This window comes from Catharus ustulatus, chromosome 15 (assembly GCF_009819885.2).
Source record: "Catharus ustulatus isolate bCatUst1 chromosome 15, bCatUst1.pri.v2, whole genome shotgun sequence".
Lineage (NCBI taxonomy): Eukaryota > Metazoa > Chordata > Aves > Passeriformes > Turdidae > Catharus > Catharus ustulatus.
The window spans coordinates 11655111-11727044 of NC_046235.1; the positions used below are offsets into that span (position 1 = coordinate 11655111).

The 71934-nt window shown below is 41.1% G+C and overlaps 2 protein-coding genes across 4 annotated transcripts; both read right to left on the bottom strand.

Moving 5' to 3' along the window:
• Window positions 1–294: 294 nt before the first annotated feature.
• MAPK9 (mitogen-activated protein kinase 9) lies at window positions 295–21090 on the bottom strand. 3 transcript variants are annotated; one of them, XM_033073274.1, is made up of 12 exons: window positions 20988–21090; window positions 17031–17205; window positions 13046–13175; window positions 11821–11879; window positions 10780–10918; window positions 10401–10566; window positions 9074–9145; window positions 5057–5239; window positions 4439–4563; window positions 3859–3922; window positions 2296–2367; window positions 295–1596 (listed from the first exon to the last, which is right to left on the bottom strand). In XM_033073274.1, exons 2-12 carry the CDS (start codon window positions 17150–17152, stop codon window positions 1454–1456), a joined length of 1275 nt encoding a protein of 424 aa, XP_032929165.1. In that variant the 5' UTR covers window positions 17153–17205; window positions 20988–21090; the 3' UTR covers window positions 295–1453. The 3 variants fall into 3 exon arrangements, with proteins under 3 accessions (XP_032929165.1, XP_032929168.1, XP_032929164.1); XM_033073277.1 differs by having other exon boundaries at window positions 295–1601; XM_033073273.1 differs by lacking the exon at window positions 9074–9145 and adding an exon at window positions 9368–9439.
• A 1460-nt stretch (window positions 21091–22550) lies between these two features.
• GFPT2 (glutamine-fructose-6-phosphate transaminase 2) lies at window positions 22551–39295 on the bottom strand. The gene is made up of 19 exons (XM_033073152.1): window positions 39247–39295; window positions 34649–34756; window positions 33936–34034; window positions 33126–33251; window positions 32549–32607; window positions 31916–32050; window positions 30454–30515; window positions 29176–29255; window positions 28783–28900; window positions 27940–28103; window positions 27348–27443; window positions 27150–27247; window positions 26687–26807; window positions 26359–26516; window positions 26113–26227; window positions 25402–25529; window positions 24568–24735; window positions 23971–24132; window positions 22551–23363 (listed from the first exon to the last, which is right to left on the bottom strand). Exons 1-19 carry the CDS (start codon window positions 39251–39253, stop codon window positions 23319–23321), a joined length of 2049 nt encoding a protein of 682 aa, XP_032929043.1. The 5' UTR covers window positions 39254–39295; the 3' UTR covers window positions 22551–23318.
• Window positions 39296–71934: the final 32639 nt, after the last annotated feature.

Sequence of the window (71934 nt, forward strand, 5' to 3'; positions counted from 1 at the left end):
AAGACAGGAGTATCTGATCAACAGCTAAATATAGTGCCTTTAAGAAAGTGGTGTTTTACCTCATTGTACATGTCTATTACTCTTACAGTTCTATAGTTCAATCACACACATGCACACATGAGATCCTTTAGCAAAATTTCACACCTGTGCACTCCAAAGTGAACGTGCACAAAGTCACAAGTGTGTGTTATAAAGCAATTTAAGCCCTACTCTACTGCAAATGCATTTTCTAATTCAACAGACTGTGCAATGTAACAGGCAATTTTGTATTATCTGATTCTGAAAACTGTATTGATAAATCTGTATGGAAATAGCAAATAACCTCCTCATCTTGTCTGACAGTGCACTTAGAAAATTTGTATTAAACATGTTTTTCTTCTCACTACAAATAGAGACTTTCCTAAGGCGAGAACAGAGCTAAGCTCTGTTAACTATAAATGCTTTCTTTACAAGTGACTCAGAACTATTGTACTTTTATTTCTTTAATTACTCACTAATAGAATGGACCCATTAAAAAAAATGGAAATTATTTATGCAGCTTTTTGAGGCTGCAAGTATCTCCAAGTCATCTCTCATTTTATCAGAGTTTGCAGTGAATAAAGAGCATCACAGATAAAACTTCTTTTTCTGTTTAGGTTTGTTAAAGGATGAGTATCACAAGCTAGAAAATGCAGAACATTTTAGCACTCTCCTCTTCTAAATAGGAACTGCTTCACAGAAAAGTCACTCACCCTTCCTCAAGATTTATTTAAGCCACTGTATCTTCCATCCACATTTAAAAGATTGAAAAAGTTAGAGACACTCAGGTGAAATACAAAGTAATTATGCTTTAAACTTCACATTTATCTCTTCTACAAGAAGAGAGAATTGCTGAAAAGTGAAGCTAGAAAGGCTTTGATTAAAAAAAAAAGTGCTATGTGGAAGAAAAACTGCCCTTTAAACACAGTACTGAGAGCATTCCCCATGTGAGCTCACACTTACACACAACACTCGGGTCATTAAATAAAGTAAACTGCCACAGTCACACGGTAAAACAAACTTCATAGGGACTATACATTCAAAAAACCTACTCATGAGCAATACTGTACTAAAATGTAAACAACCACTGTGTCACAGAAGCCTGCCAGCTGGGACTGGAGATTGATGAACCCACTTAAGAGGAGTTATTAGCTAAAGTCTACTATAACTGCTCACCTGAAATAGGCTGAAACAAAGAAAAGCCTGTAATAGTGTCTAAATTTAATTTTTTTGTTCTTTAGACATTGATTTGCTTCCATTCTACAACATTAAGCAGGCAATTTCATAACAACTGAGTAAAAAAAACAACAGGCATTACTTTAGCAGAACATGCAGAACATGGAGTTTTTCTACTTGGTTCCATTAACTTACAAGCAATTCAGGCCCAATGGAAACAAGAGTTCTTTTCCAAAGTCAAGTCTGCAATCGTGGCTGATCATCGACATCCTTCGAGGGGTCCTGTCAAGGCATCCAGGCTGCTGTCTGTGTCTGAGGCCAGTGTTTGCTCTGTTGACATGGATGAAATGTCATTGATAGATGATGACTGGGAAGGACTGGTGTTGCTATTCACTGCTGCATCTGTGCTAAGAAAACCAAACATAATAAAATCTGAGGCAAGACAATATTACAGTCACAAATAACCATGCTTCTGGGCTGTGAGCAGCACTTTCCCCATAAAAATCCTTAGAAAATCAAGGAACTAATAAAAAAGAAAAGCAAACATTAAGGCCCTTAGCACCCAAAAGCCAAGGTGACCTTTTAAGAGATTTTTACTTTTCTCCCTCTCTGTGGAGGAAAGAAAGAAAAAACTAACAATGCATAGTGTGAATAGTGACCCGAGTGTCTAGAAATCTAACAGATATAATTAATAAAAGACAGTACAATATTCTGATTACTGAGCTGTGAGAACAGCAGCAAACACAAGGATTCAATCACAGGCACAAATACTTGGCACTGTTAAGTATCCTGAGGGCCCATGCTGAGCCTCAGAAGAGCACTCAGCACAATTACCTGAGCACAGGTGAGGTAACTGCTGCTGATAATTTCATTTGATGACTGAGCCCTTTGGGGAGAAGGCAGCTCAGGGTGTGGGACACCCTGACCAGTGAAGTTTTTCTACAAGTTCAGAACAATTGAAAGCAAAAGTGGATCTCCAATGGTAGATCACCCTCAAGAGTCCCAAATAACAAAAAGTTTGCCTACCTGGATTACTGAGCAGATTTCTTCATTCACAGCACTACATGTGACAGTTACAGAACTACTGAAACAATGACTAACCTGAGGGCTGATCTTTTACCACACCATTCTTGCTCCTTTCTTCCCAATCCATAACTTCTTTGTATATTAATTCTTATGAGAGAACAGTGGGACAAAAGAAAGAAGAGACAGAAAAAGCACTGTAAGACCACAGAGTATTTGTATGCAATTCACATTTCTATCAAGGTACAAGGAAATAGTTAAGGGTCAGTCTGGAAGCAGAACTGTAGAGGGATTTATTTGCCCCATTAGCAGCCCTACAGCAATGATAGAGAATTTTACAGATTTTCTCAAGCATCACAGAAAGATATCAGGACTCTACCACAATCAACGTATCATATAAATAGCACAGCTGTCCACCTAAAAATAACAAATATCCCACCCAAAATTTTATCTATACCTACAGTGCACTAATATTAACTTTTAAAAAATATTAAAAATCAGATTTGGAATCAAAATCTGATTTTATACAAACCTCCCTGGAAATTTTACTTTATTAACAAAATTATACACAAATATTTATACTTGAAGAATCATCTCCATGAGTGTATTGAGGAAAGTCTGGATTTTTTTAAAGAAGGTTAAACAGTTAAAATATTGTACAAAACTCCTCATCTACTAATCAAGGACTTAGGATACAGTCACCTGAACAAGACCCAGAAAAATCCAGAGCTGTAACTTAAATCAAAGAATCTTATGAATGTACCCACAGTCTTAGTGTAACTTAAATAACAGCATCCAAATAGATTAAGGACTCTTCAATTCTGAATAACAATGTTTAGAAATGCATTCAATTACATTTAGCAGATCCATTTTACTTCTCCACCTTGCAGTAATCAAAGATGATTTGAAACCTACCTACCTGTGCAGGCATGCCCTAAGGATAATATGTATGTATAGATCAGCCAGAATCAATATCTGAAATTTATAAAGCTGTTTTACAAAAGCAAATAGCTTTCAAAGTAGTCATAAAAGATGTCTATTACCCTTGGTGTTGTGATGGCAGATGTTAAAATTTTAACTGCCTCACCACTTAATGGTTTTGACTAAAACTGTAAGGTGGAATTGATTTTAATACCACAGTGCTGTTTATTCTTTTGTGTAAGTCAACAGTTTAATCTATTTGGTCAATAAATAAGCAATGAGATTAGAGGAAAAAAACTACACCAGAGGACTCTCCTGCAATTTAAGATTTCTAGAACAAATGAACTAGTAAATATTGTCAAGAGATATGGCTTAAATAATGCACACTGAGAAGAGGCATGATTCTTTTTCAGGGAACTCTCTATCAAGGAAAAAACTATATAGATTACAAGCATTTATGAACAAAATGGAAAGGGAAAAAAGAAAATGCAGCATTTTGCTGAATGGACTTCAAGATGTTCATGTATATACAAGCACTCACACACCTAGGTATGTATTGACTCCACACACACTATTTTTCCATCACTGATTTCTTTTCCTGTTGCCACATGCAGTACTGCTAATTTGGAATAGTGGGGTCCAGTCTGTTACAATATCCAGCCCACTCACTACTAACACAAGATACCACAATAAGTGTAATTTGTCATGCTCACTCCTTACCTTTCCACTCTTCAATTGCATGTTCTCTTTCTTCCAATTGTGCATCATAGATTTGCGGTGGAGGCTACAAAGAAAAGAAAAGTTTGTAGTGCCTACAACATCAGGTTAACACACCCAATCTTAACCAAAAAAATCTAAAAATGACTATTTTTTAGCATTTTTTACCTTCATTGTTGGCAGTTAATTCCCTAAACCTCAAATACACATTCATTTTACAACTCCAGAATCTGCTTCTAAGTCCTGCCTCACACTGAAAGTCTGTTTAAAAGCATCAACCAAAATTAAACTCATTGTAAGGCTTTACATGGCCTTAGAGCAAGATCCTGTTTCAAAAAGCCTGTGATTGCCACCAAACAGTGAGTCTCTTTCTGTAAGTAAAATGAAATATTAGCAACCACTTTCAAAATTATATTAACTCCCCACCAGCAGCTGTCCTTCAGGTGATTCTCCCCTAATCTGGAGGCCTCCTCTGTGATTCCTGCTAGCCAATGAGTTCAAAGCATGCTCTTGACTAAAATTAAAGTTAGTTTTAAAGTTATTAAATTGGAATCTTAAAAATTTATTTTAATTGCAAACTTACAGCTTCTGCTTCAGCTGGATCATACCAGACAGTAATATAAGGATGACGTAAGGCTTCATCTACAGAAATTCTCTTGTCTGGATCTACTACAAGCATTTTTGACAATAAATCTCTAGCTTGGCTGGCTAGAAAGTAAAGGTGAAAAGAACACATATGTAAAAGAGCTGTAGAGTTTAATGTCTGACACAGGAAAAAAACACTGGGAACACAGGACATGCACTGCAAAACTTCTGTTCTACAGAATATAATAAGGGAGAATGTTATTGGTTTTTTTATTTTCTCAGTAATAAAATATAACCCACATGAGCTGTATGCACTTAGAAAAAGATGATCAGCGATAATCTCAATAAAAAGTATTACTTTTGGAGAACATTAAGTGACAGACATTATTCACTGGATTAAAATTAAGAGAATTAAACAGAATCCTGGCACAGGGAAAGAGTATGTATTTAGTAACTACTACTAAGATCTCAGAACTTGTCATAAATGAAAGAAAGAGAAGGTATGCAGCTTTTAATATGGACATCTACTGAAATCAGTATTTTTATTAGGCTTTAAATTAAGTGTGCTGTTTTAAATTAACATCATAGAAGAGAAGAGAGAAAAAAGTCACCTTACTTTTTAACTTGTCACGATCAGATTCTGATGGAAATATCCAGTCTGGGAAGAGCTCTTCAAACTTAATACCAGGATATTTTGGCCTGTTTTCTACATAATTCCTCACAGTAGGTTGCAATTTCTTCATAAAGTCTGCTGATGGTGTTCCTAATTGTTCAATAACTTTATTCCATTGATCAATATCTGCACCATATCTTTAGGAAAATCAGCTGACAAATTTGAAGTCTGCACTCTACAAAAACACCACTTACAAAATCTGAGAAGTTAACAGAAACTTCAACAGAGGACAAAAAGACGAACTTCACTGTAGCATCAGCAGTATTCTGAGCTGCCATGCAAAAAGCTACACTGACACAAAAATAAGACTCAGATTTTGTATTCTGAAGGACAGGCTGGAAGTGCTGCACAATGCATTATGCTTAAGTATCTTTTTCTAATTATAATACTTTTCTAGAATGCAGAAGAAGCTTTATTTGGCAGTTGTATCCATAGCAAAAACAACTCTAAGGTCAGAAAAGAGAGGTTGCTGTGGAATCTTCTGAAGTGCAATGTAACATCAGGAACACTGAAGATTCTTGAAGGTAGAGAAAAATACAAAAAAAACCCTTAAGCACAAATGCATCCTACCCAAAGCAAGGAACTTTGTACCTGTCTCCTAAGGAAATGAAACTTTGAGTTGGAGCATTTTGCAGGGGTGTAGTTGGATGCTTGGGGGCTTTTTTTGGTTGGTGTTTGGGTGGGTTTGGTTTCTTTTCATTTTTCAACTTCAGAAAAGGTCCAGAGAAGTCCTGAATAGGAAATCCATATTCCAGAAAGTTCTAAAGCAAGTTCTTCTGTTTAAGTCTGTCAACCATGGTAATACTCACAGATAACTCTGTTCTTATAATTCAGAATTTAAATATTTTTGTAAGAATAGTATTTATAAGTCACAAATTGAAATTGGACCTCATATTTCTTCAGCTCTGTCCCTTTTCCCTCTCCCAAGTGAAGGCATTTTCCCCAGCCATGGTGACACTCCTTACAGAGGTACTGGAGCCTGCTCTGAACCAGCCCAGCTGGGGAAACAAAGCCCATTAATCACACACAGGAGACATTGCATTAATATTCCTGATATTAAAGTCAGCTCAGATCTACACTTCTCAGTTTTTCCTGATAAAAAGAATGTTCAATTCCAGCAGAGCCTATCCATTGACCTTGCAAACATTCATAGCTAAACTCACTATCTAGCACTTCAACCTATCCATTCTCATAGACAGACTATGCAACTAAAACAACAAATATGCTATACTTTGAATTAAGATGTATTTTAAAATCACTGAGATGCTTCCATTTCAGTTAGTGTGTCAATACAATTATGAATACATGTATAGTCACTGCTCCATGCTAAGACTTTAGACTTCTGATACAAAGATTGAAAATTTTATTTGCTTATTAAATGCATCCAATGGAAAAGCTATATTACAGTCAAAATTAAGAACTGAGTATTTTTAACTTCATGCTAAAACAAAGTACAGACAAAGAAAATTAACATAGATCAGGAAATTTTGTTCCTAGCTGAGAAACTGATTTGTGTGAAATCTCCACCAGTCTCGATTCAAGAAGATGTTTTTGTTTTGAGTAACAGCAGCCTGGTTAGTCAGATAATCAAATTAGAATCCAGTTTATTGAGACCTCAGAAGACTGCAGGGAAGGGCAGGAAACTTAACAACCTATCCCATTTTAGAGATAAAAACAGGCCAAAAAAATATCTCCGTTTCAAAGTGCTTTACAGATGGTGAAAGTTGGAAAAACAATTCTCAATATAGGAAGGACTTAAAATAAGCCTCTTATCAGAAACCCAAGTGGGATTTCAGTGTAAAGCAGGCAGAGTAAGCTCTGTGACTGACCTGGCAACCTTCACACAAAGCAACTCTCCCCATTCTAGAGACTTCAGGGTCAGAAGGAACCAGGCATTTAATCCATGCCAAGTCTATTTGCCTTTTGGGACTCTGGAAAGAGTTGAAAACAGAGTCCTTATTACCATCACAACAAAGCATGACTTTTCCCAAGAAAGCACAAATACCCCTCATGCCTTTTGCATTGGTCAGGCAATCAGTTTCCTTCTCCATATGGGCAGCAAGAACATCAAAAGCATGCAGCTGCTGCCAGGCTTTTCCACTATTTCACCTTAGGTGTCTACATTCCCTGGTTTTTCTCCATTTCTCATTTCCAGCAGCAACTGGCAGTAACTCAGGCCTCCCCAGCACAGCCAGGAGCAGGTTCTGTGCATCCATCACCCTGGCAACGCAGAGCATCTCCTTCTACCCAGAGCACTGCTGCAAGTATCCCAGAAATTCCCATCCACCATCTGGGCAAATAAAAATTACTGAATCTAAGAGCAGTTTTTTCTGAAGACAGTCAAGGGCAAGCATTGGGCAATATGCCGAACTCAGCTCCCTCCTCTAAATGCCCAAATACCAAGACATTTTAAAATACAACTTTAAAAAAGCAACCAAACAAAAGAAACCCCAAACACAATCAACAAAAGAAAAGCTTCATGGCCATGCACAGCAGCACTGCCCATAAACCACCCTGCTAAGGCAATCCTGCAGCTGAAGGTGACAACCTGACCCATGCAGTGATCAGTCAGGAAAAGCCTCAACAACACAAACAGTTGTCAATATTTCCCATCAAAGAGAACTGAAACTCTTACAAGAAACAAACATCCCTATAAGCTATGCACTTCCCTATTGGGGAGGAGAATCCTTGAAACATAGACTGGTGGAGTTTCAGTGGCCCTGAGAGAATCACAGATGATAACTTGTATATTCAACAAGTATGAACAAAATTTCCTTCATTTATTCATGAAAAAATCAAAATAGCCCATGCTAACAACATGCAGGTGAAAGACACATAACATCCATGAAGAATTGTGTTAGGTTGGTCTGAAGGCTTCAAAAAGTAAAATAATAAATATAGAAAAGAAGAAAGGTAGAAAAAAAATACTTATTTAATGTTTAATCATTTTACTACTAAATAATGTATGATCAACTGTTGAAGATTAGTGTCATGAAATTTAGCTCTAAAATTGGAAATCCTCCTCTATAAGATACATGGGTATCTGTGAACAGGCACCTGATGTTTTAGTGGCGGTTGCTCCTTGCTGATGAGCAAAAATATTATATTGGCTTCAAAAACTTGGAGCATAGTTATGAAGACAGGTGGCCCAGGGAAGCTGTGGCTGCCCCATCCCTGGAAGGGTGCAAGGCCAGGTTGGATTCAGAGAGACCTGGGATAGTGGAAGGTGTCCCTGCTCTTGGCAGGGGGCGTGGATTGAGATGGTTTTTAAGGCCCCTTCTAACCCAAACTGTTCTGAGCTTATGGTTCTATGAAATCTTGGCCAAAAATATTGGAGGGAGAAATGGAAGAATAACAATCTCATAGAAAAAGTAAGTCCAAAATCAAATTTACATAAAACGGAAAAAAAAAAAAGAACCTCCAGAAAGTTTTTCTTTTTATGTTAAATAATAATAATTTTAAAAAATCTCATGCAGTTTGCTTGCATTAGGCCACCTTTGACCAGCAAGCGCTAATAAACAAGAAAAAAATCTGATTAAAACTCAAAATATTGTGCAATAAAAAAAGAAAAATCAGTCTACTATTCAAACAAATAATAAGCAAAATCCATGCATAGTTAAGAAGTAACTTTGTAGGCTTTTGCTTAAAACACTTATCAACAAAGAACTAGAGTAAAAAAGCAGTTTTATATTTTTCAAACCTAGCAGTATCTGTCTTTTAAACTACAAAAGCTGAAGCTCATAACACCTTGGATTCAACCACTATAAATTACATGAAATATAGTCTATTAAGAAAATAAAATGGAAAGCTCAACAATTTGGTTAATGACACTAATTTCAAAGAGTACAGTGGATCTAGTAAAACATTACTGAAAATACTGTTTATATTTTTATACAGATCTAAAGAATTGTGTTTCTGTTGGAGGTGGAATGGGATTCAAGGATGACTAGGGAAGGATACGATCAGTGCCTTGGAATATCACACAACCTTTCACCAATTCTCCCATGATGCACCCAACTGACCAGATATCAACTGAAAATAAAAGTGAAATGATCAAATCATGAAGTATCATGAACAAATGTGAGGAAAACAAACAAAACCATCTGCATCTACAGTAAAACACAACAATGTGGAAAACCAAACTGCTCACATGAATTTTCAATCATATCAACACCGACTGACTGTTCCTGAATTTTGTATTTTGGAAAACACAGTCAGTGTTTACACTTGTAAAACAACCATGAAGAAGGATACAATCTCTTCCTGGGAACAGGACTTTATGGAGGACCATTTCTGCCATAATGCACCCAACAGACCAGATATCCACTATCATATGTTAGGTGCAACAAGGACAAAAGATTAAAGAGATTTTTTTTTTAAAATACCACAATTAAGTATTTGAAAGCTCACACTGTATTCCCACAGTCCTGCAGATAATTTATTTCTGTCCCAACCAGAACAATTTCTGCTGAAGTTCTGATCCACATCAGCACTTGCTGTACAACAAGCTGCCTTCTGCATTAAATAAAGTGTTATTATTATCAAGGGTCCAGCAAGGCCCCACAAGTCCCTTGTCTTACACAGCCAAAATTACAAATTTACAAAACCATGGCATCCACAAGCCCTTGTGATAAAGCAAAGAGCATAAAGTACAGTGCTAGTAAAAATCAGCAGGTTGAACCCCAACAATGCAAGGACAATTTCCCTGGCAGCAATTTTGCTGGCTGAATGTTCAATATATTACAGCTGTGTTGGCTTTATAACCAACACAGCAGTGTAACACCCAGGCTCTTTGAGCACTATGCAGACTTAAGAGAATGTAAGACATGGTTTATGGTAGGAATCTGCAGCATACTTTAATAATCACAAAGGCAAAAGGAGACACATTGTCAAAAGATGTTTCAGAATTAAACTACATTGATTAAAGGGTTTATTATTTATATATCGAATTTTTTTTGTTTGGATTGTTTTAATACCAGCCAGCATCAGAGTATCAACAGTTTTTTGAGAATAAAACACATGGCAAAAATAGATGAATATGTGACAAGATATAAATATAGCAGGGGAGAATGAGCAGTTAATGTTAAATGAAGAAAAGCATACAGAAAACTACTGTATTCTCAACAAAAAATTACACTGTAATAATTTTGATTTCCAACACCACGATCAGAATACTTTAACAATCTTGACAGGGGGAAAGCAGCCCTCCCTTCTCTTTTTAATGCAGTTATGTTCCAAGAGAGACATACTTTAGACTGAAGATTAAAAGCATTACTCCAGCACTTACCATTCTCTTTGTATCCCATTCCCAGGATAACCTCTGGTGCTCTGTAATACCGTGTTACTACATATGGAGTCATCATGAAGTTAGTACATGCTGTTCTTGCCAGTCCAAAATCAAGGATTTTTAGTGTACAATCTGATTTTACTACTATGTTGCTGGGTTTCAAATCCTAACAAGAAATTACTTCAGTTAAGAAAGGATTAACATACAGAATAACACACACACCCCCTCTCCACAATCAGGATAAGACAAAAATTCACTTTACTAAGAACTCCATTTTCCTGCCCTGGTATATGTGTTTGTTTATACAACCCCCTCCCTTCCTCCCTGTTTCATAAAAACTGTTCACAAAGAGTATTGTTAATGATCTACTACTACCTACTCTGTGGATGATACCAGCTGAGTGGAGATGCTTGATCCCACATAACATTTGGTAAAGAAGATAAGACATTCTTTCATGATCCAATTCCATATGAATAACCTGGCACAAATTTGCATCCATCAGCTCCATAACCAAATATCTAAAGCACAAAAAAGAAAGCATTAACATAACTCAAGTCTTTCCTTTCAAATGAGTTCAAGCTTAGCATGAGACATTTAAGAAAAATTACCTTCTTTGCTAACCTAAGTGTCAAAAAGCCAGTGATAAAAAACCCATGCACGATTACAAAGTAAAATTATCTATTCAAAAAGTCTTCCTATTAAAAATTAAGTGTTCAATATTCCACCACAAATTATTAAAATTCCACTAGTTTTATTAACAGTAATACAGAGAATAATTATATCTTCTTGTATCATGAAAAAATAAGACTGAAGTTGATACAGAGACTTCAGATATTACAACATAAATGCTCTCTTTCACTGTATTTTACTCTAAAAAATAAGAAAATTAGGATAATCACAGTGAAAACTACAAATCATCAAATAATTTTCAGTTGTCATCTACTTACCCTCTTCAGACACAAACACTCCCTCATTTACCCAAGCAGCTTATTAACAAACCATAACAGCAAATTCACTGGAACCTAGAGATACCCCACCAATCAAATGGCCATGAATCCTTTCTAGACCAATTCATAATGTTTAAATAAAAAAGGAATATATTCACTTCTGAATTGAGGCCAAAATACTGCTGTGCTGATGTGACTGATACAGTAAATAATTGCTCTAATGGTCACATTAGCCAGACCAAGTTATTATCCTGAGGTGATCCATGGAGCTGAAGGACCATGGACACAAACCAGATGCATGTGCAAACAAACATGCAGACACATGAACAAAAGGTAAGCATCCCTTTTTTACTAACCACTTCAGCTTTTAGCTACTCTTGATTTTCAAAGTGTCAAGCCTGCAGGATACTGAAAATCCACCTCTAGGGCTTAGGCCAGTATTTGTCAGAGAAAAAAAAAAATCTAGTACTTACACATCCTGAAATTCTTCTAGTGACTTCTGTGGTGTAAATACATTTAATAAACTAATAATCTATAAAATAAAAACAAACATTAGAAGAAAATTCTGCTTGGATTCATGTAAAACTCCACTACTGCAGAAGTTACCATGTAAAATAAAGTGCACACTGTTACTATATACACAATATGAATGTTACTTGGCTGCACTTAATTCATGTATGCTGAAAAACTGCCAATTCAGAAATAGTTCCAAACTGCAGCATGTGTGCCAAGGGAACCAAGATAGGACAAAATAACTTTTTTTTTTTTTTAAGTTATATGACACCTTCTAACTCCCTCCCCAGTGTTTGTAATATATCCCATTTTCCCCCATAAATAATAAACTCTTATTTTAAATCACATGCTGTGCAAGGAATTTTAACCAAGGCTGTCCAACACCACGTGCACAGAGCTGCCCCATGCCATCCCATTAAACTTAGACTATGATGTACTATATCCAGAACTGCTAAAATTGCTGTGCTGCCATCTTCAACAGCCACCTTGCTTTTATTCTGCTGCATCTGGGCCCCACAAAAGCTTACTTAAAAAGTAAGCCTGAAAGGTTAATTGACTGCAGGAAATTCGAGATTTGACTGTACAACTTCATTGACAGCAATGTTTCTACTTCATGTCAGTACCAGCACATAACAGTCACATAAACCTGATATTCTTGTATTTGAACCATGAAGTATTGACATCAAGGCTCACTTTAGAGAGTTTAAAGATTTCAAAATTCACAAGTATTGTCCATAGAATTTCAGTTTTGTAGACATTGCTGCACCCCTGAAACCCCACCAGTAAAACACTGTATTTAATAAAAATCTTGCCTAAGCCCAGAAGATTTAAATACAGTGAAGTTACAATGGTCAAACCCAAAACCATCCCAGTGCCAAACAGGCTTTGCTGCACATGGCTTATAAAGGGCAAATGCAACAGAGCAAGGCCTGGTCTCTACTGCTGACACTGATGGCAGCCCTGTACCAACATCACAGCAAAACCCTCCTTCCCCTTGCTACTTCAGACCCCAAGCAGCTCACCCAAAAACTGAGCCACACATTGTGGAGAACTGCATTGCCCACAGCAAATCTTTCCAGCCCATCACTATTTCCATTCCTATGGTTACTAACAGCAAGTGAGAGAGCAAACCCTAAGTTTTTTTGATAATTCAGAGTAATGAGAGAAACACAAAGGCCGACTCACATTTTTGTGATTGACGCACTTTAAAAGAACGAGCTCTCTGTAGGCCCTTTTGGCGTGGGTTTGGTTCTGAAAAGGACGACTCAGCTTCTTCACAGCAACATTGATTCCAAGCACTGTATCAAACGCAGCACTAGAAGTGTTCAAAGACAAACAAGTTGAAGTCTGTTTGAAGGAGAGGAGCGGGGGAAAAAGGGAGGCAGAAGTGAGGAAGGAAAGAAATCAAGATTTAAGACAAAGTATATCCATTAACCTGTTGGTACTACACCTAATTTTAATTCAGAAAAGAAACATCCTTTAAAAACTACACAACCTTTAATAAATACAAGTAAGTCAAACAGAAGCACTGACATTCAGCAGCAGTCTTCCTGCTCTCCTCTTTGTCTTTAGACTGAAACTGCTGACTCGAGACTCACACCCAAAATTGCAAGATCTAAAAATATTTTAGGCTTGTTTAAAATCAAGAAGCATTGCAGCTGCCTAATCTGTATATTTGGAATATTTTTTGGACACTTCTGCTGACTGACAATCATTTAGTATTTGCAGCAGAAATTTCTCTTTGCTAAAGGAGAGTCACAACAAAATCCCCATGATCGCTTCTGCAGGGACCAATATTCTCCTGTACATGGATAATTTGCAATGATTAAAAAAATGTAATGCCTAGTAGAAAATTACACTGATCATCTCCTTCTGGGTGGAAAACAATACACTGAATTGAGAAATAAGGGAAAATCAGACTGAAAGGAGAAATACAAGAGTTTAAAAGTGACCACGACCATCAAATCTATCCTGTTTTTCACCTGTTTGTTCCTTCCCTCTGCAGTTTGAGGTCAAAGTTTAAACTTGCTTTAATAGCTGTAAGAATCTAAAGCTAAAGTATCTGTGTAAACAAAACAAAACTAAAGTGGGAAGAGTCTTCATCAGTAACACAGATTATTTGGCAAAATATATGTGAATTCCTAGCACATACTACTCAGGAGTTCCAGTCTTTAAACAGTTTCAGTTTTAAATAAGGATTCCCACATTACCCTATTTCCATCTAATGTTACTTTCATAGGGTAGGAAAGAATTCTCCTTCACATTTTTTCCAAGCACATTTAAGCTCTTTGTGAGCTCCTTTCCCATTTCATCAAGTTATATGTGACACCAGACTTAAAAGGGCCATCATACTACAGTACTCTAACACAAAGTACAGCTTCCCTGTGAGTGCAACAATACTCATATTATATCAAGTTTCCCAGCATAAAATCAGTGTTTTTCCCCCTGTCAAAAAGCAACACCACCACAAAGCAGGGCTAACCCAGGAGATGTGTTTTCTTGGGGTATGCCTCCCAGTTTGAACCAATGTGCCACTTACACTAAAAACTTGCTAGCACTTTTTTCAGCTTAGTTCTGGGAAATGCACAACATTTCTGTGAGTTGTTACGATCAGTCTCTGATTCAAAGCCCTCATGTTATGCAAAAGGAAACACAGAGAGGGAGGAAAGCAACTGGCCAGACAGCTGTAGAAATTATTCTCCTCTCAAACATGAAAGCACTGATACTTCAGTATTCACACAAAAAATGTTACATGTAAATTAATTTTTTATATATTAATGTCTTTAATGTTTAATGACTTCTGTATGTTAATGACTGTATCTGTGAATGAGTATCAAATCAGTAACCAACAGGGTCTGTATGAATTAGCTGTAAATATCACAGGGCAGCAGTGGAGAGAGGAATAATTTTATGGGACGTGTCCCTCTGTGATCTGACAAATGAGATGTATGGCAAGCCTCAGTCTAAGAACACATGAAGAGCTCCACCTGAACCTCTTATCTGGAGACTGACTAGAAAATTTAGGAGATCAAGGACAAGAAAGGAAAACAAAAAAGATGTCAGGAAGTTAAAAACAAAAGTTATTTTGATTTGGTCTAAAATAGATTACCAGACTTCAGATGTATTAATACTTAGGAAGAAAGAAGTGCAGTAAGTTAAATATGTGTGCTTTGTACATAAAATACAAAAGGTATATCCAGTTTCTCTCCTAGCCTGTGTTCAGTTTGAGTCAGAAATATCCTCTACATAACAACTGAGTTGCTTTTTCCATCTTCCTCAAGTTCTCATTTACCATTTTTACTAAGTATGTATTTTTAAAACTACTTATTTTCCTACATTTTAATATCAAAGATAAAACTACATGGAGCAATACCAATGGAGTTTCCCATTAACATAATGAGAAAAAACCTGCAAATTTAGACCTCTCCTAGCTAAAATGACACAGGTGGTATTAAAAATTGCTCACAGAAGAAATGAAATCCAGACAGAAAACTCCAGAAATTCCTAATTTTTATATTAAACAGGAGATGATAAAAAAACTGCCACATCTGTGTGTTACCCTAATGACTTGACAATTTTTTCAGCCAAACACAGCAGGATAGCACTCATCTTAAGCTGAGTTTTCTACATTTTACTTTCTAGTTTTTTGTATCTTCCCCTTGCATAAAGATTTTAGGAGAAACTAAGATGTTCCACCTTGTTCAACTTCAGCTCTTTCACAGGAAGATGAAAATTTATGCAATGTTTCACTCTGTTCCATAAATCAAGCAGTTCCAAAACAAGTCAATAAATCAAATAATTTTTTTCCTCCCGACACGTTGAACTTAACACTACCTAAATTTCATTCTGAAGCAGAGATCCAGGCAAAGTAATTTGGCTTAAAAATGCTCTGCTTCTAATGAAAGGAGAAACCCTTCCAAGCTCCCTGAATTCCTGCAGACCATCTAAACCAAGCATAACTCTGAGAACACTGACACCTGGAAAATGCCAGTACTACACTAAATCTGTTCCAAATCCTAATGGTCAAGATCTAGGACCCCCTCATCACTCAACCCACTGAAGAGAAATATGGTGTTCTCATTTTGATTGTCACCTATCAGCAGGGCAAGATGGCTAGCACAAAAATTATAAAATAAAGGCATCACACAGAAATGCACTCTTTCCCTACTTATATAACTTATTATGCTTATGAAAAGGCCAAGAAGACATGGGCAGGTGCTGTTAAGGAGTTGTTCACAGTACATGAGTCATCACACTTATTCTGCAGATTCTGTAGATGAAGACAAACTGCAGGCTGGATTCAGAGCACGAACAGCCCACCATGTGTTGTGATGAAGTTAATATCACTGAGTTCCTGGGTACATCTGTTTGCTCCCCTGTTCATGGAATGAAAACCCACATCAATAAACATTTTTGCTGTTACCAAGTAAGTTTTGCCCAACAAAATATGGGCTGGCACTAAGTCGTGCAGAATGGATTGCTGCAGTCTAAAAAACATTTGAAAGTGTTTACCTTTAGCTGGCCCAGAGGTGTGGTGCCATACAAGAGACTAAGGTTCAGGATCAGCCTAAGGACTCCCACGTCCTGGGCCAGTGGAGGCTGGACACAAAGCTGGGGTGACACACCAAGGGAGAGCCGGCCAGCCCAGCCCCTCACACAGCATCCCTTTCTGGTTAATCCATGGAGTGACAATGACACTGATTTGCCTCATCCTGCCAGTTAATGGCAAGGCCACTGCATTGATGGCTCCTAGAAATGGACAGGAGTGATTGGGAATAAAAGAGGGGGAAGAAAGGGGGCCATGATGAAGAAACGAGTAAAACCCAGAATCTCTCACCATTGTCATACCTTACACTGCAAAATCACAACTACAAGGGCAATGGGAGAACTAGAAACAGAAATAAAGTGGTTAATGAGAAAGGAAGGAATTTGTTGATCATTCTAATTTATGCAGTTATCCAAATATTAATTTTCCCTAAAAACAGAACAAAAAAATAGGTTTGCACATGAACTATAGCAAGCATTTGGTTTAGAATTTATTTAGTCCATAACCCTGAAACAAGAGAATTTATTAACAGTATTTTATGTTCTGGTACCTCTATCAGAAAACATGCAACCTTTGCTTTATATTTATAGCTTTGCATATTTAAATAAAGTATTTATTACTCACCAAACAATGCCCTGTGCCCCTGATCCTATGGGCTTCAATTGCTGGTAACGTTTTAGCACAGTGAATGTTGAATCTGCAACTTGAACACTGTAAAACTGACTATCACATTTACTGTCAGTCATGGTGTAGTGTCATGTAGTTTTCTCTCTCAGGGACCTGGCAAAGTTTTCAAGATCTTAAAGAAAAAGAAAGAAAACAAATGTTCAATATCTCACTAATTTCAGGCAGACAAAATGGGAAATATTATACATATTTTAATACATATTAATTTTTCAACAGCACATCATTAAACAAGCATGCTTTCTGTTTTGTGCATTACCACTGCTAATGAAAAATACTTGCAGACAAACAGCAATTACAGCTTTCACAGCTTTAAGGAAATGCATGTTCCTATTCCAATCTCTCAAACAAAAAGCATCTAAGTAAACAACTCTAAAAACAAAACCAACCAAATACAACTCTACTCCTTGAGTAGACTTAACATAGAACTACTGTTATGTGCTAGGACATAAATTTTGTATTACAGAAAAAAAATTTTGTTATTCAAACACTGAGAACACAAGCAAAAGTGACAAGGGACATCCATGGAGCCCATGGATAGAAGGAAAGAGGGTTTTAATAAGACTTGATTAGAACAGCAAAACAAGTTTAAAACCAAACTGCCCCCCAAATCCCTGTGGCTGCTATTATTTATCCAATATCCCTTTCAGCCTTGCTCAGCAGGAAACTTCAAGGAGGGCTCTGCCTTCTCACCTCTGCCAGGCAACCTTTCCCTGATCCAGATCTATGACAACACATTCTCCTTCCCATTTCAAACACACCACAACACCCTACACTATCAGTCAGTGTCCTTGTAGTATTACAGAACAAGACTTTTTGTGCTACAGTTTAGAAGTGTCTTCCCTGCCATAATAGAGAGTAAGTTATATTTATCTGTCAAGAATGAATCAGAGGTAGGTAATTACATCAGAGAGCACAGTAATGGACTCACCCTCTTCAGCTCTGAAGTGTTACAGTAATGAGAGCACAGACCAACAGTTTTCCTGGGTGTCCATCCTTCTTCCAAATCTTACAAGAAAATTACCTCAGTAATTACTGAAGAGCTCTCTAACAAATTCTCCCCTTTATAATTTCACATTCACTATGACAGATAGTGCCATTAGAGCCCAGAGTGATTTGCACAGGCAAATCACTTGAAACTTGTTCCTTCAAACAGGAAGTGCAAGCAGCCCCTTCCCCCGGAGCAGCTGTGCTCTGTGCTGTCTGCTTTGCTTACAGAAAGAACAGCTCGTCTCTCTTCACTGGCCCCACCGAATATCAGTGAGCCAATGCAAAACAGAAAAGCCTCAAGAGCCACCCAGACACCCACCCTAGAAGGGCACAAAGCCACACAAATAACTTTTGGTTGCTTCAAGAATTAGAATTTCACTCTTCCTCAGTGCACGTAGGAGGGAGCAGCATCTTTTCCATGTTTTCAGCCAGCTGATGAACTCAAGGAATCTGCAGTAAATTAGGTGGAAGACCTTCAAGCCCCAGTAAAGACTGAATTTAAACTGAACTGTAAGTCTTAAGAGATTCTCCAGAAATGTCTAGAGTCCTTTTACCTTCTAGTCTCTCAAAAATCTATGCAGCATTTTAAGAGGCAGATATTCAACTGGGTCATCTCCGGCAGCAATTTAGACAGTCAGTTTACTTGATATTTCCTCTTAGAAGCTTTAAAAATAAAGCAGAGGAGAAAGGATCAGCAAAGGGAAAATGTGGGGTACAGACTTTCTGCCTCTGTCACAGGGAGAAGAAGGCAGAAAATGGTATCTCCTATACAATAATATTAGAGGCAGTCAGATGCAGTTCCACAGCCAGCTAGTACTAATATGAGACCAAAGGATGCCTTAAGAGCAGCTCTCAGACTTTCCCAGTACATCCCATTCTTTCCAATTCTTTTCATTACTCTAAAGCTATGCACTCTGAAGTACCAAGTGTTTTGATGAACAGTTCCTGAGCAGCTATGGTACTTTTACTGAATCTTATTGTAAGAAAGGTACAGCCGGAAGGTCGAGATCTTCCCTCTGCAAGGCCTTAAGAGAAAAACCAAAAAGTACAGATTTTGCATAAACCGAGTAACAAGATACAGGGTAACAACTTGTTAGCTACACAAGAACTCTGCTGTAACTCTTCAGGAGTTAATGAAACACTTTCTTGTAACAGGGATAAAGAAATATGGGAAAACAAAATTACCCTGATCCTGAAAAATCCCTCCCTTTAGGAATCATTGTCTGCACAAAGCCATGTTTCAAAAATCACTTGGAGATGAGGATAAGATCTTCAGAAAAGCCCCAAAGAGAGAAACGGGGTATCAGAATACACAAATTTTATGTATTTCAACATATTTGCAATTCTCTGTGCAAAGCACCTCTCCACGAGTCTTGACTTTCACTCAGACTTCAAACTGACTGCATCAGGACATACATTACTTCAGACATACACATTAATGTAAAATCAGGTGCCAAGGGATTGTAGCTGTTCACAGGACTTCAGACAATCCATTCTGGGGGCAAGAGCACCCAGATAAAAACAGATTTCCTGTTGTGCAAGTAAGAAGTATATCTATCAAATAAGTTTCTTAGTACTTACCTGTTATTCTTCCACTAGAAAAATAATCAACACACCAAACCTGCCAGTAGTAGGCTTATACACAATTCCAACGAGAAATCTATACAGGCTGAAAGCAACTGCACTATAGAATACATCTTGCATTAAAGTCACTTTCCTAAAATATATTTATTAAAATGGTAGTTTACTAATAACCAGATCTGTACTCTGGATATCTTCAAGTCAAAAGCTTATGAAAGACTGGGAACACATTCCCAGGGTTGTTTTGGTTACAGAAATGTTATTACTGACAACAAAACACAAGAACAACACAAAGCTTGGCTTAATTTTTAAGCCTTAAGCTAAAATTCTACTGCTGACAATATTAGCAGTGAATATATATACACACACGTTGGGATTTATAAAAACATACAGAAATTCCGTGCAGAAAATCTCCCCCTATTCTTATTCACCTTTGCAAAAGCACTTCTAATTCAGGTGTGCCCTTTTAAGGACTATCATTCAATAGTGTCAAGTGCTTTTTTTTATATATCTTTACAGCAGTATGTATCAAAAGGTAAGAGTCCAACTACAAAATCAAGTGAGTTACACCTCACTCCTCTATTCACAACCTTTAGAACGAAAGTGGAACAAAGCACCAGCTGAATAACGCCGAATGATTACAGCGCTTCAGAGGTAGTTTGCAACCAGAAACTCTTGGAAAGTAGACTTTTTTCTTTAAGCAACCCACATTACTTCTGACCAAATGACGATTTCACCACTACCTGTTACAGTATCGTTCAGCTGTTACTCATAGATGCAAACACTGGAAGATCTCACAAGTCTGCCAGGGCAATTTGGTGTAAAGAGAGAAAAAGTTTAAACATACAAGTGTACTAAGCAATTTCGCTGCTTATAGAAGAACTAAGCAAAAAAAGTCTTCTCACATCTTTCCTAAAACTTCTGCTAAGCAACCGTTCCGGCTCCCGAGAGCCCGGGCTGTCCCGCAGCGCTCGGTGCCGCTCCCCGCCGGGACGGGGCTCTGGGGCCGCCGAGCGCGGGCCGGCCGCGCACGGGCACCGGCGGAGGCGGCACGGAGCGACAGGGGAGCAGGACGGGCAGAGGCGGCTCCCGCGGGGCCGGCACTGCGGCACGGGCAGGGCGAGGGGCTCGGCCGGAGGAGGAAGGGCCCGGCCCTGCCGCTCTCCCGCGTCCCTCCGACACGGCCGGGCCCCGGCAGCGGCCCGCGGGCCGCCCCGGCTCTGCCCGCGCCGCGGGACAAGCCGAGGACTCCGTCCTGCCCAGGGCTCGTCCCGCCCCGGCTCCAGCCCCGCCGCCCCAGCACGCCCCTCGCGGCCGCCCCCTCACCTGGGTCGGACGCGGCGGGACCGGCCCCGGCCGCCGCCTCCCGCTGCCCCAGCCACAATGGCCTCCCGGTGCTCCGCACGGCGCTGCCCTGACTGACAGCCGCCCCGACCAATCGCAGACCCCGCAGGGGGAGCTCAGCCAATCGGGCTTGGGGGCGGGACCTGCTGGCCGCTATATTAGGGAGGGCGCTGAAGGCCCGCAGTGACGGGGCAGTTCGGCCTCCGCCCCTGGCGTGGTGTCATTTAGTGGCGTCAGCATGTCACGATAGTCGTGATGTCATCGCATGACGTCAGGCGGTCACGGGAGCTGTTATGTCATTGCCTGACGTCAGCATGTCACGATAGTCATGACGTCACCTCACAGCAGTACCATGCCACGAGCAGCTGTGACAGCAATCCTGCTGCCTGCCCCTCACAGCTGCAGCAGGCCGGGGGAACCCTCGGTGCCATAAACACCTGCCCTGGAGAAGGAGCCCCCAGGGACACGAGGGCAGCACACGGTGGCATTGCATGGTGGCACTGCACGGTGCCAGCCTGACCCTCTCCACCCCACCACAGCAGGCCCTGAGCCACTGGTTCTGCCATAGCCCCTGGAGCACAGGCTGCCCACGGCTTTTCCAGAGAGATGGCTCAGAAGGGAAGGGGATTTATTCCCTCCCCACACTATTTTCGACCCCACTCAAAAATCATCAGCCTTCTATCCATTACATAGCCCCTGCCTTGACATGAGGACTGGTGTTTTTAAAACAGGTGCTGCCTAAAAATAAACTCAATTTTCCACCTCTCCTAGGACCAGTGAGAGCTTTCATTTCTGTGATTTCTGTTCTCACAGATGATCTTAGGAAAAATGCACCTGTAATTTTTTTTACTAAATCAATTTAGTGTCACATATTGACTAGACGACATCAATATGCTGTGACAGTTCTGCTTTCTAATATGAAGAGAATACTGATTCTAGATTGAGACTAAAAGGGGCCTTTCCATCACTTACCAAAACATGTTAGATATACAGAGTTACATATTTCTTGGCATTTAGGCCAGATTAGTACTATATTTTTCGTTATGAGTTTGGTTCTATGATGAGGTTATAAAAAAGTACTAGGGCAGTTTCCAGTAAGTAGCTCCTATTATAACAAGCTGTGTAACACTTTCAAGCTCTTAACCTAAGTAAACATTCAAACACCTCCATTTAGAACCAAGCCTGCAGAGGAATATCATTAAGAAAACTTCACTAATGAAGTATTTATAAAAATGCAGAAAAATTTAATACTATGCTTTCTGGCCATTTGGAAATAAGAACCAAACAAATGAATAGAGAACTTCTTGTGTGTATCTACCTTATTTGTTTGCAGGTTTATAGGTGCTTCCCTAAAAAAATGTGCTTTTGCATATCTATATTGTACTAAAATAGGACTTTCTTTAGATGTGTGAGAGAAGTCATTAGGTTAAAAAAAATCAACAAAAATGAAACAAATAAAAACCCAAACACACACACACAAAAAAAACCCAAACCACAAACTAAGTAGAATTATATAATCTTTTAATTGCATTGTCATTTCATTGTACTCTCTTCAAACAAAAATATCACTTGAAAGACATCCAGTTCCCTTATTCTGTTGCACTATACATGTTATGCAAATAAGAGCTGGGGTGGCATACAAAACAAATGTCATTCTGGCTTTTCAAAATAGTTGAAACAAGCAGAAATTTAAAACATAGCTGGGAATTTGCAGCCACAGAAGAACTGCAAATGACTGGTTAAACATGAAACACAGATGCAATGGGGGAAGGGAAGCTGGGAAAAAAGAGGGACAACAAATTTCCAGTTTGAGGCTGAAGAAGGAAAATCCCTAACAACTGTACAAAGTACCAACATGCTCAGCATTTACATTCTGAGCACTACCAATATTACAGATAAGCAATGTACTAAAAAAATAACTTAAAAAAAGCTATACAAATTGTACTTATAAATACTATGTCTTTGAAACTAGTTATGTAGTGTAGGCTAAAAAAATGTTCACAGTTACTCTGGAGAGAGCTGTGTATATATATATATTGCACAGTAAAAAAGTTCATTCAGTATACCATGTGTAAACAATTTTTATCTTCTTTGGCAATTTCAGGACATAGAGGAGTATTTGCTGTGAGCAAAAGCACTTGGGTACAAGGCACATCAAAAGCTTTTAAAGCTGCAAGATAAATCCTTCTGACACTTTCCAGTTAGCACTGTCATTCTCTTTAGAAAAAACCATTTACCTATGAATTCAGAACAACACATTCTACAAGTATAACTCGGAGGTCTGGTGGCAAAGACATCAGCTGTTCTTGGCTATTACTCTACAGTAACAGATTTGGCCAAATTTCTTGGAAAGTCCACCTGGAATGAAGAGACAGGCTTTCAGTATGGCAGAGTAATACTGACATTCTGCATTTGACAGTTCATTTAGTGTGCTTTTTCAGACTTCCTAATGAGTTCTGCTTTATTCTAGACACATTAACACACACAACAGGCTATAGATCTGCAGATAATGACTTGAAGCTGAATTCATCTGTGCTTCCAAAGCCTTCCTAACAAATGCATATTTGTTTTGCACAGGGTACCTTTCCAAAGCAGTCATTATCAAACTGACACGCCAATACATCAACAAACCAAACTGTACAAAGCATTGACCTATTTTAAGTTAAAGTACAATATCACATTTCAAAATTAGGTTCTCTGAAAAAGTCCCATTTGCACTCTTAACTAATCAAACTAAGCAAAAGAGCTTTATATTTTTTTTAGAAATATACTAACTAAAAACCACAAAACTGAAGAATTGGCACTGAAATGCTACTTCTATTACCACACTCACTATGAGATGTACTAGCTATTTTCATAGCTAGTGAATCTTAGATATGCCATATAACTGGGTCTCTCACTTTACACTGGTAGGAGGAAGTTCAAAACTGCACTAAAAGGAGTGTTAAATGTAGGAAACACTTACATCATATCCTCTGAGAACAGCCAGGTGGAATGAAAGCAACTGAAGAGGAATGACACTCAACACTCCTTGAAGGCAGTCCACTGTATGAGGCAGCTCAATGGTTTTGTAGGCAAATTTTGAGCTTTCAGTGTCTTCTTTAGAGCACAGAATGATTGGACGACCCTGAAAATTAAAATTTTGCATAATTAAGTTAAGAGCTAGCCTAGAACTGCTTTGAAATATTGTTCACAGCATGCCTGTTTGTGTTTGAAGACACTCAAGTAGCTAACAAAGGCAATGCCAGTCTTGCATAATGGCTCTTGACTTTCACTATATTGTAAGATTTGAGTGTTTTCACCCTGTAGAGTTTTAACATTATTCCATTTGCTTCAAAACAGAAAAACCCCCAAACGAACAAACAAGCCATATGAAGGCAATTTTCACTGCTGATGTTAACTTGTAATAACAAGCTGCAATGCAGATGTAGCATCTTATTTATAACTTAATAATTAACAAGTCAGCAGTACATCCCTTTCCAGGTGCACAGTCAGCAGCAAGGCAGTGTGCACAATCTCTTTTCCTATAACACAGTAGAAGTTAATTAGTTAAACACTGTACCTGCCGAGCAGTGACCTGTTGCAGAGCATTCTGGCACTTGGTGAAACAAGGATCCTTCATGATCACCATGATAACAGGCATTTGTTTATCTATTAGGGCTAAGGGCCCATGTTTCAGCTCACCAGCCAGGATGCCTTCTGAGTGCATATAGGTGATTTCTTTTATTTTCTAGAAAAGAAGGAAATGCCTCAAGTCAGTACTAAATCAGCTAAAAATACAACAGCCACAAGAAGCAAAACACCAAGGCTGTACCTGTGCCATTTAAATACATGTACTCAGTATCAAGTATTAGTGAAAACACACAGGTGTGCTGGGATTTCTAGCAGCCTGTGGGCAGCAGCAGAGCTTGCCCATGCACACAATAACCAACAGGAACTTCAGGAATCAAACACCCAGCACAACCCTTGGCTACTGCAGTCTGCCTTTAACACATCAAACTCCTCTGAGAGACGGGTATGTGTCCATTTCACCACAATGCTCATAATAAAATTCATGACTTTCCTGCATGAGCATCTCTTCTCACTATCAGCACATTGTGTTTTTCTCATGTTATTTTCAAATGTGTCAGCAAGTTAAATTCTTAGTTTCTTGTTTTAAAATTGACTTATTAAATACTGCATTTATTATGTGAAGGAAGCAGGAAACTGATATAATATTCAGGTTCACCTTATATATATGTTTAATTAATTAAATAACTGCTAGTTATAGACAGCGGTTCTACTGAAGCAGAATGAAGTTGTAATGAAATACTATAAATAAACTATCTTGCAGAAACAACAACAACAAAAAAAATCTCATTTTAAATACTATTAAACAATATTGAGAAGTTCCTACCAAAGCTCCTTCCAGACAAGTGGCGTAGTTATACCCACGACCCATAACCAGCAATGATCTTTGTTTGTACAGTTCAAGAGCCAAATCATGTATCTTCTCATCCAAGGACAAGACTTCTTTAATCATTTCTATTGAGGCACAGAAAAAAAAAAATTAACTGGAAAAAATAGTTCACTTGTAGCAGAATGTTCTAATTATTTAATAGATCAAATACACTTCATACAATTCAGCCCTTAGTGACTTTGACTGGAGTTTAAGGATAGTTTCTCCAGCCTTACTTATGGTAATAAATTTAAAGCAACTATTGGTTTAAGCAGTGCTCATACATCCCATTTGAATTTCTAAAGGAAGTTGTCAAACTTCAAAGTCACCTTGAATTAGTTTCCTTTTATCTAACCTGTTTTAAAGTGGAAAGCTTTAATCATTTCAAATGATGAAATTAGGAGATCAAGTAATATTTCTGATACAAAATTACCTTACTGTAATTAGAAAACCCAACCCATGAAAATTCTGCTCTTCCTGCCAAGTTTTTTGGAAGGACATTTGTAAAACTGGCAAATAGTGCAGAAATAACCAGTTCGTTTTTCTCATATTGTTTGCCTTTCAGGATGAGGGGGAGAGTGAAACTTAAATGAGAAAGAAGTATCCCTGAGTAGTATTTTACACTGCCAACATCTCCTATGCCTCCTCAAACCCAAAATATCAATGTACCTGGCAATGATTTTAGTCCGCTAATGATTTCCTGTCTCCTTTTCTGCAAGGAAATTCTGTCTTCAGACATCATTAGGCCAAACATTACAAGAGACACAAACTGGCTGGTGTAAGCCTGCAGACAAAACAAAAACTTTAAGCAGCTAATTCTGCAGAGAGTGAATATGACCTCAGTTTGAAGTGTTGCAATTAAAATCTGAATTATATTCCACAGGGCTGAAAGGGTGAAAGTTGAGCAGCAATTACCTTTGTGCTTGCCACGCCTATCTCAGGCCCTGCATTGATGTGCACACCACAGTCAGTCTCCCTGGATATTGAGCTCCCAACTGTGTTGGTGATGCCAACTGTCAGAGCACGGCGTTCTTTACAGTACCTCAAGGCCATGAGTGTATCTGCAGTTTCACCTGGAAAACATTCACACCTTGGCTTCAGGTTGGCAGAGGATAATAAAGATTCCTGAAAAGCATCAGATTCTACACAAGTGTATTCTAAATAACTGTACCCACACTTACATGATGCAAAGTGCAATGGAAAGCAATCTTACAGTACTTATTCAACAGCAAATGCAGCTCACCTGACTGGCTTATAAAAAAGCACACATCATCCCTGAATACAGGTGTGTTTCTATCCAGGAAGTCACTGGCAAGTTCCACCATCACTGGTAATTCAGTTAATTCTTCCAGGACTTGCCGAGTCTGTATTCAAGCAGAACACAGTATTTGTTAATATTGCTGCCCATTAACATTTGGACATTTTACAAGTCAAAAAAAATCTAAATGAATTCTTATTAGAAAAGCTGCTAATTACAGCTCACTAGAGCTTTAAAGACCAAGGTGGAAAAAGTTAACTTCTAGCATGGTAATTAATGGCATTGGAGCATTAATACAGAATGTGGCACTAAGGAAAGCTAAATAAAAGGGTGAGACCCCTCAGTGAAAGACAAAGCCTGAGGCAGAAGAAAAAGCAGATGAAAAGCTGTTGTCTGAAACCCCAGCAATGAAATTATAGGTGCATTTCAACCAAGGCTGGGAACATACAGCCACTGCAGCGTGGTAACTGGTCCCACAGCCAATAATGATCAGTCTTCGGCATCTTCTGATTTCTTTCAGATGATCCTTCAGCCCTCCCAGCAGAACTGCAAACAAATAAATACAAATATATCAATGGCATTTCTCATTTACAAGATATTTACAAATTTCAAACTTAGTGCAGTTTGAAGGGCTGTTTGCCCTTACCTGTGCTGTTCTCAAAATTCACCCTGCCTCTCATTGTGTTGACAACTGATTCTGGTTGTTCAAAAATTTCCTTTTGCATGAAGGCACTGAAGTTACCTGTTTACAAAAAAGTGACATGACAAGGCTTAGTTTTGTTATTTTAAGTCTATTCCAGTTACAAAGAGAACTTTAAAGACTAACTTGACTGAGTTAGCCTAAATAGAAGTTTAGAATAGGCAATAAGAAAGGAAGGATGGATAGATCACTATTTGGTTGGTTCCATTTCCCAGTACTGACAGAGTAAATAAATTCCTTCATAAGGAAATGTCTGTGTTTCCTTTCAATTCTTAAATTAGGCAAACCCTTGCCAACAACTACAATATGTTAACATTAGTTACATTTTCACTAGATACTGAAATTATTAGATGTATCTATGACTTTTCCAAGGCTAAAATGAATAGGGTCCCAGACTGCCCATTCTGTCAGCTCCCAGTAGAAACAGCCTGAATAAAAGTTAGTTGTCACAACGAATTAGCAGTTTTCTGCCTCATCTACTACACAAACATCAACTATCCATCGTTGATGATGCTCGTTTACAGAAGTTTCAACCCACCCTTCATGATTTGCTGCAATTCCATTTGCAAGGTCTGGATGGCCCGGGAAGGATCATCACTAGCTGAACGCTCCAAACGGTGAATCGAGAGCTTCCCATCAGTTACAGCTGCAATGTCATCATCTTCTAAGAAAATCACTCTGTTGGTGTGCTCAATAATAGCACTACAGAGGAGAACACAGAAGCAAGACAAACCTGACATGTCAGAGCTGGTAATAGCAAAGCAATTAAACATGCCACAATAGCACTTCAGCCCTGCTTCTCTCTTCCTTTTGGACATAACTGCAGACAGAGCCATCCTAAAGGCAATGGCTCCATCTGCTGCTCCTGCTGCACTCTCACAGCCACCCACAGCAGGACGCTCAGGAGCTGCTGCATCTATTGCTGCTGGTCTGAAGTTGCCTCCCAGTGTCCTTGATGGATCCTGCTAAGGTCACGCTCTTGTTTCCAGGATAAATGTGTGCCTGATGTCCAGGCTCCTGCCAGCTTGAAACCACACCGCTATTCTCCTCCTCTGATATCTGAATTGTAAACATCACAACCCCGACTATAGTCTGCCCAAATGCTCAGCTGGTGAGTGTCCATTTGAACCCAAATGGACTATAAATTTCAGATAGAAGTCAGCAACTGGCAGATATTGCACTTGTGAAAGTTTATCAGCAGCATTTGAACTGCAAACATTTTTCAAGCACCTGAGCCTGTGGGCTTTCTGATGTTACCTGGATTAAAAGCTTTCCTTTCAGAAAGTCATTTTACAAGACAAAGGTAGCTTAGCTTTCCAGAACTACCTCACTTAAACAAAACAAAACAGTGTTTTCAGCAAAGTTGAAGTACTTTTACTACCTTGCATCTGAAGCAAAGAAGAATTCTACTGCCTTATCCCCAACAGCATGAAGGCAGGTTGAGCTGTCCAGTCTTTTCATTTGGGAGTTGCAGATGTTCTTCACATTCTCAATGTTGCCTGTTAAAGAAATGAGACATTCTAAATGCAAAACCAATTCTGTTAAGATTACAGATTATACAGGTTTAGGGTATCAGAGTTATAGAAATAGATTGGGGCAAGGGAGTTTCACATGAACTTCACATTCAGTAGTATAAAAATATCCCCACCCAATAAGCTATTTGGGGCATCAGCTGGTAGTTTTATGGTGCCAAAACCAATTAACCTAATTTCTAATCATAAAGCAACAGTAATTTTAGTTCTTAAAAATAATGTCTTTTGATTTATCAACTTACATGTTCTGTACAAAACTGGAATCTGTTCAGTTGAGAGCTTGTACTTGCTCCTAACCCCAATGAGCAAAGGACTCCCTCTCCTACAGAAAGGAGAACACTCAAGTTTATAAAGAGAAATGTGCATACAAAGAAGTTACCAGACATCAGTGAAGCTGAAAAGACAATACCCCATCGAGCTTCCTAAATGGAAAGAACTTCCTTCAACCATGATCCTAAGGCCATTACACAGCAGAAGTTATATAATCTTGGTTCTTCTATAGGATTCACCATATATTATTATATAAGTAATTACCATGTGCATTGGTGATTCTTTATCCATGAACTACATCCAAGCAGAGAACAATGTACATGAACCAGCTGTTATCTTTCCAGTAATCAGAAAACAGCTTAGTACAGGGACCCATTTAAACCAAAGTTTACTTTGCCTCTAAAGTGAGACAATAAGCTCCCATGACCTTTAGAATTACAATGCCATTGCACTCTTTAGACTTTCAAACCCAGAAACATCAACCATCCCTATTACACCTCTTAAACTGTAGGATATTAAGACCATTTTCTAATTATATGTGTTACGTGTCACTGAAGACCTTATTTAAAAAAAATATCACAGAAATAAAAGAACGAGTCACACTGAGATTACAAGATTCACTTCTCTTAAATCCCTCAGCCCTAAAAACCCAAGCCTGAACCACATATAGAACAGCTCATTTGAGAAGATGTTCTCCAGTTGGAGTGATGGTACAGCTGGCTTTTTCAAAATTTTAATGTAGTCTTATTTTAGACCACCGAAGCAATGGGCTTTTGGGTTGTAATATAAAACAGTCTTTATTCCCATCACTTGCTATTTTAACCACTTGGTACATCACTTGCTATTTTAATACCTTTACATTTCCTGAAAGATGTTTTTCAAGTCATAAATAAAAGTAGAACTTACACAGAAAGACACCATAAATGCTATGACAGCTATAGAACAGTATTTGTATAACCTGTTACTATGATAGTCTTTCAGCCAACATGAATACACTTATCTCAGTCTTTACTCAATGGGAACTAAAACTGAATGATATCCCTTCCCTCTCCCCTTTTTGATACAGGAAAAATGTTAGCACGCTCTTAATACAAATTTTGAGACACAAGATACATTGGATTCTTTATTGACTCACTGATTTTGGTTAATTAAGCACTTTAAACATCAATATTTTAGTATCTTTAAGAGAGGCTGGCTTTTTTTAACCTCATAAAAAGCATACATTATGTATAAAATGGACTTTTACTAACCTGGTAGCAACAGCTTCACCTGGGTAATGGATGCTCTTGAAAACCAATGCAAAAGCACCTTCCTGGAAACCATGAAAATAAAGGAGAAAAAAGAGATCCTAAACAACTTATCTCAAATAGTTGCATCTCATTAAACTGGGGCCCCTCTCTGGAGAGGCACTGAAGGAACTGCTATCAGGAATCTCTTCCTGGAGGGCAGACTGCACCTTTAAAGGAATTGGCCATGGAGCAGAACAAGCTGACATGCACATTAACGGTGCAACAGCTGAAAGATCAGGAAGTGAGCACTTAGCCTCTCTTTGTAGATAAAAAACAATAAACTCTAATGCAAAGCTTATGAAAATGTCAGAGATGTAATTCATAATCAACATGAAGACTGTTAGACATTTACTTTCAGTAAGACCTTCAATCAGAATTTGCATGTAGTGCATTACTATGCAGTTTCAACTAAAAACCTGGAGCTACTATTTCCAGTTCAAGCAGCAAATTCTCATTAATATATTTTAAAACAAAACAACAACAACAAAAAAAAAACCAAACAAAAACAAACACAAAAAAATCCACAACACCAGAAAAAAAAAAAACCCAGAAACAACTCTTCAGTCCTAACACAGCTGGCACACTCCTGGAGGAGGATTCCCACCCTGCCAGCAGGACAGAGATGGTGACATTCCCTCCTCCCCCAGGGCTCCACACAGAGCACTCTGCCCCTGCTCTGGAGGTGAAGCCTCCCTTCCCCTCCACTCTGGCTGCTCCCTCTTGACCCACACAGGCCCTGACTTGGTGTGGATTCCAGCCCTGCTCCAAGGAATCCCACAGAGCTGCTTTAAAGAGGAGACGGGAGGTGAAAAGAGTGTCAGAAACTGCAGGAAGGGGAGGGAAAACATCTGCCCGGAGACTGGGGGAGGAAACAAAGCCAGCTTTCTCCAAGTTTGCAATGCATCTATCAAAGTTTTTAAGCATTCACATACTGAGTAACAGTAGATTCCCACTTCACAGTTTGGAAACCAGTCCAGCTTGTTAGATCTATTTCCAAATAGGAGAGCCAAGGCATTGGCCAAACTTGAATCACAGCAGTGTTTCAACACGATCAGAATAACCTTTAGGAACACACTGCCATTTATGAGAGATTTTAACCCCCAGAGGCTCCTATTGCTTTTTTTTTAATTAAACTGCTTCATTAAAAAGCTGTGTTAACTTTTCGCTAAAAACAAAAAACTCAGCAAACAAAACCTGCTGCTACTTCAATTTAAAGATTTAACACGGAAAAGCCTTTGAAGTCTCCAAAATTTTAATCTCATTTCTTGGTCTATTAAGCATTATTTAGAAGCTTGAAAGTGTTATTTGCAGCACCTTCTAAGAACTTCTGCAGAAGATCTAAATGCATAAGGCAGAATGCTAAGGAACCCCTGCAAGTAGTTTATACTGTTGTACAGGGAAAACAAAGTAATTTCCCACTTACCAGCTGTTGAATAACTCTCTCTACCAAGGCTGAAAAACTGGTGTCTTCACTCTCTCTGTTGTCATACATGTATTTGATCAATTTGGGGATTGTTTCTGTATCAGTGTCAGACTCAAATTCATATCCTTTGCTCTCCTGAAATATCATACAGAAGAGTAAAAACTGTGTCCATCCTCAGGCAAGAAACACTGAAGAGCCTCTAAGCTGCCTCCCACCAGAAACTGCAGTCAGAGCTCAGGGCACTACATTGGACCAGTGGATATAAATCACTATATATAAAATATAAGGACTTAGCATGTCACAGATACTCTTTGGGAAATTCGGGAATAAGGCACATAGTAAGACTTGTTCAGCATCTGTCAAGCACCAAGAGGGAGCCCACTCCACACACCCTCCCAGAGAATCTCAGCACAAACTGCTACTCTACTCATCAATACTTTGCATTTAGGATTACAGGAACATCTTGCACTTCACAACTCCTGGGTATCTTTATTAGGCAGATTTTCACACAGCTTTTTTATAGATTTTATCAAGAAACTTGAATTCATGTCCCACCAAAGTCACAAAAGATCTGATGGTAGTTTGGGGGAGTATTAACTTTCTAGGTTTAGAATTAAGTTGCCACAGACTCACCAGAAATTTTCTCAGGTCCTTATAGTTTGTGATGATTCCATTATGGATGACGACAAATTCTAAGAGGAAAAAATAGATATATATTTTTTCATGGGCAGCAAAAAGTTAAGATATTTAATTCAAAACACAAAATTACAAGGGAAAAAAGCTTAGAAGTACACTTGAAACCACCTGCTACAGCTTTCAGACCTACAGTTTATCACAATATGGACAATTGAAAGCAGAAGTTCACAAATTCTGAAAGTATACAAAAGCAGTTCCAAATTACTGAGAGTTGTAAACTACAGCTAGTAGAGCACCAACCCATCTCAAGTAAAGAATGATATAAAATCTCCCTTTTCTGGACCAGGCAATATTTACCTTTCAAAAATGAATGTTGTACTTCAATGAACTTGACATTTTCGGAGATCTCATTAATTTTTAGTGTTATTTTAGCCTAAGAAGAGGCTATTTCATTTTAAAAGTGTCTGAGCTAAATGGAATAGCAACAGCTTAGCCCTAGTATAAGAAATAGTTACCATAACAATAGTAAGAATAATTTCAGATTCTTGCAGTTCAGGTGCTGTGGGTTACTTACCATTCCTTTTATCTGATCTCTGAGGGTGACTGTTTATTGCACTTGGTACTCCATGGGTCGCCCAGCGTGTATGAGCAATTCCAAAATGTGTTTCAAAATCTGTTTTTGCATCCAGATCATCTTGTTCTATACAGAAGAAATTCAGTTTACTGAATAACTAATATTGCCTCTCTCTCTCTCTTTCTCTCTCACACACACACAATTAATAAAACAAAGACAATTCCTACAGGCAGGAATCTAAATGTTATCTTTTGGGGTTTCTTTAAACCATTTACTTTCTTGACATTACACTTCAGAAAGTTCAAGCTACTGTGATTAAAACTTTGTTTGCCAAGACATGAGCATTTTAACCTAATACTAACAGCCAGGCTAACAGACCCCATTACTACAAATATAATGTAAATATATTAAAACACAACTTCAGCCTTTCACAGATGGAAGCACTGCATAAAGCAGATTGTGATGACAGCCAGCTGCTTAAATGGCCATAAATTCTGTCAGAGTGCATGTTTCAGCATTTCAGCCATGCAGCACAGAAATCACATGAGTAAAGTGCCAAAGGAGCCCAGGTTTTGAACAAAGGAGCAACCAAAAGAAGGGAGCATAGACAAACAATCTCACAGTGATCTGAAGATCACCTTGCTTTTTAAGTGCAGATTTGAGGGGCACAAATTTTGGCTGCTTGGATTTCCCAGTGCAGTTACTGCTGATGCAAAATCATAACTGCAATTTTATGGTCTGACTTTCTGCTGAGATGCAGATGGTATCTGACTGTGAGGCCAAAGCAAAGGGGTCATTTTTAACACTTACTGTACAACTCTTCTTCCAGGGCCTTTACTTTTCCTCTTTTCTTAACCAGTTTGATGAATCTTTCTTTATCTTCATTATTATTTCCATCAATTGCCACTCCTACAGCACAGAATACAGTCATAAGTGTTATTTAAATCATGAAATACACTACAATGAGGAAAAGGCTGAGAAAATACAGGCACACACCACTGAAATGAGTATTTTTAAATTACCCTTTAAAGGAATATATTTGAAGTCTGTTGCTAGACCTGTGCATGTTCAAATGAAACTACATCAAGTTTATATCCACTGCAGATTAGAACATACATGAGCCATCTCAAATTGCATTTGACAACAGACTGAAATATTTTGCCTGATGAAATGAGCCAACTCAAATTTAAGGCAAGTTTAATCTTCCTCATTCTTCACTGGGATTCACATACACAAAAAAGGCTGAGGCACAAACTACATGGCCCTGTATAGAGATCTTCTTCCACACCCTGTTTGTTTTGCTTACGTGTACTAACCTCAGCCATCTAATTACAGAGCTAAACACACAATTTTAAGTCCTGAGGTAAGCTGTAGCACTCCAAGAATCAAGCTAATTAGTTCTGATCTGTTAACCTGTAGAATAAAGAAACAAAAATCCAAGAGGCCAGACGCCAAAAGTACCCAAAAAGTCACTGAATGAGCTATTGGTTGCTAAAATTAATTTCTTGAGTTAGTTAACATACCTGCAGAGTCATATCCTCTGTATTCCAGTCTCTGTAATCCTTTTATCAGGGTTTCATATATTTCCTTCCTAGTGCGAGGCACTCTGTAGTTCAGATAAGCAAAAATTCCTGTTTCAAGAGAAAGGGGGAAGGAGGGGGGGAAAGAAGCAAAGGGGTTATTTTAACAATGTGCATAACTTCAGACTCAATTCAAAACTCCTTAAAACTAGTATCAAGGAGAAGTCCTAGGGACACCCAATCACCCATTTTGTACAATTCCTTCCAATGCATTTTTAAATGGAAAGAATTCAAATACAATAAAGGACTCAGAAGCCTCATTTCAACACACAACACAAAATTTACTGGCGAGTTTCACTCATGTTACCCACCAAGAGTTAAACAGTTAGGAGAGGTTAAAAAAACTCTACTTTTCAGGAAAACCACAGCTGAAAATGGGAACATTGTGATCTATTTCATATCCAGGCATTCAAAGAAGGAATATATTCACCAGTACTAACACAAGGAGACTTTTGTAATCCAAGTCATGGCCTTAAATACCCATGGGTAGGTAAGAGGCACAACATCTATTTCTGAAAGGCTCCAGCTTAATCCTGTATGCAACAGTCACTTCAGCAGAATGAGAATGGAGAATAAAACACGAGGAAAGGGCAGAAGTCAATAGGGTAGGACAACAAAGGACAGAACCAGAAGGTACAAAACAGGATCACCCAACACACAAGCCCCAGCACAATCCGGCTGCCAAAGCCAAAGCCGGGCACAAAGAGCCCTGTGCCTGCCCGGCTGCGCTCCTGGGGCACCGAGCGGAGCCCGAGCTCGCTCCCTGCCCTCTGGGCAAACAGAGCTGCGACAGAGAGAGAGCCGGCCAGTCTGAGCCTCTTCTCCTCAGTACACCACTCATCCACCAAGAAGTGGCTTTTTCACTTTGGGGCTTGGTTCCCCACCCTCATTCTTTTTTTATTTTTTTTTTTTTTTGTAAGTACACAGGCGTTTTTTAATTAGAAGGGTGTTGGGGATGTTGTTTTGTCTTTAGAAAAGGTGTAATAAAAAGTCACCTGTAAAGGAAAATACAACCGTTCCTTTTCTCTGCCTACTGCTCCTCCTGGGACTCCAGTATTTATATGGATACATTAGGCCCTTCAATTAACTCTTGCAAATCTGTGCCCCAATACAACAGAAACAATTAATTTCACTGCTTCAACAGTTTCTCCAAACAGTAAGTCAGGACTGGAGACCACAGTTAGGAAAAAAACCAGACTTTAGGAGCTGAAGAGATAAGTAGTTCAGACAAGTGTTTTAGATAGAGAAAGCCTTTGTTTGAAATTTAACACCCTCTTCCCCCTCAATTAAGGCTTTTGAACTGTAAATGGCCATAGTGAAGAAGCTATTATAACAATACACCAATAAATCTCCCTAATAAACATTACTGTGAATTTGGTTACTCCACTGGTTTATAAGACATTAATACTGTTGATTTGACAGTGAGACAAAGAGAGTATTACATTTGCCACTGAATTTATTTAGCGAAGATTAAAGGGCGGATAGTACTTTTCTGCTTCAGAAATGGGATTTATGAGGAGCTCAGCCTAATTATTTCTAGCGCATCCAACATTAACGGAGACATTAAGACAATAGTTGCATTTAAGGAGGTATTTGGGAATTTGAACTGCTTAATACTGTTCTTCATGGACGCCTTGAAAAATAATGCCTCTGGTTATAAGTGGTCACTTTATACTGAGAGCCTGTTGATCATTTTTCCAGACAGATATTTACCATTTGCTGGCACTAACCAAGAACCTCGAGCAGCATTCTTCAATTTCTTCAATACAAATTTCTCAACATCATTCCAAAACATTGCCACACACCTCATTTCAGATCCAGCTCTACTTTCTAGGCCAGATTTCACAATGAATTTAAGCCTCAACATCCTTGTATGTTCCATGTGACTTCTTTCACTGCACAGAGCTCCAGGAAGAACTTTCCTCTGGGACCATCCTTACAATGCTGCCAGTGTGCTGCAATTGTTAAAAAGATCCTTGTTTCCAGGGAATTGGAGCTGCATTTCCACACACGTGCATTAGAAGATGCAGAAGTCACCAGAGGCCATTTAAAATGAAAACAATAGCTGCAGCCTGACTTCAAAGAGCATGTTCTAAACTCTTTCAGTTAAGGGAAATAAATCTTACTCTAAGTACTGAGAGTAACACTTTCTCTAGTATGTTTCTGTTTCATGATTTATCCACTCGCATATTTTTTCCCTCTTCAGTCATCAGTTTGGCCAGATTTAAAGCACATTGCTCAACTCATGTAGAAACAACTTCTGATAATGACTCCTTGTATCTTAATTCTGGAAACACACCAGTATGACTGAATCTCAGTTGAATCATACTTAAGATAAGAGTTTTGTGATGCTAACAAGTTCCTTTATGATAGCCTCCCCAAGGTATTAGATGTCATTTCCAGATCTTGCTTCCCTAAGAAGATTAAAAAACAGAAAATCCAGGAAAAGCACCCAAGAAGTGTTTTACTAGGACATTGCCCTTTTGAAGTGGATGTTAAATCTAGTCCATAACTTTCCATAATAAGAGTTTGCTTAGAAGGATGAACCAGGTCAATCATGAATGGCTTACCTTTAGAAGCAGATACCAAAAACAGAAAGAGAAGGATGGTAAAACATTACTAAAACCAGCTTCAATCACATGCAGACACTGAAAGCAAGACTCTCCCTTTTTATGCAAGACTGTAGAGCTTCCCCTTTTAGGATTCACAAGCAGAGCATCAAAAAGAGGAAAAGTAATTTGAGTATTTTTTGTGGGAAAATTCCACAAGAACTCTTGCAATTGCAAGACTTCACCAAAATCAAAAAGGGGGCAGCCTATACTCGAAGTTTGAACAAAATTATTTACTTTTTGAAAAATAAAAGGATACCTCTGTTGAGGTAAGCACATTGTTGATGCCAGAAACTTAACTTTGAAAAAGTCACAACTTCATATCCTGATGAAACTAACTTTTACTTAAAAGAGGTCATCAGTTTAAATGCATCTTGATTTGTTTTAAAACCCTGAATACTTTTGCTATACTGTCCTACATGTGAGAATGATAACAGCTCAACTTTGCTTCCTTATGAGCATGTTTATAGCAGTATTTATGATGTATGTATTTTCAAAACATAAACCCAGGACTATAAATCTTCACGTGCTACATGAAGCCAAAGAAAACACAATAGGGGTATATTATCAGCACTTAAACCTGAAAGATATGACAAAATAAAAACAACAACAAAAAAAAGTAATTTTGAAACTGCTAGTTGCAATCTCAAGAACTCCCACACTCCCTACAGAGATCAGCATAGCTGTCTGGGGGCTATCTTTCATGAAAACAAATGTGATATAAAAGGTCTCTAAATGCTGATGGGAAAAACCAGCTCTGCTCTCACCCTTCATGAACTGCTGCTCTTTGCCATTTCACATTGAGTCACACGCTCCTGCCCAAGTTCCACTGGACTCCCTGAACGCTTTTAACACCCTCACTTCCCAATCGATACACAGCCCAGACATGCAAATTTTCTGATATTACCATTACGTGTCTCAGGGCTTGCTGTGAATACCCCAGGGTGGCTCAGGCACTGAGCCGGGTCTCTCACCTGGAGGGGTTTTGTTTAGAGGGCACCGAGTTTGTCTCACCGATAGTGATCTGTCACGTAGGAGCTCAAACAATCGGAGCTGAAACAATATCACCTCGTGTTTCCATTCAAGTGAAAGAGGATTCCTGAGCTCCTTGCTCTTTCTGAGGTTACAATTTAGAAGGATGTGGAGGCAAGGAAAAGATACCTAACTCAGAAAGTACAATTTTGGGAGCAGTAACTCAACTCACTTTCAGCCTGCATCCCACAAAAGAGGTTTTGTTAATGATGACTAAGAAGTACAAGTGCAAAATTTTCTACTTTCATCAGACCTGAGAGTAGATGTCAGGGACAGACTGGCGAAGTTTCACTAAATTTTCCTCCAAGTACAATCGCATTAGCAGCTTCTGAACCCACACTTTGATTTCAATCTGATCCGAAGCATATCTAAGGAATTGTGTACACGCTGTAGGAATTATCTTTACCACCTCATCTTTATTAGATAAAATGAGGTGAATAAACTCACAACAGCTAAGAAATAAGCTTCTTCACTGCCTTTGTTTGAAAACCACAAACTCTTCCTTATCGCCGCAACTCGGAAGTGAGTCACGGTTAATAAACCCCTGGTCCCGGATTAGGAAAAACAGAGCCCAGCGCATCCCGCGCACCGGAGGCGGCGGCAGCAGGAGCAGAGGTTAACGGGGCACCCCGGGGCAGCCGGCCTGGGAACGGGGAGATTTCCATCCCAAAACCGGGGACACGGCAAGCACGGGGGGCTGGGGGAGGGAGGAACGGAACGGCGATCGCCGCTCCTTGGGAGAAGGGGTGGGCAGAGAGAGGGGCTTCACCTTCACCTGCCGGGCGCCCCCCGTCCTTCCCACCCCACCCGGATGGATGCAGCGGGGCCGGTCCCGAGCGAGCCCGACACCGCTGGGCTCGGGGACAAAGCGGCCCTTGTCCCTGGCTGGCCGTCACTCACCGCACATGGTGGCAGCGCACGGTCCCTCCCGCTCCCGGCAAACGCGGCTGACGCGGGGCCGGCCCCGCCGCCCGCGGCTCTTATAGCTCCGGTTATAGGGCCGGGCCGGGCCGGGCCTGCCGCCCCCGCCCCCTGCCCGGCCCCGCGGGGGCACAGCCCGGCGGGACAGAGACCAGAGGGGACAGAGCCGGGTGGGGACAGAGCCCAGAGGGGACAGAGCCTGGCGGGGACAGAGCCCAGAGGGGACAGAGCCCGGCGGGGACAGAGCCTGGGGTGGACAGAGCCTGGTGGGGACAGAGCCCAGCGGGGACAGAGCCCAGAGGGGACAGAGCCGGGTGGGGACAGAGCCTGGTGGGGACAGAGCCTGGTGGGGATAGAGCCCAGCGGGGACAGAGCCCGGTGGGGACAGAGCCCAGAGGGGACAGAGCCTGGTGGGGACAGAGCCTGGCGGGGACAGAGCCTGGTGGGGACAGAGCCTGGTGGGGACAGAGCCCAGCGGGGACAGAGCCTGGTGGGGACAGAGCCCGGCGGGGACAGAGCCGGGTGGGGACAGAGCCTGGTGGGGACAGAGCCTGGTGGGGACAGAGCGCAGCCGAGGACAGAGCCTGGTGGGGATAGAGCCTGGTGGGGACAGAGCCCGGCGGGACCGAGCCCAGCCGGGACAGAGCCTGGTGGGGACAGAGCCTGGTGGGGACAGAGCCTGGGATGGACAGAGCCTGGTGGGGACCGAGCCTGGTGGGGACAGAACCTGGGATGGACAGAGCCTGGTGGGGACAGAGCCCAGCCGGGACAGAGCCCGGTGGGGACAGACCCCGGTGGGACCCAGCCTGGGTGGACAGAACCTGGGTGGACAGAGCCCGGCGGGGATCGAGCTTGGGGCGGCCGCGGTGACTCCCGCCTGGCCCGGCCCGGCCGAGTTCTGCACACAGGAGTCACACAGCCATTAAGCTTGGGAAAAACCTCCCAGAACACCAAGTCCAGCCCTTGACCGATCACACCTTGTCAAACAGAGCACTACATGACACGTCCAATCATTTCTTCAACACCTCCAGGGATGGGGATTCCATCGCCCCCCTGGGCAGCCCGTTCCGATGCTTTGCTGTCCATGAAGCAATTCCACCCAATGTCCAACTTCAACCTTCTCTGGCACAGCTCTAGATTACATCGTCTAGTCGTGTCAAGACAGGATGAATCCCGTCAGGTCTAGGTGACTCAGGTCAGCTCAGGGATTTTCGAGGTGACAGGCACCCCATTGACACCTGGCTGTGTGACCACGGGCAGCACAAGGAGCAGATTTTGCCCTGTCAGGGCAGCCCCTCTTGGAGCCGGGCAGGGGAAGGTGTCCCCCATCCACAAGAGCTGACAGACACCCTCAGCAGCCAGCTGTGTGCTGTGTCTGCACAGGAGCACCTCCTCGGGGCTGAACGTGCTCACTGAGGCACAGCCTAAACCCCTGCTCAGCCCCTGGGATCCCTTCCATGGCAGAACAGGAACTGCTCCAGGAGCCGTGTCCAGCCTCTCCCTCCCGGTGCAGGCTCTCTCCTGGGGGCAGGCACTGCAGAGAGGAGGAAAGCCAAACCCTGCATGGGTCACACCTGCAGACATGGCCCATGCAGAGCCTCGAGCTTTATCGTCTAGAGAAAGCCATCTCTTCTCAGAGAGCCTCCTCCAAACAAAAGGAATAAATGGTGGCTGCTAAAGTGAGGGCTTTGCAGCACACTTGGACTGTCAGCGTTCACAGAACAGCTGAAGCCATTATTCAAACAAACATGAATTTAAAAAATATGCAAAGTTTCATGAAATAGTTTCTTCTTCCTTGTTAAAAAGTACCAAAATATTTTATAGATATGATACTAGTTATCTCGTAGAGTTCTTGAAATTCAAGTGTGAGGTGTCTTATTTAAGGTAGAATTTAATGAGTTTTTTCCTCTTGCATCTATTTTCCAGGTCATTTTTTACCTAAAATAGTGATTCCCTCAAACTTTGTCACTTTCTGTCTTGATGGAGAAGCTGAATGAAAGATAAAGATTGGAACATTAACATTTCAATTACAAAAAAACCTCCTTTTGGTGCTGCTCAACGAAAGAGAATCTTTGTCTCAATTTTAAGGTTAAAAATAGATTTTAAATATTTTCAGGTCATAAAATAGAAGTGTTTAAATTCTCTTTTAAATTAGGTTATATAAAGGGATCTATTAAGTGTATTTTTCACTTAATGTGTAGACAGCTCTGCACACTATGCTCCTTAAAGACCAATATTGTTTTCCTTGCCCCTGTCTCCCAGAATAAGACCAAACAGGCCATGATTTGTCACCACTGCAGTCCCAACTCTGTCATGACCTGCCATATGACATCAGGCAAGTCATTTTGACACTCCATTCCAGTTTTTCTTCCCTGTTTAGGTAACTGCTCCTCCTCTAAGGTAACCTCTGATCTTGTTTCCCCCAGCCCAGCCTGAGTGAAGAGGGACATTCCTAATCACAGCTCTGTGTGTTAAGCAGCATTGCTATTTATATTAAATTATATACAACAAAGGAAAACTTCTTATTTGCTCCTTGTGGAGCATTTTAACTAATGAGTGATGCAGACAGTAGGAAACACTTTTTCTTAAACATCACTGCAATACTAATTGCCAAAGATCACGAGTTAGAGGCCAAAATTCCACTCATGCAAGACATTTCATGTTTCCATGTGACATTCCCAGGGAGAAAACTAAACAAAATGAGATTCAACTGCTACTAAGAACTGCATTAATTAGTGGTTAATGCATAACCTTGATAACTTATCAGTCAGCACTTCCCAGGCGCATCTGTCTGATGCCATTTGGCTTTTTCATTATTTTTTGGATGTGCATTAGAGAGTACACTAATTATTTTTGCTGGTGGGTTTGGTTGGCTTGAAGAACACATTTTACAGCACCCAGATGGGATGATCAAACTGATCCCATCTCACAACTTCTTAAACTCTAAAAGACAAATATTTGAAACTATTACCTGCTGTGTTGAACATAATAAGGATCCAGAAATTCTGCTATGCTCTGAAAAAGTGCTCTTCTCACAAGATCATTTAAAAAAACCAAAACAAAACAGAGCAGTTTTGACAGAGAGTTTGTAAATTGAAGGTTGCAATTTTCCTGTCATATGAGACAGGCAACTGATGAGCAATAAGGAGGTCAACTGGTACAATTTCCCACTAAGATCTGAACACAAACCTGAAGGGGCACCCAAAGAATCAGGAATCTTTGCACAAGTGATTGAAGTAGGAAACAGTAGGGTACAGGATGGAGATCACTGTGTCACTGCTTTTGTTGTAAGGTAAGGAGGAATTTGCCTGGAGCACCAATAGGCAGAGGTGAGGGGCAAGGAAAATCATTGAGCAGGTGGCTGGGAAGAGGAGAGATTTATGTTTAGTGTCCCTCTGAGCCTAATACAGCATTTATGATCTACTCTGAACAGCAGCCATCAGCATTTTAAGGACAGATATTTCAAACTGCATTTGCATACTCAAGAGGTCCAGATCCATCTCTGAATGCCTTGTTCTGTTCCTTTACACCCATGGGGACCAAATTTCCTGGGGAGGAGTTTCAGTAAGTTCCCTTGTCCCAGGGAGTGGAAGGACCAAATCGCTCTCGTTAGTAAACAGGGCAGGAAAGAAGGAGTGGGTGTGAAGTGCAAAAGGGAAGAACTGTGAAAATTATCAGGAAAAAATGAGGAGGAGCAGTTATGCAATGGAACAGGCCCCAGAAGCTGGCTCATGGCCTTTTCACTGGTGATACCACTGGAGTAAACCCTGCCTTGGGAGTCACCACTGAGTGACCTGTGTGTGCTGTGAAGGGCAAGGGGTGAGCAAATGGCAGCACTCCAACTCCAGAACTTCCATAATTATGGCTGGGTCATAAAACTCCTTTTAAATTGCCTTTTTGAACTGCTGTTTGAGTGGCTACTGTTTTCTGAGTACTAATAGCCTGCCTCTAGATTCATACTAGAACACACAGCACAAGTTCTTATTAACAATGAAATCCATTATTTTAGTTTATATTACATATTTATATATTACATATAATTATCTGTGATTTATTTAGAGTTTTCTTGCTTCAAAATGTGGAAGTTGAGAGCCTAAAAGCAGAGATTGTACATTACAGATCATTCCCTCAACTAGACTTCTGCACTTCTGCAATTTCTATGTATTACTCTGAATAAAAAATATTTAAAACATGGACAAATTCTGAACATTTCCTCACCATTACTTTCATTTTAACAAAATGGGACAGTGTTATTCCCTACCAAGGGTCTCAAGAATATTTGGGCTCTCAGCTTGGTCTGGGTCTCTTTGATTTCTTCCCCATCTGATAACAATGATTGCTGTTAACCAGGAGTCACTCCTGTGAAGCTGAATTTCAGCAATAGAAAATACAAAAAATGAAGTGTTGACCTAGCTGGAAGGTCAGCTGAGCTTCAGGACACCCTCTGCATCCATCTCAGCTCCACAGCAAGTTTGGAAAACAATCAGCAATGCCTTTGAAGTGGAAACAGCAACACCTTTCTTCTTCTGAGAAATTCTAAAGAGAGGAAAAAAGTGTTATTTTGATGGTTCTCTCGGTAGAGGTGTCAACTAGCTGCTCACCTAGGATCTGTGTAGGGCTAAGACGTTGGTATTTTCACTTTAAAAGTACGTAATAGTAATTAATAGCTTTTCATTTGAGAACAGGGGAGATTTAATCGTCATTTGTCACTGTCAAACAGTTGACTTTGAAATTATAAAAATTAGGAGTTACATATAAATGTGAATCAACTTCATACCTATGACTGAGGATTAAATAACCAAGATTTAATTCAGTGGTGGCTTTTCAGCTGAGTGTCGTGAGGAGCACGTGTAATGTAAAACCAACCCAGCTAATTAAGTAGATCTTAAATACTTCACAAAGGCACACTTGGTAATAATTCATCTAAAGCATTGTGTTTTAAAAAGCCTTAAGTGGTTTCCTGAGGTTTTGATGTAAATTCCTCATAACAGGAGCTGCAAATAAATTGATGGTAAGTGTCAGAGAGAAAAATAAATTCTTGGAAAAGTCTGTAGATTTTTCAAACAAGCCAGCTTTCAGTGCTGGATTAGTTTTCTCAACATATTGTGTGGTCCTTCAGGTCAAAAGTGAGAAATGCTGATAGACTAACACAGATATCTGCATACTTGCCCTCCCCTGCCCCAGTAGTCTGGCATCTACTCAGTATTTTTCATAGGTTCAGGATTCTCTCAGCTTACATGGGGTTGGAGGGAGCAAAGCTAGCTACTTACAACAGAAAGCATGCCCGTGTGAGAAGTCAAGATGCTTAAAATCCAAAAGTGAAAAAAGCTTTACAAGAAGATCATTCTCTCCAGTAATGCATCAAAACATGGCTTGGTTGAAAGTGTTTGAGCAAGGAGCTGGTCAGAGAACCAAAAAGCTGCTGCAGCTGCTCCATCAACCCCACACACGCCACAGCATCACCTCTTTCTCCTCCACTGAAGGAAAGCCTCACCCTCCCTGCCCAGTTCCTGCAGAGCCCTCCTGGCAGCAGCCAGGCTCTGTGTGCAATAATTGTGCTCTGCCCCAGCTGCCCTGGCTCACTCAGCACACAGAGCAGAGCAGAGCAGGGTGAAGTGCAACTTTTATTTCTAATTTTATTTCTAAGCCTATGAACCTGGCTTGCTATTTCAGTAAGAACGATTTCATTCCATTCTTCTCTCAATTTGTTTTCACAGCTTTAATGCTTCAAAGATTTATGCTGGCCCTTGAGAGCAACACCTCTGAAGCTAGAAAATGGTTTTGCTGTGGGCTGCCCTCTGGTTTGCCCTTTAAAGAGTTCTCTGGCAAGAAGCTTCTGATTTTGCAAATAAAAACCTGTTGTTCTGCAGAACACATACCTATACTCTCCACAAAGCCAAGCTGAATAACAGTCCCATTTTCTCCACCGTCTCACCCCAACACTGTTTCTGTCACCACTGCCCAGCAAGAAGCTGCTAGAGCAGCAGCTGGAACGAGCTGGAGGGAGGCAAGGTGCTGGGAATGGGAGTCACTTCCTAACAGCTCCAGTTATCAGCAGCTCTAGGCTGAAAGAAAACAAATCCCAGTTTCTAAAAGCAGCCCATATAACAAGAGGCATCTGGCTTTACCTCACACATTCAAATCTATTTGTTTTATCTATCCCTATCCCCAAATCCTAATCTGTCCCTGTCCCCAAATCCTAATCTGTCCCTATCACTTCCTTCTAGTTGAGATAGGCATCAAAGGACTACAAACTGTGAACTTAAACACCATCTCTCCCTCTCTTCCCCCTTTTCTCCCATTTGTGATTAAAATAAATAAATGGGGAGGAGAGCCAGATTAAGCTACAATAGTAATTTTTAGGACTACTGTATTTAACTCTGCAGCTTCAGTGCTACTATTTATTTTAGAAGAGGGTGAAAGTAAAGTACCTGAAGTCCAAGCACAGGTAGCCAGGATTTCTTCAGCTTTAATAAATAAAAAACACTTATGATAGATATGTGAGGTTGTTGTTTAGCAACTGTACAGTATCGAACAAAACTCTTCTCACAGGTGAGTTATTTTCTGTCCCAGAGTCACAGCTATTCTGATGATGTCTGCTCTTGCCTACAGATTCTATATTTCTCCTTCTGAGTTTGACACAAATCACAGCTACAGCTTCTTCAAGTTGTTTTTCTAACAGCTTGTGATCTTGTTCTTTTGGCAGCTTATTCAAAGAAAAATGGCATTAACTCTGCTTAAATAGAAGCAGTAATTTTCTTTCAATGACAATTAATGACTCATCTACATCTCTGTTTCTAGGGCTTTGGGGTTATTAGATCTGCCATAATCTACCAGTTGTCAAAATCAGGGTTGGGCATTGGTAGAAATAAAGATATTTATTTCACACAGGACATTCAAAGATAACTTTTCTATCACCAGCCTTATGCAAAACCGGTTCAGTTTGTGTGCAGTTCCTCTGTACTAGAGATTAGGAAACACCTAAAAAAAAAAGAGCAGAGCATGTTTGTTTACTCCACACAGAGCATTGCTGCAGAACAGGGTGATAGAGACCACTGAGTAGAAGTCACAAGGTGGTAATTAACAGAAACTGCTCTACAACCTGTGAAAGTGTGCAGGATGTTATCCTGAAGTTAGCCTGATGGAGGAAAAGTTGTGCAGTGAAACAGCAGCTCACCCACAGTGTCACCTCGAGTGCACATCCCACAGCACCCCTGGGGCTGCAGAGGAAATCTGTCCCTGGCAGCTCCTGACAACTACACAGTGAAACAGCTCTCATGACCAAGCCATGAATTACACTGGTTTACTGCCAGTAAAAATTCCATGTGTTTCTCTTCTTTTGGGTTTTTTGGGGGTTTTTTTGTGGGTCTTTTTTTCTTTTTTAGTTTATTTTTGGTTGTAAATATAGTTTTCCTCTACTAAGCAGAGGACTTTTGTTTTACAGTAAAATTAGAAATCCCCTTTGGGTTTCCCTCACTCAGATGGACTCTAAGTCCTAACAGCTCCAGCTACTAAATGGATTTAGAACTTCATGTTTAGAGTATCCCCTGAGATGCATGAAAGGATGGCATCCCTGTGGGGGTGTTTCTGCTCTTGCACTGCAAAGTTGCCTTTGGCAGCTGAAGTTCCTGTGGTATTGTCATTGGGCTCTGGGTATTTTGGTGTGAACACACCAGATGGGGTAAGTTGAGCATGATGTTTTGCTCCAAAACTGAGTATTCTCCTTTTTTTTTTACAGTTTACTTCATAATTTTATCCGGGCAAATGGAAGACAAGGTGATGGTTTTGATTCTCCACTTTTAACTGTGCTTCTTTGAGTTGTGTGCTGAAACTAAGCATGTACTTCTTAAACATTTCCTACTATTTCTGCAATTTAAAGAGAAAAAAATATTAACTCATGATAACAGGACAAAATTTGAGGAAGAGTTGGGGGACAAAGTTAGAGAAAGTTGCTAGAAAACTAGAGAGGAATAGATATTTTTGTTTTCTATATTTTAGTTATATCCTAAAATGAAGGGATTTACTCTTAAAAATATTCTCCCTTAGTCAAAACATCTGATTTCAATTCAAGTCTGAAACCTTTTTTTTGTGCTCTACATTTTGACAGCAAAGACAGTCAGTTTTCGACTCAGTTGACCAAAACTGGTTGGCAAACTTGAAACCCAAGCAGCTAAATCCCTTATTTGTACAGCTGCAGGCACTGGGCTCTCCTCCACCCCCCCGAGATGATCGAGTTGCAGGACATCAACTCTGCATCCAGGCAGTAACCCCGGGGTCCTGCAGCAGGACATGGAATGATCACAAGCCTCTGCTGTCCTCACAGCCTCCAACAGCTCTGCCCATGCTTTGAGGGAAGTACAGCAATTTCACGATTATAAGCTGCACCATTTTGACTAAAATTTTGGTCCGAACTCAAAGTGCGGCTTATAATCAGGTGCGGTTTATATATGGACAAAGAACGAAAAGTTGCTGTTTTAGTTTGGAGGACAGGTGTCTGCTGAGAAAGGCAGGAGCTTCTCTTTGAAATGGAGAATGTAAACCCCCTCCCTCCAAATTATCATAATTTTGAAATCAAGGGGCTCTCAGGCAAAGATATGGGAATTAGGAATAACAGTTCTTTACTAGGGAAATTAAAATAGGAATACAGTACTACAAAGAAACAAACCCCAAGCCCTGACAAAGTCAGAGTACAACCTGACACCCCGTCAGGCAGGGTGTTGGCAGCAGTCCCATCCCATGGTGGCTGCATCCTCCTGCAGTGACAGATGTGGCTCAGTTGGAGCAGTGCTCCTGTACAAGGTGCAGTTTCCCTCCGGAGCTCCAGTGGTGATGTGGAGAAATCCGGTTTTCCTCTGGAGTCCAGTGGAGAAAGGGGCTCCCTTAGTGTCCCCAAACCTCTGTTTTTATCTTGGTAAGAAATGTTGGGCTCTTCCCCCTGACTGGAGCAACTTCCAATAGGATGCAGTAATTTTATCAGTCCCACAGTGGGACTCAATGGCCATGAGCAGAAAATGACTGGCTGGAGGAAGGACGGGTTGTGAAAAGACAAACAACACTGCCCTACCTGGTTTCAATGGATGCCCATTAGCAGAATATCTCCCACGGAGATAAGGATCACTGCCCCCACCCTCAACAGATGGTGATAGAACAGACACCTTTTATCACACTCTGTATTGTAACCCAAGACAGTTGCCGACACCCAGACGTGCGGCTTATAATCGTGAAATTATGCTGAAGTCTTCTAGCCATAGCAATGTTTAAACTGGTGCTTGTACAGCTACGGGCACAGCACTGCTGCAGCCCAAGAGAGGTCTGAATGCAATACAGCCAGTCCAGGCTCACAGCTGGGTATGTTGTTATAATACAGCTTATTACATTGTAAATTAACTCAGATAGGTGTTGAATTAAATGGCCAACATTTAACACAACTCTGCACATTCACGAATCCACCTATCATGATAATTTGAAATTACTTTTAAGCAACCTAAATGAATGCAGTTTTTACTTGGATGATCTAAAAATATCATAAGTTCATGTAAAATTTTCAAATAAGGAACCACTGTATTTTTATCATGTATCTTCTGAGCTCCTTTACAAGAAACAGCAGTAAAAGAAGGCAGAAGAAACAGTTTCACAGTCCGTCCTGCATCTACCACTGAAGTTACAAGAATTTCCATGTTGGAAACCAACAGGAAGCATGTCAGTTCACAAGAACCAGCATCCTTGGCACCAAGGACCAGAAATTTGCTACTTCAGCTTTGTAGTGAATTCTGTGAAAGGTCATTTGCTTCCTGAACTGTGTCATCCTACGAAAATCCCAGATAGGAATCTTTCTCTTTTCCAAGAACTGAGGGATTATCATCTGCCATAATTACACATTACAGTTTACAGAAAAAAAAAATCCGATTTTGTTATGTCTTAGTCACATTGTTTAATGGCTGTCTGAGTCTAGGAGCGCAGATGTTAAATAACCAGCCGCAGCACCTTCTCTACATGCTAGTCCCTAGTCTAACTGGAGAGTCATCATCCTGTCTGGACTGGGGCAAAGCTTCCTTGTGACATCACTTCTGGTTCAAGGCTGCTGTGACACACCAAATCTGCTCTCCCTGCATGGGAGGGTAACACCTAACTCAGCTTGGAAACCCAAGAGGCCCAAAAATGAGAAACAGAAACAGGGACTTTTTTCGTTTTTGGGGGGTTTTTTAACAACCAATTCCCCCAGTTCTAGAGAAATCTACCTAACACTTCTGAAGTCCTGGCAATGCACTTTTGTTAACCTGTATTTACCTAAGGCTTAAAGGTTTTCCAGAGTAAGGTGTGTGCAAACCATCTCGTGATTCACAAGCAGCACGGCTTCCAGAAGCTGGTGTTGAAACATCCTTTGCAGCAGATCCACAGTGAGTGCTGAAAGATTTTAGCAGGAGAGGTTCCACATGCCTGTTCTGTCTCCCCACCTCCCCTTTCCTTATGGAAAGGCGGCTCTCCAAAGCTGGACCAGAGCCCAGGCTCTCCCAGGGCTCAGCATCAGGAGTGTAACAAGATAGGAAATATTTATTATCTGAAGGATAATGGGAAGAAGAATAGCAGGGAAGTGTGGATGCTGGGGCAGGCTTGGAGCACAAGATCTCTTGGAAAACGCTCCAGATAGAAGCTGCCAGGAGCTGAGACCATGCCATAGTCCCCCTAAAGAGGGGGAGCCTAGAGCAACAAATCTAGATGGTGGCAATGGAGGAAAAACCTACAAAGTGGAAGAAACAGGTATGAGACTGAGAAAGGAGAGCCCAAGGCAGAACCTGGCCAAGAGCACTGCCAGACCAGCAGCTGGGCTGTGCCTGCCTCGGGAGGGCTCAGCACTCCTGTGCTTTTACTCAAGCAAAGAATTTTTCACTCTTGCCAAACAAATTCCACCTTCATATTCTTCAAGGTAGTTGCAGCATTGAAACACTGCAGTCTGCTCTCACTAAGTGCCTAGCAAACAAACTCCAATCTGCTCCTGTCTTAAGTCAGAATGTCACAGGTTAACATTTGCTGTGCAGTTTCTATTCCTGAGCAGGAGAAAAAGTTCCTTGGAGGGGAAAAACTGCACAGTTTGAACTCTTCGGTGAATAAATTAACATCACTTCTCTGTCTCCTCCCCCTTCCTTTTTGAGGTTAGTACAACTGCAGGCTTTAGCTGGTGTTCTACAAATAAACCTGAATTCCAGAGAAGCTCTTAACAGCTCCTCTTCTCAAGAAAGAGTTTGCTGTAACAAATAAAGCAAACCAGGAAAAAGTAATTTTCAAGTGATTTTCCTGTCCACTCACTTCTTAGGTGAAAGAGAGCAAAGAAACTCTTTAACACCCCTCACGATGAATTTTCAACTCTGTTTGTTTTGATTTTTTGCAGCTCAGCCAAAAAATAATTAAGAAAAAAACTCAGAAAAATAACCCACGTCTGAAAATTTCCACTAATGAATTCCAGACTTCTGGACTGCAAAACCATCTGCTTTCTCCCAAGTCATGTTGTCAACAACTAAGCACAGCTGCATGAAGGGTAACAAAATATTGCAATTACTTGTGTTTCTACACTCCCAGATTTGCAGGGTTCTTGAGGAACAGCAGAGAAACCCACCAGGTCCAATGCAAGGCTTTATCTTTACCTTTCAATTTGCAAAAATCAGCAGCATTACCTTGATCACATTGAACATACAGCTTACATAGGTGAACCATTTTCATTGTTTCAGAAAATTCTACAGTAAAGAGCCAGTGGATGGCAAAGCACTACCAGGGCTTTCACCATCCAGCCTGGGAAGCAGGGATTGGGATATTGCACATTACTGATGTTAAATAGCTCAGTTTCTCCTGTTGTCCAGGCAGCCCAGCAGCTCCAAGGAGACAGTAAATGTGTGAATTGGGTCCACTGAGCTGATGGTGTCTCTCAGACCAAATCATTGCATTAACACTGCAAACAAGACAAATGGTTCTGTCCAGCTCTGCTGCCATCAGGGCCATCCAAGCCTGCTCATGGCTGTGTGCAGTGTAAGGACAATAGCTTGGAGTGCTCCCTGAAGGTGCTGCTGGCACCTGGAGCATCCTCAGCCCAAACAGCACCATCAGCCTCAGCCCCCTCACAGCACTGAAGGGAAGAACCTGATGAAAGCATTAGCACTGAGCCCTTTGGGGAGACACTGAGGGATCTTCAGTGGCTCTGAGAGGTTCAGACCCACCTTTCTGTGCCTTCCTGCAGACACCAGATCTCCAGCTCCAGAAGCACAGGGGTCCTGCTCACACCCTGGGCATCACCACTGACACTCAACAGCAAAGGCACCAACCCGAGCCAGCCGCTCCCTGGAAGAGAAGTTCCCACCACAAAGCACACCAGGCAGCCTGGTGCTCCTCTTGAATAGCTCAGGGGTTTATTTTTTGCCTTTGGAAGGTGGTTTCTAATAACATTTTCTTTAGATATACACAATTGAAGCAATTGTTTCTTACTTTCAGCCCATTAAACACATCCTCATCAACTGCAGATGCAAATATTGTGAAGTAAATTAAGTTTTAGCCAAATCTGCTTCTGGTACCTTTGAGAGCTCCATCCTTAATGCCAACTTCTTCCTAAAAAGTCCTAGATGCATTTACAATTTTAAAAGAAACACACACTGATTGATCAACATAATTAATATAGCAAAATCAATTAATTAGAGGTTGAGGAGAGTTGATACAATGGAAGGCTTCCTAAATGCTGCTAGAATGTTTTTAACTTTCCTCACTTCCTTTCTTACAGCCTTTTTTTTTTAAAATAAGGCACAAGGGAAAGAGAGGCTTTGAGATAGACATTTGGAAACTGAAACCAGATATTTGACATAGAGCCTGTCATATATTTCAAATCAGAAATACTCATCAATGCATAAATAGCTTGTGCTTCAATTGTTGCAGCCTACATGAAGATATTTTTTCCAGATAGGCTGGGAAAAAGCACAACTCTGAATTGAGTACATCTTTCCTCTTAGGGACAGAGCTCCTATAAATTTTCATGAACAGAATTAAATATTATTTTGGTTATTTTCCTGACTAGCAAAATAAAACCCCCAATACTAAATCTTCCACTCTGTACTCTGTTGATGGTGTAAACCACAGCTTATTCACTGCCTTGAACCTGGTGTCTGCTAATACTTAATCAACTCAAGCTTTCTTATCCTTTAAATTGATGGATTTAAAATATGCAAAGAAAGCCCATAAAATCAAACAACAAAATAAATGTTTTTCCTTCATAGGCATAATCAGTCATGTAAAATTGGTGATGACTACATAAATAAATAAAATATATCTAAGGGTCACCCATGAATAAGAGAAGTCCAGCCACACAACAGAGTGATTTACCTGACCTACTGCAGCTGAGTTAATTCACAGGTGGAGACTGCCAGCTCTCCAAGGAAAGATCCCAAACACACAGCTGCTTTGGGAACCCAAGCTCTATTTTACACTGAGATGGTTTGAAGACTCAGGATGAGATCTCAGCTTTTGGAAGCATGAACTAGATTTGTGAATGTAGCATCCATCAGGCCTTTCTGTAAAGTGGCTCAGAATGGAGCAGCTCTCGTGGGAGTGTTCCAGAGCAGCAGTGGCCCAGGGGCTGTACCTGCTGCACCACCTGGGAGTGGCTGTGCAGTCCTGAGCCTGGCCCCAGGGTTACCCTTTGGATTATCCCCTGGGTTAACACAAGTGAGGATAAATAGATGAAGCCTATTTCTTCCTTTCTTATTCAGACAGGCGGATTCTTGGGTTTAACTGCTTCTTATCTCTGGGCCAGGTGGTCACTGGCTATATCCAAACCTAACTACTGGCCTCAGGGAATCTTTTCCCACTGATAATTTGCATCCAGTACCTGTGTGTCAGCTTATGCTCATATCTGTCATTTTCCTTAGATAAGCAATGAGCTGCATGGAGAATTCCTAAGAAAGCAAGTCCTTATTGCTAGAAGTTCCCAAGCACAGAAGGATAGTGCTGGAGGCAGTAAATGCACTTTGGGTTTGGGGCAAGGGCTGTCTGTTACAGCTGCAGTCTCAGATCTGTGCCTGTGGCATTTAATGAGCAGAGCTGTATGTAAAACAGATTACTCACAGCACCTACAAGTCAACATTTGCATTTGGTTTTAAAAGGGCAAAACATCTGCTGAGATGATAAATAGATATTCCTTCTCATGGGATAAAGGACTTATCAAAGGTCCCAAAGAAAGCCAGAGGCAGTGTGTGATGCTGAGCATGGAGCATCTGTGTTGTCTCACAAGAGTCCTTCTCTCACCTCTCAGATCACACTTGAAAACCAAAGGTAATGAAATATTTTATTTTTCCATAGAAGAATTCAGATGATCTAGTCATGTAGGACTTGCCCTTTACAAAGGACTCTTCTTACCTTGCAATTCTTGCTGGTGTTTTATTCTACACTTGAGAAAACACGTCCAAGAGGAGACTGAATGCTTTTTTTGCAGCCAACAAAAGTAAAGGAGCAATTCCAGTACCCATCTCTTCTTTACCTGTTCCTATTGAACTGTAATGTGCATTGCTAGTGAAACAGTGCCAAAATGCAGTAAAAGCTTTGGCCTCTTGGCAACAGAAAGAAGTATCCCCTGGTAAGCTACATCCAGTTCTTGTTCCCTTTTTATTAAAGGACCACTCCTCACAAATAGCATTTACTGACAATGAAGGTTCCAGTAATGACTGACATAGTCCATCTTTTAATGGATCTGAGCACTGTTTACTGGGCAGAAAATTAAAAGGCATGCCTGCAAAATTAGCAGGAAACTTTTCTCATTTGCGAAAACACAATTTCTTTATATTAAATTTGGCTTCAATTTAACAAAACATATTACACAAATAGAGATTTCATTCAAAAACAAATTAACCATCCTAAGACAACCAGGATTTAATGGTTCTGGTAGAACAGTCACATACAAAATAAACTATCAACCAATATTAGTTACATTTTCTCTTTTAGAATGATGTATTATTTGTCAGCAGATTGTGTTTTATTTGGGCAAAATTGTTTGAGTAATAACACTAAAAGGCAAATTTCAGACTCTGATTTTATGAAAAGGTTTATTTCCAGTATTTGTGGTTCCTCTGCTTTCCATGTTTTATTCAGGAAAAGAAAGAAGCTGGGTTTTAATCCTGCTCAAAATGAAACTAAACCAACAGACGTTTTGCCAGCTCTTTTGTGGTAAATCTGTATCCTCACTGTTTGCACCCAGCCTTTCTGCTTCCTTCCACAAAGTGAGGCATCAGAAGAACACTGTTGGGAGAGAAGGTATCAAAAGGGAGGTATCTTCAGAGGAAATAATTTCCTTCTCCAGATTGAATTTAGTATCTTAAAAGCTTCCAAGAAAATGGCTTAGCACATGCATTATATCCCCCAGCATCCCACAGTTAGCAGCTGCATGCAGAGTTTCAGCAGTCATCTCATAGAAATACAGCAGCAATTTTCACTGAGACAAGAAGTATCAATGGATACAGAGTAGGAGCCCAATTTTGCAAGACACCCCCCACTCCTCCTGACTTTCCTTTGAAGCACAATCCCCCTAGCCCATATGTTGGAGTTCCCAGTCTGCAAACTGAACAGGCTCTGAGCAGCTGATTTCCTGACCTTCACAAAGAGCTGTGAAAGCACAGTGTACCCCTTCAGGGACCTGAAATACCTACTGAATCTGCTTTTTGCGTAGGGGTGTCTTCAAGGTGAACCCTAGCACTAAGATTGTGGTATTTTCCTTTAGCTCTAAAGCCCCTGTTAGACCAGGGGAAGATGGTTCAATGGTTAAATGAGGTTTAGCAGATCCTATTTAAATTTCATGCTCCATCATTGAAATTTTTTAATAAATGTAGGGAAGTTACTAAAGCCTGGACCATTAAAAATATTCAAGTACCAGTTTCCTTGGTTTTATAATCCCTTTTGTTTAGACAGCCTGGGAATTTAAGTCCTGAGCCTCTAAAAGCACCTCAGCAGCTCTTTCATCCCTTGGTAGCCACATTTAAAGTTACACATGGGAAGAGCACAGTTAAGGAGGAAAAGATGTCCTTTGGGAAATAAACCCCACTGAAATATCAAATCTACCCATGAATGACCTAATTGAAAGATGATCAGATAATAAAGCAGATCCCCAATATATCTCCCTGACCTGATATGTGTATCTGAGACAAGGAAGAGTTCCCTCTGCCAGAAAAGCTGTGAGCCCTCTCCCAGATGTGTGTACCTAACATACCCACCCCCTACCAGCCAAACCCATCCCATGCCCTCCCCAAGTCCCAGGTGCTCTCCAGCTCTTCCTTTTGTGGGTGCTCTGTCTCTTTCCTTCTTGATGTAGGAGAACAGATTCAGCTTTCTGGTCCACACCAGTGACTATTTCCCTGAGCCATATGAGTTCAGATAATGAAGATCCATCTGCACAAGGTGGGCTTTATTCTGCTCTTGCTAGGAGCTTCTTCAGCTCTAATGCAAGGCTGAATGGATCTGTTCCTTGCAAAATCGTCCAAATATTAAAGTTATGTCCTTAAACTGCTTTGAAATCTTTTGGTGAAATCTAGTCCGGAAAACGCTCCACATGACTATGCCAATAATGTCTCTAAACGTTCTCTCCAGTGAAGGGAGTGACATAAAAATTTTAATTCCTTCCTTACTACTCACTGTGCTGTCTGCCCTGTGTGTAGAAACAGTGCAGTGACGGCATCATGTGCGTCTCAGTGACACATCCAGCTGAGCTCATGCAGGAAGGGGCTGCACCAAGACAGAAATGACCCATCCACGCTGCAGTCAGACCCTGCCCTTTGGGATCCACATTTCATAACCTCCTGCAAGAAATAGAAGCTCAAGAGTGGCGTCAGCTGAGCAAGAGGCAGGGAAAATACAACCTAGAGAAAGTCCAAATTATAGTCTAGCTAACAAATTCAAATTAAAATTGATAGATTTGGACTGATGAGTAGAATTGTAGAATGAGTAGAAAGTAGACCAGATACAAGCATGCAGCTACCAAAGAGTTGTAAAAGACCCACAGAGATATTCTGTCTTCTGTGTGTGTTTGCTGGAAAATTATCTGTAGTTGTGTTGCTGAGCTCCTTGTAGAATCCAGCTGGTTACACAGATAGGATGAACTGACTGGTGGCATCTTCCTGACTTCTGGTCATGACTAGATTGCCCTTGTGCTATCTACAGCCATAATTCAGGGAACCTGGCTCACCTTTTACTGGGTTATAAACCTGTCTAAACAAACAAACTCCAAGTGTAGCTGGGTTAAACTAACAGTAGAGGTTAAAGACAGGGCCTCCAAGGAAAATAACTGAATAGCACAATTTGGGAAAGAGCTAAAGCTGAGCATTGTGCTTCGTTCCCAGTGCTCCTAATGAAGACCTAAAGTAGAAAACTTATATTTGTTTGTGTCACCTCAGTAGGAAACTCAGGAGGTAGTTTTAGGATTCTGCAGCAGAATGAATCCTAGAAGATAGCTAGAGAGGTGATTTCAGGTATCCCCATTTTTAAATGCCCATTTGGAGTCACTATCCAGATGACAATGCCACTGTAACACCTGGAGTTTCGTTGTGACTCCAGCCCTCTGAGAGCACCACTGCCTCTGCAGGAAAAGGTGTTCAAGGTAACAGTGAGGACAATGCTTTAAACAAAACAGCAGACAGTAGCATTAGGTCTGAAAAGCTCCTCAGAGAGACTCTGGTTTACAGCAGGGTGAGCCATACCTGACACCAATTGTAGCAGATTGTGACTTCTTCAGTGACATCACACACAGAGCTAGATTTGGGGGTGGGAGGGCTTGAATTATGACAGCTCAGTAGCTTTCATTTTCACTGCAAAGCCTATCAGATTTGGGGGTTTAATTTGACACTGCAGATTACAAGCAGTTTTGACCCTCATAAAAAGAATTTTCTCCTTGATCTTTACCATTCTGTGGAGCCACTCTTACACTTCCCCAGCAGGGCAGACTGATGAAAACAGGCTGCTCCTGGAGGTTCTGCCGTCTGTGCAAATCCAGACTTGCTAAAACCAGACTTAGCTAAACCATATTTGCTGTGGGGGAAGAGCTACTGAGTTTTTTTCTTTCCCATCTCACTTTTTCTTTTCTCTGGGGCATCCATCCTAACATCTCATCCCAGCACTCTGAACAACATCAGGGCATGCATGACACCAGCAGTGAGGCAGGGAACATCAGCAGCAGCCAGAACTTTACCTCTGAGCAAAGTTACTCAGTGGCCATCTGAACATTCACACTGAATGTTTTCTTTTCCAACTTCCACCAAAGGGTGTTTGGTTTTATCCACTCCTTTTATTTCCTCAGTAGCAGCAGAGATGTTTTGAATAAGGCAAGGGGAATACTCCTGATTGTTTGGATTCTGTTCAACATAGACGGATTTATGTGTTTACCCTGGAAATGACTTATTGGATCATACTTTGAGCAGAGCCAGGGAGCCCCCTTGCCTCCACCCCCACAGCCAGTCCCCAGGGCTCTGCCATAATGTGGTTTTCATTATAGCAAGAGCATTTTCTTCCTTACTACAGTATTTTTCATTATGCAGGGAGGAGAATAGCTAGGAAAACTCAACTGCTGAAGGAAAAAAATTGATTAAAACTACCGGGGAGGGTGGGCAATAAAGGTCTTTTAGACTCATATGTGTGCAGTGGCATTAAAGATGTGATAATGGAGGGTGATGGAAGCCTTATCCTGTGCCTGTAGTGCAGCAATATGATAAAATAAGGATTAGTTTAGATCCGACCTCAAGACTCAGTTTGGATCTTTGGTCTGCCCAGGCATTGCTGCAGTTCAGGTGAATTGATTTGATTTGGTTTCTTTCAGTGGTGATATTACCAAGGAAACATTCCTGCTTGCCAGCCCACCATCCCAGGGCTGCCCCTAGCAGCTGTGTGAAAATGATAAACTTTTTCTGGAAAGATGAAGGTGTTGATGAAATTCCTCTTCAGTTTCACCTTTATTTGGGCTTTATTTTTTCCATGCCTTTGTTATATGAGGGTTAATCAAATTCAAGGTACCTCTCTTGTTTTTGCCATGTCCCTACAATGCACTCTGCAAGAATACAAGAACATAAACTTTTTTTTTTGCCTGGAGGAGAAGAGAACCAAGATCCCCTGGGTGAAGAATTAATTGCCACTTTTTGGTGACAAAAATATTCATCCCAGTTACTTGCTGAGTGACTGAGCTTTTGCAAAGCTTTTTTGCCAGCTTCATTCACGTCACATTTGCTCTGCTGTGAGGGATTAGAGCCCAACTGCCTGCTCAAAAAAACCACTTTTGTAGTTATATTACCTGCAAGAGGAGCCAGGACACCAGCAGAGAGATCAATCTTGTGCATGTGAACCCCATTCACCCCAACTCCCAATTCCTGCACAACAGCAGCCCACCCACAGGACACCACTTGCTGCAGACCCCGGGGAATGTGGGTTGCTGTGAACATTTCAGCACAGTTTTTTTGTCCCATGGAAGTGTCCTAATAAATCCCCAAAATAGTATCAGAGCTTGGAGGGATTCCTACCTCTGCAGCCCCTGGATATATATCAGTTTCAGAGGCTGATATGTATTGAATTACCAGAGTTAGCATCGTGGTAGAAGAGAAATTCCACTGGATGACAGAAAGATCTCCTGTTACCCTCCTTAGGGGGGCAGAAGTGGAGGTCTGTAGGGCAGAACTGCTCTTTGACATGTCAGGTTCCAGCCACAAGAGGTTATCTCAAACATCTGCTGTTGATTTGCGTGACCCTGGAGGCAGACACATTTCACATGGCAACTCTGCTCCTGCATTTGGTGTGCCTTTCTTCAGCCTTCTCTTTTTCTTCATCTCTCACTCCGTCAGTGTGTTAATGTGGAGGAAGTTTCACTGAGTGATTTCCTGGTTTATATGATATTTTTACATTAATGAGGATGAGAGATGATGAAACTGAGCAGTGAACAAGTCTATCTGAAATTCTGAGGTTTCAGTGGGAATTCCTGGTGTGGGGCTCATGCAGACAGGCACGAGGAAGCCTTTGATGCATGAGACATGACACAGTCACCTTTCCACAGAACGAGACATTTCCAAGTTCATGTATTGTCACTTCTGACACTTCCTTTTCAGCTGTGGGCTTACATGAGATAACCCAATTCCGTTGGTTTCTAAAGAAAACATAAAAACTAGCAGATATAATGACTGAGGATATTGAGCAAGGAACCATTTGCCCAATTGTAACCACTTGAACCATTCTCCAGATGTAGCTAGAGCATGTCTACCACATCACATGGAACTTTGTGTAGCAGAGAAGACCAGCTGCCATGCCTGGGACAGAAACAGCACTGCTGAGGCTCTTCTAGAGACATTTTATTAGACATTTTCAGTGTAATAGCAAAGCTTGGAGCAGTGTGACATTTCTTGCTTTGGGTGGGACGAATGATATTTCATTAATCATTGCTTGTTTTGGAGTTACATCACTGTCCATGAAACTGAAAAACAGAGTACATTTTGTAGTTTCAATAGGCTTGACCATCAATTACACAAGTCATCTGTAGGGAAGTGAACAGGTCATTCTCATGGTTACAACACCCAATGTGGCTTTTTTTCCTTTCCTAATGTATTTTTCATCTGAAATTAGCTGTGCCCAAATCACACTGAAAATGACACAACTGAAAAATTTTGTCAGCAACTTCAGTTCTACCAATGATAATATTGAAGATGCAGACTGTCCCAGGAAAAAAACTTCTGTATTTCATGTGTTAAAAACCAGGCATAGGGCTGCTAGAGTGAGGCCTGGTTAAAATTTGTCAGTGATATTTTAAATAGCTGACATTAGGGAGTTTTGTAACTTGCCATATTTATGCATGGAAAATGCACAACCAAATTTCCATCCCCCTTCAATGTTACAAGGCAGGACTGGCCATTTCCAGCTGTGACCTTTGCCCACATTTGTACATTGCTCAAGGACAGTAAAATTAATACCACAGGGATGGATGAATTCTTTGTGGGATCCAAGCTATGCTGCCCTTTGCAGCAGGGGGTCCTGGTAGATGTGGGCTCTTCTGGGCAGAGCATTCCTGTGTGCACAGCACAAAACAGGATCCTCAGGAGATGCTGGAATTTTCTTGCCAACTATAAGCTTGGAGATTTGGCCAGTTCTTGTTCCTGTTGGAGGTGATGGATTTTGGCATCATTCACGATGGGCAGCACAATCAGCCTTCCAGAGGGGTTTCTGCCTGTGTGATTAAATGTGTGTACCAGCTCCTGAGTCAGTATTTCATTGGTCATTCCTTCAATTGAGTTTGTACTTTTCAGACATACAAAATAAACTTTGATTTCCTTTGTTAAATGGAGAGCAATAAACAGGGGTTGCACACTTTTATTATCAGGAAATAGTGTAATACCCAGGAATCAGAAGCGTGCAGGTTCTGTAAAGCTAACCCTGGGATGAAAACTTCCCATTGCTGGTATCAGAAAAAGTCTTTGCACAACAGTGCTCATTCATGCAGGTTTATATTCCCACATGAAGCAAGATGTGGCCAGCCCATAAAAATGTAGAGAATGATAAAGCAAGAGAAACAATATATAAAATGATAATCTTCTCCATCGACAATATTCAGCTACATCTGTGTTGGATCAGAGTTTGGCTGCTGAGGATGAACTTTCAGAATATGTTGTTCCCATTTTTTTGGTTCTTTAGGGTATTGGGGTGATTTTCATCTGAATTTTCATAAACTCTTCTTTTTATATGGCAAAGAGCTCACCAATTACAGGGTCACAGTGTGGTAGGCAGGCAGGAGAAAATGCTAAAGGGAATTTTATTATTTACATTTTTTAAGCTTCATGTGCCCACAAAGTCTTGGGCAGAAATCTGCTCAGCACATAACCATTGCATGGCAGGGAGACAGACACTCTCTGATTTCTGAAGTGGAAGATGTTGGAGCCTGATATGTTACTGCAGAGGCCAAAATAATAATTAGTGAATAGTTACCACCCTGAAATTCCAGTATCTAGTTATAGTCTGAGACCCTACTGCCCCACCAGCAATGGAGCTGAGGAGTCCCTGTAGTAGCTTGTAACAGAAATGTCTACTGAAAGACAAGGTTTGAAGTAATTAAAGAAAATATAAAAGCCAAGAGTACCAGTAGCTGGCTACATTTTAAGATTTTGACTCAAGACTCAGAATACACCCTCTGTTGTATGTTGATTCTTAGTGAATTTCTGTACAGTCCAGTTCTTATCCCTCTTTGAAGATCTATCATTTACCAGGTAGAGTATAAAAGCTCGTTCACTGCAGTTGTTTTTCATCAACAGTTCATGGCCAAGACTTGACCACGTCCATTGAAGCTGCTGAAAGAGTGAGCCTGTAACTGAGAAATGGCCAAATTCTGTGTGCTCGAGGGCCCACTTCATTTCTAGCCCCACATTCTCCTGGCAGTTCATGTAACCCCACAGCCCCTGCCCAACCCTGCAGCAGGCAATATTCCTAAACAGCCAAAATGAAATCCACGGCTTTTCTGTTTCAGATCTAGCTCCTTCTCCTAAACCATGACTGTATGGTTGGTTAGAATTTGGGGTTTCTAGTAATTGGGGTTGTCTAGGAGTCCTCTTTCAGTGTGATGTAACAGCCCAGGGTAAGCACAGCAGCGATGCTGGGGCACCACGGCTGCAGTGCCACTGCTGGCAGTGCCTGGGGGCAGGTCAGGCACTAAAGGCTTTCAGCATAACAGAACATTTTCACTTGTGAGTGAGCAGCCAGGTAATGCTGACTGCCCTGTCCTGTTTTCTCCCTGTTATTTTTAATCCTTTGTTGCTATGGGAGGTCTTGCTGGGATGTTTCTGATTTGGAGAGCTGTGCTTTGCATCATTTCCCCTCTAAACCAGACTCGCTTTCTCTGTTGTGGTAGGCACTGAGACATCATAGTAGTTCACATTTGTTTAGGTCTGTGGATTTTTTGATGGTAACTACTTACACATCCCCTTTTTGTAGCAGCTGTTTTTCTGTAACTTGCATCTGTGGCATATTTTTGAGGCCAGGAGATAACAGATTTGTTGCTGAATGCAGACATAATGTATGTTGTCAAGGCTCATACACAGTGAAAATCTGAATTGCTTCAGAATGCACCAGGGTTTATTTGTTTTCTCAGTTCAAGCCTCCCTCAGTGATCACTTGCTGGCTGGAGTTTGCCATAAATTCTGTGGCAGGATCAAGGCAGCTGATAGCTCAGGAATATTTGAATCACTAAGTCAGTTTGGGGTATTGAGGGGGTGGGGAGGGGACTTTTCTTCCTACAGCTGTGGGATTTTAAAATAATAAAGTACAAGATTGTAATAGGACATTATTTGGTTTTTTATGACACTTAAAATGTTTACAAGAGGACACAGGAGCAAACCTTGGTTTGTAGCTGCAGAGAAGGAGCTGTTTGGGCTGTGTGGGGCTGTCATGCATCAAACCAGTGGTTTGCTGTAGAGGATGTCCACAGTGGCCAGCAAGGAGAGCAGAATGCCAGAGACACAAGAGGCTTTCCCATGTCTCTCACACCAGGCTGGCAAAATGGGCTGAGCTCTCCAAGTCCCACATTGAACCCAACCTGGTTCCTGGGCTTTGAATCTGAATCTCTCCTGTCTCTGTGGCACAAGGCAGCTCTGACCAGCGATGGGCAGATCACATCCCTTCCACTCCCAGAGGCTCATCAGACAGGGGCAGAGGCTCCTGCTGCTTATTTTGCTGTTCTGAAGTGAGAGCCTTCATCATTTCCATTGCAGCAGTCCTCCTTGCTCTCCAGTAGCTGGCACCAAACCCCCCAGCTTGGCAGTTCACTAGAGAGGGGAAGGAAACGTGACCAGAGAGTATGAAAAAGGCAGAAATAATGGATTTTAGGGGAGGGTCTCCTTTATCTGATTTACATACACCCTGTCAAGATTTACATGTCTTGACATGTGTCATACATCAAAAGAAAACCCAAAAGAAGAAAAACAGATTTTTTTTTTTTTTGCTTACAACCCAACAGAATGGAGGATTTTCTTCAATTTAATAACCAAAGCATTTTCATTTAGCTTTCAACCTCATTTCCTGAGGTTTTATCTATCTCCTTCAAATCTCTAGCTTTAATCACTGCATTCCATGCATGGAATAACCATTATAGCACCTGAATGTGCCTGGAGTCTCATTTCACTTTCAGATCTGGAAAAGAAGGATGAATGTCTACTGCAAGTTATCAAAGGTAACAGCAATTACACTCTCAGAATCTTTCCTTGATATCTCATTTCCTAAAGAGCAGGAATGTGGTAGATCTCACCAAGATTTCAGTAAAGGCTTTGGTTAGGTATCACCAGGAAAATCAAAGAAACTAGGGGAAAGGGCATTAATAAAAAACTGTTAAAGGGAAAACATTGATTTTGCATGAAAAAGGGAAATACCAAGTCAGCAGCAGAAAAAGGAACTATTGACTGCTTACATCACTTTGGGAGTTCCTCAAAGACAGATTTTGAGAAGTGACATCTTCAGTCTTCCTAAGTGAGAATGGACATTGACTGCTTTCTATAAATACTTGGAAAGATAATGCCTGTGAGAGAGAAGAATTATTTAAGAGCAATTTTTGCAGGGGAACAGATGAGGTTAAGTGACCACAGACCAGTCCAAGCACCATCTGAGCACTGGAGTTCTGGAACAGCCTCCAACAGGCAAAGAATCCAACTACCTGCACCACAGATTGGGGCATTCCCCAGGAGGGGGATGTGCCAAAGGGGGAATTATTTACTCCCAGATTTATGCTGCTGCAGGTTGTGCCACAGAGGTGGCAGCTGTTCTTTAGTTGTACAGATATCACTGTCAGAGCCATAGTGGGTGATGCTCCAGTTCCTCTCCGTGTCCTGTTGTGCCACTGAATCCAGGCTCTGGCTCCTGCCTTCTGCAGCACGGAGGTGTCAAGTTCCAGCCTCTGAAAACCTCAGAGAGAAACTTCTCTCTGAAATAAAGCAAGACTGAGCTCAGCAATGCCAAAGGGGTAAAAATCTTCATGTGCTGCTGGCATTCTGGGAGCACAGGAGGGCTGGCACTGTCTCTGGGATAAACTAAGAGTTCCTGAGCCCCTCATGAGGATGGGCAAAATGCAGCCCACACCCACCCTTTCCACCACCTTCCTCCCTCTGCTCTCCATCCCTCCTCCTGATGTGCATTCCCCTAAGGAACAAGGAGGCAGGCAGCACAGGGATGATGCCTAGCTCAGAGGGAGACATGGGATTCTGGAGAGGTCGTTTTCCACCTCCTCTGTGGTCTGTTCACCTCCATGTGAGTGGTGTAAATAGTGAAATGAGGTTGTGCATCCTTCCCAGGCAGTGTGGAGCTGTGGCCAGTGCTATCCAAGACTGCTTCTCTGGGCGTGGTGTGCTTGGGAACAGTGGGTGCTCTTTGGAAGGGCAGGAGGAAGGAGATTTCTCTGGCTTCTTAAAACCAAAGAATGTGAAGTCAACTTGTGAGGATTAGAGATGCTGGGATTCAGATTTGTTTTGAGTTTTTCTCCGCACTTTAGAAATCCCACAAGCACGGAGGAGAAAAATGCGCCCATGCAGTCTGAAATTCCTCGGCTTCAGCTCAGCTCAGGGTGACTGTGGCACAATGGATTCCAGATGCTGAATTTCCGGCAGTGGCTTTCTCTCTCTCTCTCTCTCTCACACACACACAGTTCCTCTGCTCCACAGGCTCAGACATAATCCCAGACTCCTGCAGACAGTGGAGACTGGCAGCATGAGAAACAGAGACATTACAGACTCCCAAACTCATTCCCCCCGGACCTGACTAGCACACAGGCCAGTCAATATTTTGGGTATTTTTAGGAATGTGTTGGTGGGATGATGTCCCCTGCCTTGGCAGCCACGGAGGAGCCCAGCACAGAGCATCAGGAGCACCAGGTCACTGAGTTTGGAGCAACGTCATCTCCAGTCCCATGGGATTGCAAACAGCATCAGGATCAGGCCTCCAGAGGTGTAGCTCAGTAATACAAGTGGCTGGTTAACCTGTTGGTGCTTGTAGGCAGAAAATTAATGAGCTGATTCCAATTATAAATATTCCAGAGAGGGCTAATGATGATTAATCTGTTGTTACTGAGTTAGTCTTTTATGAGTTGTTATTTATTGCTCATATGACTGTACTCACTCGTGACACCTGTTCCTCATGGAAATATCTATCACCCATTAAATCTTTGTAAGTAATTTAGTAGGGTAACCATCCTGTATAAATAATACTTATGTCACTTTTTAATATGATGAATGACACTAGAGTTAAATTGGAGATAAATGCATGACCCAGGTTTACAGAATCAAAACCACCAGATACATTTTACTTCTTGCATTGTGTGAGGCTGCTGCCAAGTATCAGCAACAAGAAGCAATTAAACTGCAGCATCTCTTGGTGTGATGATGGACACCATCTCTACTTGTCCCATGCAACACAAATCAGTCCTTGCTGCAGACAAAAGACTCCAGGAATCCCTACAGGCAAAGGCCTTTGCTGGGACTCAGCACAAGGTCGGAGGAAAGCTAATTTTACTAAGAATTTTTGCTATGAAGATATAAACTTGCAATAAAATGTTGGCAATAGCTTTAGGCTGGAATTTTACAGAATCTTAAGGGGCAATAGGTCCCCAAATCCCACCAAACTGGTACTCTACTCTTACAGGTTTCTCTGAACAGCCTAGTCTTAGCTCTGACTCATTACCCATACCACTGTTATTATTTCTTCATAAGCTTTTGTTTAAGTTATTGTGCTCTTAATTTCCTGTTTCACAATCCTCTACTGATGCCAGCAAATATATTAATTCAGAGTTCTGGATTTGCATTTGAGCATTTAAAGGATTAAAATTAATCACAGCTTCTCATTGGCTCAAGGCGATCAAAGGTTCAGTACACATATTTCAGATTAATATTTCTCCTGACTGTGATTTGTCAAAGCTCAAGTGAAGGCAAAAAGGCAACTGGATCTTTACCAGCCACATAAACACTGGGGCAGACCCAAGTCCAGCACGAGTAGGTGAGCCTCCATTAATTGCAGTGCAGATGTGCTAGCTCATTTCCAGCTTGATCCTAGACAAGGAAGAGCACGAAGAAGTCAGGCTGTGCTCACAGTGAGTAACACACCCCCACAGCCCTCTGACTCAGGGCTGCTTCCCCAGAACCATCATTATTTCATCACATGTTAATCCTCTTTTTTCCTTTAGCAAGAAACCCTTTCTCCCAGTAAATGGACAAAACCAGGTTACGTGAATGCAAACCAGGGCATCAGCAAAAGATATGTCAGCAGAAATATCAGGTTTGTAGGAAAGGTTTGGAGACACCTCAGCATCAGGATTTACTTCTCACTTGTGCCTCCAGAACCTCTGTTATGTAAGATTTCTCTGTAGAGTGCCCAGAAGTGTGAAGGGAAAAAAACCAAAAAACCAAAAAACAATAGCTGTGAATCATCTGGGCAGCCAGGAATATCGAATTGTGGAATAATTCAATGCCTCCAATGAGCCACACAGAAAAAGATGCCCAGATCACCCAGTGGGCTCATGGCCGAGCTGGAGTGAGGATCCCAGCCTCCCAAGCTCCAGCTGGCTGAGCATATCTCCAGCTAGAAGATTTTTGTGGACAAGATAAATTTACCTAGAGTTCTTCAAACAGATTTTTTCCCCTGCTACTTGGCCCAGTCCTCCCTCACCAGTTCAGCAATGGAATCTGTCTCTTGGGGTCTCATTTCCATTGCAGATTCACAAACATCCCAGTAAAGAGTCTGGTGTCAAGATGTTTTTGGCTTTGGTGGTCTGGTCAGATAGGAGTAAGGAAAGTTAATTCTCTAGGGGGATCTGTGTGCAGCCCTAATTCTTTCTTCTAACCATGTGTCCGGCCAGACAAATCCACAAACATTTGAGTTAGTAACAACTGCAGCCAACTGAATTTTTCTAATTATTTTTCTGTGCACAAGATCTAGTGTGTCTGAAGCTCAGATTCCATTCCAAGTGTGTTCCAGTTGATGGAAAAGCTCCTTTTGGCTGCAGCAGTCCCTGGGTCAGGGCCCTGGGAGAAGAGGCAGAGCAGTGGCTGCATTTGCTTTGGAAATTGCACCCATCAGTGCAACACGTGTTGGGGGAGCACCATTCCCTCAGCATGAGACAGCTCTCAGTGCTCTGGCCTGTTGTTCCAGCCACTGCTCCAGCAAGTGACGTTCTGGTTACATAAATAATTACCCTTTGGACTCAGGAGGCATCCCTTCTCCTGCCAGCTGTCTCCTGCCCCTTTCCTTGTGTCCAGCACTGATCTACAGACCTTCTGTGAGCCTCAGGTATGAAAACCAGCCCAGTTCCAAGGCCTGAATGGAAACGAGAAAATAAACCAAGCTAAATAAAAAATCCAAGCCAGGCATTTTGTGCACATGTAGCAACATGTGCTGCTGTCCAGAAAGCCTGAAGGCTCTCCTAGATTTTAGACAATGAGCATCTTTACTGAGGTCAGAGTATTTTGGGCCATTTCTCTTGCTGTACCCAGCACTAAAGATGGTATCAAACATCAAGAACCACTCATTTTCCAATCTGATCAATATTTATAATCTCTGTTTTCTTAGTTATGGTACATGTCTTTTTCTTAATTTTAGGACATACCCTGAAAGGTGTTGATTATTGAGTCCTGAAATAGGAAATAAGCACTTTTTGGGTTTTTTTTTTGTAGTTATTTTAAATTTATATTCATTTTAGTGGCTTGATAAAGTCAGCATTTCTGGAAGCTATGCATAAATCCAAGAAGGATAGTTAATATCCATCAAGGCAGCATCCAAGAGGCTCAGGGTGAGTCAGCTCTTATATTGGAACCACTTGTCTGCAGGGGAAAAGGGTGGGAGGGATGGAGCAAGGGAAGGAGGGAGGGAAAGGTGGGGACCATAATTTTGCCAAAGGATGGGGGAACACATCCTGCACCAGGTGATGATGTGGTACAGCCTGAAATCCTCCTGCCCACCTCAGAAAATTGGTAGGTGAGTTACTGCCAAATTCCTGATTTATGTTGCTGAGACACCAAAGTGCCAATGCTGATTTCTGCAGGTGCAGGTGTGGCCTCTGAGCTGAGACCCACCTGCATTTCATCAGGCTGCATCCCAGGCAGGTGGAAAGAGGGTGTTGGTGCAGGTTTGGTGAAGCTGATAAACCTGGATGGAAAGGAAGGGATGGCCTGGCCAGCCTGGCCTAGGTCCAGGTGACAGCAAGGAACAGGTATTATCCCCATGCTTGGAGAAAGAAATGAAAACTGAAAGTGAACAGAAGGGGAAAGCTGACTCCAGCAAAGTTAATGTCAAAGCTTCCAGTGACTGCACTTAATTTCATGAAAATTTCACTGCATTTCATAAAGATTCTCTTCCATGGCTTACACCCATGGTTACTAAAGGTCAGGTGTACTGCTCATTTTGGTGGATGCTTAAATTGATACAATTTATTGCATTTATAGTATTAATAATGTTAAAGCCTATAAAAAGGAGATATTTGGGGGGAAAAACCCTCCTGAAAATTTAGTTAACACAGGACAGATGTTTCTTCCCCTACTGACAGTCAACAGTTCATAATAATGGAATTTACTCCTTTTTTAATTAAAAAGGCCAGTGTTCACTGAAAGGTGAATAAGAATAGGTGTTTGGCAAAGGATCTTACAGTATATTTTGAAAGAGGTCTGTTTTATTTCCAAACTCACTGCTGCTAATAAGTCTAAATCTCTGAAGTGACTCTGTTGCTTTCCCAATTAAATGCGATATATCCCCTTATCTTCTCACTTTAAAAATCACCCGGTATTAAACGCTCCATTGTGCAACTTCATCTGGTTGGTTTTGGGTTGGATTAAATTCTCTTGCTGGGAAGCAACTGGAAACAATTTTGCATTAGTGTGTCGTGATTTGTCATTTGACATGGGTGGAATCACGCGACTTTCTCCCCCAAACGTCACGCAGAAAACCAGACTGGCGCTTCCTGGCTCTGGTCTGAGTCTGTTCATTGCCTGCTTCCCTGGAAATCCACCTCCATGGGAAGGAGCCGTGGCAAGCTGGTTTTCAGTGTGTGTGGTCACGTTTCTCCTGCACTGGAGCAGAAGGAACATCTCAGAGCTTTGACAAAGGAGACGCCAAGCCAGGCTTGGCGAGTGCTGGGGAGAGGAGAGGAGGGGAGGGGAGAGGAGAGGAGGGAGAAAAGGAAAGGGAGAGGCCAGTGAGGATAAATGCAGGAGAGCATAAAATTCCCAAGCTGGCGTGAAGAGGCTTAGCTGTTATCAAGCACAGGAGAACCAGTCCCTCGACAGTGAGGATGGGGCCAAAGGATTTGTCAAAGGGACAGACACTTGGCTGGGGACTGAGAGCCTGAGTTATTGGTTGGATAAAGGGAAGAGATCCAGGGCTGATGGGCTTCCCATCAAGATTTCCTGGAGAGGAAAAAATCTCTCCAAAAATCCTGCTCTGACCTTTCTCCATGCTCCTGCACCAGCCCAGAGCTCACTGGTCTCTTACCCAAGCCAGAAAGGATTTACCTTGGCACCCAAGACTGGATCATGTTAGTTATTGTTTGGGCTTTTTTAGACTTAGGGTTGGCTAGAAAACAGCATTATATTGAATAATAATATTTTTTTAAAAAAAGAAATGGAGGCTTCAATATTTATTTTCTTATTTCTTAGAAATGAAATTGAAACTTTCCAAGAAAATTAGCTCCCCCCAGTTCACCCTCATAAATTTTCCAGTCAGCTTGACCTGAGGGGGGTGTTTGCTTGCTTGTTTTTGTTTTTTTTTTAAGTAAAAAGCATAATCAAAATTTCCCAGTCTTTTTTTCTACTATGGAAGTAGGCAGGGAAAGAGACTGAATGGATGTTTTCAAACTTTGTAAAGCACCCCAAAAGAATTTGGAGGCCTAGAAGTTACCAAATTTCCTTGGTGAGGGTCAGCTTTCCCCCCAGCCAGAACCAGCTGTGGCTGCAGTTACAGACAACAGAGTGTGACAGAAAAGCCCATGGCAGATGGTATATAAATAAACAAACAAACAAATAAATAAATAAATATGTTTGTCTGTGCATACATACCAATCCATACAATCATCCACCTTTGCAAAGTGTTTTGTGACCCCCAGATGAATACTGGCTTTTTAAGAGCGAAATATTAATATTGCTTCATTGTGGCAGGAAAGCAGCTTTCCATCTCAAGAGCTTTATTAGCTAATGGGGAACAAAAATAATGTAACTGCTTGCTAGAAATGCAGAAATTAATTGCACTCAATTTCATAGAAATCCTAGGAAAAGAATATTTAGTATTTTAACAGCTTTTAAATAAATGGACTGCCAACTGCAAACAGCTGAGCTCCAGAGAGAGGGCTTGGCTCACAGTGGGAAGCAGCCCAGGGCTAACTGCTAACGTGGCTTTTATTCAGTGCTTTTTTCCAGGTATGGCTGTCATCCAAGAGGATGATAAACTGCAACACCTTATAATTATTCCAGCAAAACCAACTTGGAACAATGCATTTGAAATTAAAGGGTGCCTTAAAGATAGAAAAAGTGGTGAATATACTTTCAATACCTCTTTGTATTATTCTTCAAGGACAAAACTCTGTCTTCTCTACAATTTATATGAAGTGAGAGAAAATCTGACAACTCCCAAAACTACTGGACACCCCATGTGCCAGCAGTGACTTTGGCTGGGTTGTTCTGAACCATTCTTCCCTCAGGCTTATCAGTGGAATATGGCTAGCTCCCCCAAAATATTCTATTTACACTTATGTCTTCCAGCACTTCAGAGAGCCTCTCAGCAGATCTGTGGTTCTCCAGCAACTGCAGTCCATCAAATGCATTTAAGAATGCAAAAAATTGATAAGAAAAGCTGTGGATGAGATGCTGGGCTGAGAGTCAGGAGGGTTTGGTGCTGCTCCAGCACGGCCAGAGCCCTGCCAGGCAGGGTGGGGGAGCTCTCCCCACCACCCCACGCTCCCCTCCCACTCTTTGCTTCATCCATTTAGGGCATGAAGCCTTTTGGGAAAGCACTGTGTGTGTGAGGCCAAAGGCAGCATGAAGAAGCTGCACTGTCATATTGGGTTTTTAGGCATCAGTGAAGTATCAACAAGAATAGATTGACTGAGACAGCAGCACTCCCCTCTTCTCCATTTCCACTCATGCATGGCAAACACAAACCCAAACCTCAGCAGCACCTCCCCAGACCCAAAAATCCCCCCAAGCTGCACCAACCCCCCAGGAGCTGGCTCTGGAAAAAGGGCTCTGTAGCTGTGCCAGGAAGGTCAACAACTTCTGACATTTGTTCAAATAAAGGCTCAAATTCATTTGACTGCTGTGGTCTCCTAGGGCTTCCTGAAATTGTGTGGTGGGTATGTGTGTGTGTGGAAACACCATGGTGTAAGGTACCAGGCTTGTGTTGGGCAGGAGTGTGTGAGTGTGTTCATCAGAATATTCTTCCTTGAGCAGCTGCTGTGCTGCTGCAGCCTTTGGAGAGCAGGAGATTGAGCCTGAGGAATTTAGGAGATACCTCTGTTATTTCTGAAAGAGGAAAGGAATTAGGATATGAAATGAAAGCTGAAGACAGGATTAGGGCAGCGGGAACTAAAGGGTAGGCATGTTGAGTCAAGTGCCCCATTCCTAAAACCTTCTCCAATATTTTTTAAACAAAGTTAATGAAAATTTTTCCAGCCATAATTCTCTTCAG

What these genes read in the sequence shown, in the direction of transcription:
- MAPK9 (XM_033073274.1), bottom strand. Translation starts at nt 17,152, where the DNA reads ATGACTGACAGTAAATGTGATAGTCAGTTTTACAGTGTTCAAGTTGCA. An exon ending in GGGGCACAGGGCATTGTTTG is followed by an intron (nt 13,176 to 17,030) that starts GTGAGTAATAAA and finishes GAACACTTCTAG; the next exon opens with TGCTGCGTTTGATACAGTGC. An exon ending in AATGGGATACAAAGAGAATG is followed by an intron (nt 9,146 to 10,400) that starts GTAAGTGCTGGA and finishes TTTTATTTTCAG; the next exon opens with TTGATATCTGGTCAGTTGGG.
- GFPT2 (XM_033073152.1), bottom strand. An exon ending in ATTGCAGCAAATCATGAAGG is followed by an intron (nt 27,444 to 27,939) that starts GTGGGTTGAAAC and finishes TTTTGTAAACAG; the next exon opens with GTAACTTCAGTGCCTTCATG. An exon ending in CTTTTTTATAAGCCAGTCAG is followed by an intron (nt 26,517 to 26,686) that starts GTGAGCTGCATT and finishes AATGTTTTCCAG; the next exon opens with GTGAAACTGCAGATACACTC.